The sequence below is a fragment of the Rhipicephalus sanguineus genome, chromosome 8, assembly GCF_013339695.2.
Source record: "Rhipicephalus sanguineus isolate Rsan-2018 chromosome 8, BIME_Rsan_1.4, whole genome shotgun sequence".
Lineage (NCBI taxonomy): Eukaryota > Metazoa > Arthropoda > Arachnida > Ixodida > Ixodidae > Rhipicephalus > Rhipicephalus sanguineus.
In genome coordinates, this window is record NC_051183.1 from 167,063,705 (window position 1) to 167,125,719 (window position 62,015).

The window sequence follows — 62,015 nt, forward strand, 5'->3', positions numbered from 1 at the left end:
CCCGCCAGCAATGCGGCAGCCATATTGCCTCAACGCAATGATGATGATAGTTTTCGCAGCGCCATCCCTTGGTCGGATACTTTAGTTCACAACGCCACCGCTACCCTTATTTCCGTTGCACTGTCAAAGGTACAGTTTCCCTTCTGTAAATGGTAGTATAAGTATTCTGTGGCGCTACGCAGTATCCGCTCCGCGCGGCAGGCCGCATCGTGTGCTTTTCATCGAGCAGCCGTGCTATGAGCGTCCCCTTTATAACGGGGCGGTGACATCTGTGCCACCAGGCTCGAAAAAAAAGGAGCCGTTTTAACGACTGTCCCGTTTCGGCGCGTTTCCAATACTAGTTTAATTTCGTCAACGTTTTAACACACCGCGAGGTGGCGGTTTTAGCGCAAGCCTCGCTCATAGCATCCATCCATATCGACAAGCAGCTCTCCGACGCTCCCGTTGCTACCATAGCCTGGCTAGAGTGTACTAGCATATTCTAGTACACTCTAGCCTGGCTGTTGCACCGCGTTCCGCGCTCGCCCTGTTAGAAGTAACGTCCAGGCTAGAGGGAAGACACGACGCGCGTAGCGTTTCTCTTCGCATTTCACGACGCTTTGAAGGAGTGCATAGCGAGCTATAGTGTTTATTATGTGCCTGTTGATGACGTCATTGCGCGGGATTCACCATATGCGGAGCCCACGTATATGTTATAAACTTCAGCTACCGCAAGGGTTAAATCATGATCATGGGCGTTTGTCGTCGGTACGGAGATGTGCCACTAGGCGTCAACGTGAGTGCGGTGCGTCCACCATCAAGCGGTGCTATATCTGCCAAACAACACTAGACATTGTGCAAGCTCCTATATACCAGTGCACTATAAACAATAAACTACTACAGTGACAACACGGTTCACTTTCGTGTTATAGTGATTCCTATGACGGAGGGATCAACCAACCATCTTTTTTCATGGTGTCTTGCTCTCATCGTGACAGTTATCGTTGAAGCCATGGAAAGCACGAAGGTGACTTCGCACGCTGCAGTGGCTCCGTTTGCTAAAGGAGTGAGCTGCTAGCATTTCTTCGTATAACATTCCAATTTGTTGCTATTGCCGCGCGTCTTATTTTTCATGAGTTGAAGCTTCACCCGAAAAGACTATGGGCAAAGCGCCGCGATGTGTAAGAACGTTCGCGATTGTTTTAGAACGTTCCGGTAAGATTGCGCGCCGCACGCGAATGTTCCAGCTTTGTCGAGAAATAATGCCGCCACGAGCAATATCGCTGGAAAGTCCGATAGCGCCTGTATAAAAGCCGACGCGCTTGACCGCTTGTCAGTTGATCGATGGTGACGTTCGGTTCGCCGCTATCAGTGTATTGCTGTAGTTTGACTTTGAGTTTCCCGGCCACGAGTTCGGGGCCAAATAAAGAGTTTCATTTCGACTTGCTGACTGCTCCTTTCGTCGACGTCTGGACCACGTAACATCTGAAGGAGGTGCTGCTTCCCTGATGTTCCGGACACCTACGAAGAGCCGGGAACAAAGCCCACAGTGTGAAGAAGACGTCGAAGACCTCGTGCAATTGCAGCGAGCTTGCCGCAGGCTACAAGGCTGGGAACCCGAATATGGTCTTCTACCAGACAAGCCAAGAGCCACGGCGACGATGACAACGGGCACGATGACAGCCGTAGCGTCCCCTGCAGCTGTCGTGATGCAGCCGCCCAGAGAGCCGCCGACCTTCCATGGATCACCAAAGCGATGACCTCGAAACCTGACTCGAGATGTTCCAAAGGGTTTGAACATTCAACAACTGCAACTCCGAGGACAAGCTGCGCCACGTCTACTTTTACCTTGAAGGAGCAGCAAGGACCTGGTTCGAGAATCGGGAGTGCACTCTTCGAACCTGGGACGTCTTTCACAGCGCTTTCCTGGAGACGTTCGCAAGCGTCGTCCGAAAGGAAAGGGCCGCAGCCTTGGTTGAGACACGGGTCCAGCTTCCAAATGAAAGCGTGGCCATCTTTGCAGAGGAAATGACCCGGCGGTTTCGCCACGCTCACCCTTCCATGCCCGAGGACAAGAAAGTCCGCTTCCTCATGCGAGGGGTAAAGCAAAAGCTCTTCGCTGGGCTGATGCGGAACCCACCTTCGACAGTGCGAGGATTCGTCTCAGAAGCGACGACGATTGAGAAGACGTTGGAAATGCGGACCCGCCAGTACAATCGCCGTTAAATTGAAGACAGCCCAGCTGTTCATGCCCTCGCCTCCCACGACCTGCGCGAAACTATCCCAGTGATCGTTCGGGAGGAACTGCGCAAGCTGTTACCCTCACCGCATCCTCAAGTGGACTCGATCGCAGAGGTCGTTCGCTCCGACATCCAGCAGCCGCTGGGCAACCTTGAACCGCCACTGCCTCAGCCGCAAGCCATCATCTACCCTGCTGCAGCCCGACGCAAAGCCCCCCTCCTCGCCCAAGTCAAGAAGCCGCGGCGCCACCACCACCACCGACGCCCTACTATCGGCCTCTAGCCCAGCGCTATGCCCAGCGCTACGCGCCAAGGAAGACAGATGTTTGGCGCGCCCCTGACAACCGCCCGCTCTGCTACCACTGCGGGGAGGCCGGCTACACGTACCGCCGCTGCCAGTACCGACAAATGGGTCTCTACGCACCGCGCCCGCAGCCAGGCGAACGGCCCTGCGACATCGACGACTGCCTCACCAGAACATAGTGGCAAGAACGACGACCTTCCCGCTCGCCGTCGCCCGGCCGCTACATGTCACCGCACCACCGGCAGTACACCGGCCCAAACCGAGCCGGTTACCTAGCCCGTATCCGGGAAAGTAAGGGCAGCAACCGGTGGAGGTGCCGTTGCTTTACGACGAAATTTCGAAGATCCTCCGCGGCCGCCGACGACGACAACGCGACGAGACCTGCAGAACACGACGCGAAGCAGACGAAGCCCTGCCGACAAAAACTCGCGGACCGAAGAAGACCTGACGACGCAACGCGGAAGCGGCGGTGCAAACCGAGGTAGCCGTGACCCGACGCCGCGACGTAACCGGAACGCAAGAAGGCGGACTAGCGACTTCGACGTACTATTCGACGGACACAACGTTACCGCTCTCGTCGACACTGGGGCCGACTATTCCGTCGTCAGTGGGTCATTCGCCGCGAAGTTGAAGAAAGTTAAGACTGCTTGGGAAGGACCTGACATCCGCACCGCGGGAGGTCATTTGATAACGCCGGCTGGAGTCTGCACAGCAAGTCACCATCAGTAACGAACTTATCCTGCGAGATCTCTGATCCTGCAGCACTGTTCCAGGGACGTGATACTTGGGATGGACTTCCTAAGTGAACACGGTGCCGTAATAGACCTGAGATCTGAGTCCATAACGCTATTCTCAGAAGAAACTCTGCCACCCCCCACGACGCCAAGAAACCACGCCTTAGGTGTGCTCGACGAGGAGGTCACCATGCGTCATTATTCCATCTCTCCAGCGTCCTTATTGCTGTCTGGACCGAAAGAGCCACTGACTTGGAAGGCGTCATCGAGGGTAACCAGGACCTGTTGTTCAATTAAGACGTTTGCGTCGCAAGAGGAAAAACCGAGATTCGTGGAGCAAAAACAAAGCTGATACTCACGAATTTCGGCTACGAATACAAGCACGTGAACAAGGGTATGCAGTCGCCTTCATTGAAGAAATTGTGGAAGCCAGCGATGCCTTCACTCTCGCAGATTTAACCGAAGCTTACGCGAAAACGCCAGGGCCGGAACCTGCTTTTGACTTCAACCCAAGTCTTCCCCAGCGCAAGCAAGAACAGATAAAATACCTGCTCCAACGATACAAGGACGGCTTCTCGTCCTCATCACGAATTCAACAAAGTCGGGTGGGGAAACACCGAACTATAACGGAGAAAAGTGCGAGGCCCCTCCGTCACAGCCCCTACAGAGTTTCGACTCGAGAGCATGACGCGATAAAGAAACAAGTCGACGAGATGCTACGCGACAACATCATCCAGCCGTCCAAGAGTCCGTGGGCGTCACCCGTGGTGTTAGTAAAGAAGAAGGACGGGAAACTGCGCTTCTGCGTTGATTATCGGCGCCTGAACGAAATCACGAAGAAGGACGTCTACCCCCTCCCACGGACAGACGACACCCTGGATCGACTTCACAACGCGACGTACTTTTCGTCGATGGACCTCAAGACCGGCTATTGGCAGATCGAAGTAGACGAAATAGACCGAGAAAAGACCGCTTTTATAACACCCGACGGCCTCTTTGAGTTCAAGGTCATGCCTTTCGGGTCTTTGCTCGGCACCTGCGACGTTCCAGCGCGTCATGGACACCGTGCTGGCCGGATTAAAGTGGCAGACGTGCCTTGTCTATTTGGACGACGTCGTCGTGTTTTCCTCGACCTTCGACGAGCTTTAGCAACAGAACTTCAGCGCAGATGACGAGCATCTCCGGCGGCTTGAGGCGGTACTTCAAGCAATCAAGACTTCTGGACTGACCCTGAAGCCAGAAAAGTGCCGATTCGCGTACGACGAGCTCTTGTTTCTGGGTCATGTGATCAGCAAGTCTGGAGTGCGCCCAGACCCGCGGAAAACAGCTGCCATCGCTGACTTCGCGCCACCCACCGACAAGAAGGCCGTGCGCCGATTTCTCGGCTTATGCGCCTATTACAGACGCTTCGTCAAAAACTGTTCACGGATCGCCGAACCACTGACGCTTCTCACGAAGACTAACGTTGAATTCAGGTGGAAAACGACGCAAGTACAAGCATTTCAAGAACTTAAGCGACGCCTGCAGATGCCACCCATACTTGCGCATTTCGACGATTGCGCCGATACGGAAATACACACCGACGCAAGCAGCGTAGGACTCGGTGCCGTCCTTGTGCAAAAGACTGACGGGCTTGAAAGATATAGTGTAGGATGATCAGCGCAACCTTGACTCCCGCAAACACTCACACAAACACTCACTCATCCACCCGAGGAACACACACGACACTCAGCGCTCACTACCAACTGTTTATTGCACCTGAAGTACCCTCTTATATAGGTACAGAAAAATGCGCAAAACCAAAGAAGAAAGGTGCGCACGTGGAAAGCAGCACACCAGCGAAGTATGAGCGCCCCCACCCCACCAGGCAAAAATATTAAACAAATTGAAAAAGAAATACGAAAAAGCAGATAAACCAGCACATCACTAAATCCTTGCCTCGAGAAAAGATATTTCCTGTTGATGTAACACCAACGACGGCTCGCTAACACAATTGTCCTTATTTTTTCCAATATAATATGCTTCCAACAGCAGAAGTGCAGATGATTTCAAGCTTCTTCCAAGAACCTGCGTGTCTGTAAATCGTGGTTCACACACACATGCGGAAGTATGCGCCACAAGATGCGCGTACTTATCCTCGTTTTTATTAACCTTTCGCGCATGCTCCCTAAGCCGGTCATTTAGGCATCTCTCGGTCATCCCGATGTACTGTTTTCCGCAGGATAATGGAATAGAGTATACAACTCCCGTGGAACATTTGACGTAGGCTTTCTCATGTTTCTTCAGGCAACCGCGTCTCTTGCTATCGCAAATGCGCGGACACAACTTGCCTAGCTTTTCTGGCGCCGAAAAGACCAGAGCCACTCCATGCCTAGAAGCAACCTTCTTCAGGTTATGGGAGAGCTTGTGCACGTACGGCATCACATGAAGCTCTCCCATAACCTGGTGTGGGTTGTGTGAGTGTTTGCGGGAGTCAAGGTTGCGCTGATCATCCTACACTATATCGAATAACCAACTAGCCCAACAAAAAGTATTATTGGGCTTGAAAGGGTTATCAGTTATGCTAGCCGGTCGCTATCCAAGGCAGAAGCCAACTATTCCACAACAGAAGAAGAATGCCTTGCCATCATCTGGGCTACGTCAAAGTTTCGCCCCTGCCTCTATGGCAGGCCCTTCTATGTTGTCAGTGACCATCACACCTTATGTTGTCTAGCTAACTTGAAGGACCCTTCAGGTCGTCTCGCACGATGGAGTCTGAGGCTTCAAGAATTCGACATTACCGTTGTGTACAAGTCCGGACGAAAAACACTCTGACGCCGGCTGCCTGTCTCGTGCCCCCATCGAGGCGCCGCCGCAATACGACGACGACTGCTTCCTCGGAACTATAAGTGCCGACGACTTCGCCGAAAGGCAATGAGCCAACGCGCAACTGGGAGGCCTGATGGAGTACCTCGAGTGCAAGACCGCCGTTGTTCCGAAGGTGTTCAAGCGAGGACTGCCGTCGTTTCCCTTACGGAACGGCGTTCTCCTGAAGAACTTCTCGCCACTTCGAACCGAGTACCTTCTTGTCGTGCCATCATCATTGCGACCAGAAGTCCTCCAGGCCCTACACGATGACCCGACTTGCCACGCCTTGCTGCCGACGTCGCCCACTACGTTAAGACTTGCCGAGATTGCCTGCGACGGAAGACACCGCCGACTAAGCCCGCGGGACTTCTGCAGCCGACCGAAACACCTCACCGGCCGCTCCAGCAAAACGGGATGGACCTACTGGGGCCGTTCCCGACGTCGACTTCCGGCAACAAGTGGATCGTCGTAGCAACTGGCTACCTCACCCGCTACGCCGAGACAAAGGCCTTGTCCAAAGAAAGCGCCGCCGAGGTAGCCAAGTTCTTTGTAGAGAACATCGTGTTGCGTCACGGCGCTCCAGAGGTCTTCATCACAGACAGAGGTACCGCCTTTACTGCGGACCTAACTCAGGCGATCTTCAAATATAGCGAAACGAGCCACCGCCGCACCACCGCCTACCACCCACAGACCAATGGCCCCACCGAGCGTTTAAATAAGACACTCGCCGAGATGCTGGCCATGTACGTCGATGTTGAGCACAAGACGTGGGACGCCGTCCTTCCGTACGTGACCTTCGCTTACAACACGGCCGTCCAAGAAACGACGCACATGACGCTGTACAAGTTGGTCTACGGAAGGAGCCCGGCGACGACGCTCGACGCCATGCTACCCAACGTCACCGACGAAGAAAATCTCGACGCCGCCGCTTACTTACAACGTGCCGAAGAAGCTCGACAGCTCGCCCGCCTGCGCATCAAGACCCAGCAGCACACCGACAGCCGTCGCTACAATCTTCGACGACGCTTCGTGGAGTACCAGCCCGGCGACCGTGTCTGGGTCTGGACGCCACTGCTGTGACGCGGACTGAGCGAGAAGCTTCTTCGACGATACTTCAGACCGTACAGTGGACTTCGACGTCTCGGTCCACTCGACTACGAGGTTGTCCCCGACGGTATCGTGAACTCTCAGAGGCGCCGAGCTCGACCCAAGGTTGTGCATGCGGTGCGCCTTAAACCGTACTATGTTCGTTAACGCAACTGCGGACTCTAATGTTTGCTTGCTTTATTAGTTTTCTTTAGTATTGTATGTATTCATGTTCTGTTTTTAAGCATCGGGACGATGCTTTTTCAGAGGGGGGAATTGCCGCGCGTCTTATTTTTCATGAGTTGAAGCTTCACCCACAAAGACTGTGGGCAACGCGCTGCGCAGTACGCGCCGCGATGTGTAAGAAGCTTCGCGATTGTTTTAGAACTTTCCGTTAGGATTGCGCGCCGCTCACGAATGTTCCAGCTTTGTCGAGAGATAACGCCGCCACCAGCGATATAGCTGGAAACTTCGATAGCGCCTCTATAAAAGCCGACGCGCTTGACCGCTTGTCAGTTGATCGACGGTCGACGCTCCGTTCGCCGCTATCAGTGTATTGCTGCAGTTTGACTTTCAGTTTCCCGGCCACAAGTTCGGGGCCAAATAAAGAGTTTCATCGCCGACGTGCTGACTGCTGCCTAAGTCGACGTCACGACCACGTGACACTCTCACTTGCATTGTCTCGCTCTTGCAGCGAAACAGACTTTTATGGGCGAATCTCCTTAGGTTGTGGTTTGTTCCCTCCTCTGTAGTAGTAGTAGTAGTATGTATGTAGCCAGCTCAAGTTTATTGAATTGCTCACTAGATGGCATTTCATGTATTTCTTAGAGCTGCTGTTTAAACATGACAGATGGCGCTTGTATAATGCGAATGGCGCATGTCATTGGATGGCTGCGATCGTAAAAGGCGCTCGCTCTTAGCGCCCTTTCTCTTTCACTCGGAGTCGCCGAATGGAGGCAGACAAGGCGCTCGCTCTTGGCGAGTTTTCTCTTTCGCTCGGAGTCGCCAGATGGAGGCAGACAAGGAGCTCGCTCTTGTCGCGCTTGTTCTTTCGCTCGTCCCGGATGGTGGCAGACAAGGCGCTCGCTCTTGGCGCGCTTTCTCTTTCGCTCGGGAGCGGACACTTTCCCTGCATTTCACCGATCACAAAACGGTGATAATGAAGGGACCACGTAAAGCAACATTACAATAAAAGTTTGATGTTTAATATATACACAGTGTTTCACACTATTTATATGATGTACTGGGCGAATTTCACGGAAGAGTTTCATGGTTTACCGATGATTTACTCCGGAGCTTCGCCCCACTCATCATCATGCACCCGGTGGATATGCTAGCTGTGATTTTTTTCCCAACGCACACTTAAGTCATTGAATCCTGATTTGCTATGATGCTATAGAAATTTCCTCGAAACGCGTGATACAACGATAAGAGTAGCCGGAACGTGAAAGTTCCTGTAATTCCGTAATTCATCGCATTTCACACAATCTTGAGAGAGCTGCTCGAAAGGCCGGTGTGAACGTCGTATTTTCCGCCCCGCAAAAATTATCCAGACTGTGCAAATTAACAGAGCCTTGCTCCAGTAAGCCACCGGTCTGTGACGTGAACCACAAAATTAAATTTGTTCAGTGCCAAAAGGACGTAGTGTACAACATTCCACATTCTTGTGGAAAGGTATACGTAGGGCAAACGGTATACGTTGCCTCAACGAGCGCCTAAGAGAACACAGCAATAATGTTAGGAATGGTTCCTACGGTCATCTAGCTACTCACTGCCAAAGATGCTTATGCACCCCGAAATTTGATCAGTGCAACGTCATATACCGCAACCATAATCAATCCGCGAGACTCATAGTAGAAGCCAAATCAATTTTGGAACGTGCAGATTCATGCGTAAGCATACCTTCATTGTCATTATCAGAGAAATAATTGCAGTTTTTGGAGGCTGAGTGATTTGTAATGCGCATGCTCTGGGTCACATGCTTCAGTGTATATATATGCGACGCTTCCCTCTTTCTAATAAATGAGTTTAAAAGTTGCGCAGTGTGTGTCCTGTCTCTTCCCTGTCCGCGTCTTCAAAGCGCACCCACATCGTAGACATGCAGGACCAACCAGCCCAATTAAGTGCGCTGAGAAATTCCTCTCAGCTATAGGCACAGTCGAACACTATTTCCCAAGGCTACTCACATTGAAACGAAGCCCGTAGCAATGAACTTGTATAATATCTTGTAGCGACGACGGGGCGGTGTCAACCACGCCGCAAGGATAGATCTTCTTCGTCTTCTCCTTTCATCTACACGTATGCCTAGCACGCGACGTATACTTCCTGCTGAAGCGCCCTCCGGTGTCTACAATTCTTCTTTTAGAACTTATGATTATGATTATGACAACCTATGAATATTATGGCTCAATCGACATGTACAACCATTTGGAGAACTCATTAGTACAGTGACGTGTCCATGCTGTTCTTTTGTTGCCTTCACAGAACAAGTGTACGTGGGTCATTCCACGCCAACTGTCCCAAAATAGGGCAATTATAATAGGGAAATTCCTTATAGGAGCTTTATATTTTATTGCGATAGCAATTATATGGACAGTCTCGGCTGGATTTTGCCGTCGCCGTCGCCGCCGTCATGCACCGTATATGTATAAGTATGTATATATATATATATAAAAGCCCCAAAGTAAAATAATTCAGAAAAATGCTTCCGAAGCGCGTAATCGAACCAGGGACCTCTTTGCTCCGCAACGAGTGGCGCTATCCACTACGCCACGAAACGCAGATCCTCCACGTAGCTAACGGCGAGCGTTATATACACACCCTTTACCGCTGTGCGGACTCGGAGACGGCAGGCGATAATAAACGTTTCTTTATTACAAGCGAGATGGCGCTAGAAGCGCGACGGGCGCATTTAAAAGTCGTCGGCGAGCTCGCTCGCTTCTTCTTATATTTGCGCAGGCAGAACCTTGCCCTTCCGCTCTCTGCTCGCGCGGTTTTCTCGTGGTGAGGGGAATAGTAATGTTTCAAACTTTCACCGTGATGTCCGCGCTCATGTTACGGACCGTACGCAAGTCACTCGAGCTCAAGGGACGCAGCTAAACGAACAAACAGAAGATGAGCGCGAACTATCAAGTGTCACAGCTCGACACTTGAAGCACGCTAGTTTCCTTCGCTGCTTCGGCCGCCTTTGCAACAGGAGCGCTGTTCAAACTGAGAGTATTCATTGGCGAGCCTCATCTCGTATAGCATTAATTTCTTGCTATCGCATTCATTGCTTCGCCCTTGCGGCGAAACTGTGGCTTTTTTTACTCCTTAGCGCGTAGGTAAATTTGAATAAATTGTCGTGTGTTCAGGAATTTTTTACGAGAGGCTAATATCGATCAAATCCAGAAGTTATTTTCATAAAACTCGTCATATAATACACTATCTGCTAATTTTTTTTCTTTTGCCTGTGTACGGCCCATAGGCTCTAAAACTAAATCCTGAACCTGGCAAAAACGCTACAATGGCCTATGTTGATACGTCTGTAGCACCCTAAGGTGGTCCAAGAAAAAATGAGCGGAAAAACCCTTACGATTAAGAATCATAAACACTTTCTACAGAGAAAGTTTATTCAAAGTAGTTTTTGTTTTAGTTGAGCAAAAAATTTTTGAAGTTGAGTCCCACCATTTTATTTTTTTTTTGCTGTGGAGACAACCAACTGGATTTGCAGCATAAAAAAAGAGGTAGTGTATTCGTAGCACATGGTTTTCAGTTTCTTTTGTAAGTACGTTATATTGTTTATTACATATCAAGATGATAATAAATAAAGGTAAAAATATAACAATGCCATTGGCTTACATATGTCACAATTCCACCAATAATGAATCGCGTTGCTTATTCCATTGCTCACGCACACCGGCGGCGGTGGTGGCGGCGGCGTACAACTACGCCACCAAATGAATTTCAAGAATCAAGAAAATTTATTTCCAACATAAAGTTGGGGGTCACCCCAGGCGAAAAGCGGCGAAATGCAGCTTGAAGGTGCCTGGGGGCCCATACACAAGGCAGCGTACACATACATTTCTGAACAAAGAATATTTGAAGTAGCAAAAAAACAACTAAGGACATAGAATACTGGTAAACGTAAGACATACATATTGTCACGGGGATGACGAATACACGAGAGAGACAGCAGCAAGTATATTTACAATATCTACAAGCAACTGTGCCACCGAATGGCTGCCAGCATCTCGCGCGGCATTTCCGCTTCTTCCTCGTCTCTTCGTCTCCAACGGCGTGCTCATCCACAATGCCTCGTAACATCACCCCCGGCGGACGTAGCGCCGTCACGGCGCCTCCTAAGTCATTCAGCACTGGGAGTGTAGTAGCGTTTGAGGCGCGACACATGAACGACATCAGTAGGTGGTGTAGGAGAAGACGAGAGCGGATGGACGGGAGTGATGAGGTAGTCAACGTCAGTGACCTTGCGGAGAACTTTGTAGGGCCCTGTGTATCGAGGGAGAAGCTTCTCGCACAAGCCTTCGCGTCGATACCGCGTCCAGAGTAGGACAAGAGATTCGGGCGGGTAGTCGACGTCGCGGTGCCGGTTATCGTAGCGCGCTTTTTGCGAGACCTGGGAATCACAGAGCCTGGCGTGGGCGACTCGGCGAGCCTCGCGGGCGCGAGAAGCGACGTCCTGAGCATACACGCTTGGTACGATGGTATCAGAAGAGAGGAGCGTTTCGAAGGGCAACGTAGGATGGCGGCCGTACAGAAGAAAGAACGGCGAATAGCCGGCGGTGTCATGCCTCGACGAATTATAGGCAAACGTAACATAGGGTAGGGTTGCGTCCCAATCACGGTGGTCAGCAGAGACGTACATTGACAACATATCCGTGAGAGTACGGTTGAGGCGCTCGGTAAGACCGTTAGTCTGCGGATGGTAGGCTGTAGTAAGTTGATGTTCGGTAGAGCAGCTACGGAGTATTTCGTCGATGACTCTTGCGAGGAAGCAGCGGCCCCGATCCGTAAGAAGCTGGCGCGGAGCACCGTGTCGAAGAATGACGTCATTGAGCAGAAAGTCCGCGACGTCTGTAGCGCAGCTAGTTGGCAAGGCACGTGTTATGGCATACCTGGTCGCATAGTCAGTTGCGACAGCAGTCCATTTGTTACCTGACACGGACGTAGGAAAAGGTCCGAGCAAGTCGAGACCGACGCGGAAGAATGGTTCGGATGGAATGACAATAGGTTTAAGCAGGCCAGCCTGAGGAAGAGCAGGACGTTTGCGCCGCTGACAGTGCTCGCAAGCAGCGACATATCGGCGCACAGAACGATAAAGGCCAGGCCAAAAGAACCGCTGCCGCACGCGGTCATAGGTGCGTGAAACGCCCAGGTGTCCCGCAGTCGGAGCATCATGGAGATGTTGAAGAATGGTTGCACGCAGGTGTCGGGGAATAACTAACAAAAGTTCTGGACCATCAGGCTTCATGCTGCGGCGATACAGAATGTCATTGCGTAGGACATACTGGCGGAGAGAAGGGTCAGAACGTCCCGAGGAGACTTGGTGGATGACCATCTTGAGGGTTGCATCCCGACGCTGTTCTGCGCCGATGTCGCACAAATCAGATATGGCGAGTACACAAGAATCATTGTCATGGTCAGCGAGGCTAGCAGGGTCCACCGGATGACGCGAGAGACAATCGGCGTCTTGGTGCAGCCTGCCCGATTTGTAAATTACGTCGAAGGCATACTCCTGGAGACGTAGAGCCCAGCGACCAAGGCGACCAGTTGGGTCCTTGAGAGATGACAGCTAACAGAGAGCGTGGTGGTCGGTAATAACTGAGAACTCACGGCCATACAAGTAGGGGCGAAATTTTGCGACAGCCCAGACCAACGCAAGACATTCGCGCTCCGTGATGGAATAGTTCCGCTCAGATGTGGAGAGAAGGCGGCTGGCGTATGCAATCACACGTGTTTGGCCCCCCTGGTGTTGGGCGAGGACGGCGCCGATTCCATGCCCACTGGCATCTGTGCGAACCTCCGTAGTCGCGGACGGGTCAAAGTGGGCCAGTATTGGTGGTGAAGTGAGCAAGTTGATCAGCGTCGAGAATGCAGCCGCGTGGTCCTGGCCCCACGAGAAGGGGACGTCTTTCTTTAGAAGGTCAGTGAGCGGTCGGGCAATGGTGGCGAAATTGCGTATAAAGCGTCGGAAGTATGAGCATAAGCCAACAAAGCTCCGAACATCTTTAGTAGAAGAAGGCAGAGGGAAGTGCTTGACGGCGCTAATCTTGTCAGGGTCAGGTTGTACACTAGTAGCACTTACAAGATGACCAAGCACAGTGATTTGTTGCCGGCCGAAATTGCACTTTTTGGAGTTCAGCTGGAGTCCCGCTCGACGAAAAACAGCAAGAATGGCCGACAAACGAGTTAGATGACTCTCAAACGTTGGGGAAAAGACAATGACATGGTCGAGGCAGCAGAGACAGATGGACCATTTATAGCCACGGAGGAGAGAGTCCATCATGCGTTCGAACGTCGCCGGGGCGTTGCACAGCCCAAAAGGCATAACCTTGAACTGGTAGAGGCCGTCCGGTGTGACGAAGGCAGTTTTTTCTCGGTCTAAGTCGTCGACAGAAATCTGCCAGCAACCCGAGCGCAGGTCTATGGATGAGAAGTATCTCGCACCATGAAGACAGTCAAGCGCGTCGTCGATTCGTGGCAGCGGGTATACGTCTTTGCGGGTTATCTTGTTCAAGGCACGATAGTCGACGCAAAATCTCCTGCCATCCTTCTTTTTGACCAAGACGACAGGTGACGCCCATGGACTTGAGGAGGCCTCAATGACGCCTTTTGAGAGCATCTTATCGACTTCTCGTTGTATGACCTGGCGTTCGGAATGGGATACACGATATGGCCGCCGTCTGACAGGACTAGCATCGCCGGTATGTATTTGATGCCGTACGAATGACGTTTGACCTAAAGGGCGCTCATCGAAATCGAAGATATCCTTATAGGTCGTTAAAACATGGCGAAGTTGCGCAGCTTGACGCGGTAGAAGATCAGGCGCAATCATTTTTGCGATTTCGTCGGGGGGTGCGCTTGCTGAGCTGGCTGCAACACCGGACGAGCACTGTCCTGCGTCTAATGCCACGATGTTACACGCATCAAGTGCTGATATGTTGGCCAACGAAATGCCTTGCGGAAGAACTTGGGTCGAGTTACTGAAGTTGAGGAGAGGGAGCTGTACGTAGTTGTCGACAACATTCACGAGGGTATGCGGCACAGCAACATTCCGGGCCAACAGCACGCCAACTAATGGGGACACTATGTAGCCGCCGTCGGGAAGAGGTGGTGATGTCGTCAAGGCCACACACGTGGCGGCCTGCGGTGACAGCCGAACATAATCCACAGAGCACAAGTGGTTTGGCGGTGAAGCTGCGCCATCAGCAAGCCGAGGCAGTTCAAGTTGAAGAACGCCGGTTGCACAGTCAATGAGGGCGGCGTGAGTAGACAAGAAATCCAATCCGAGAATGACGTCATTTGGGCACTGCTCAAGAACAGCAAACAAAACAGATGTGTGGTGATCGGCGATCGTGATGCGTGCTGTGCACATTCCTATAGCAGCAGGACTTCTTCCGTCGGCGACACGAATCATACCAGGAGCAGCCGGAGTAAGCACTTTCTTCAGGCGGCGACGAAGTCGAGCACTCATCACGGAAATATGTGCCCCAGTATCAACAAGTGCGGAAACAGTCAGGCCGTCAACGTCAACGTCGATCAAATTTCGTCGTGTCGGCAGTACAAGAAGAGGATTTGAGGTGGAATTAGAAGATGCAGCATCACCTCTAAGAGCTGCATCTCTTAGTTTCCCTGTCGAACATTGAGCGGCGAGGTCGGACGTCGTCGTAGAGGAGACGGAGACGACGGGCGACGCGCTGGCGGCAAACGAGACTGGTGACCTCGGGGCGACGGCGAGCGGCTGTGCGGCGTAGCAGTGGCATCGGCGTTCTATGGCTCGAAAGGCTGGGAACGGCGGTAGTTATCGGGGTACGGCTCAGGAGGCTGGGAACGGCGGTAGCTGTCGGCGGGGCTAGCAGTGGCATACCGGGTTCTTAAAGGCGAAGATCAACGGTTGTTGCAATGTCGTGCGACGTGACCTATACGGCGGCAGTTGAAGCAGATCGGCCGATCATCTGCAGTTCGCCATTCAGCCGGATTACGAGACCGTGGAGAAAACCGTTGTTCCTGGGGCGGCGACCTGGGGCGAGGCGGCGACCATGGGCGAACGTCAGATGTCCGGGACTGAGCAACGGCGCAGACAGCGAAGCCCAAATTGCCGAGTTCCTCCCGCACAATTGACTGGACGAGGGCAACTGAGGGCAGGTGCGAATCAACGTGACCGTTGTTGGGAAGAGCAGGTGCAATTGCTTCGATTTCCCGACGGATGATTCGTGTAATATCGGATGCCGGTGACGACTGCAGATGAGAGGTCAGTCCATCTTCGCATGAAGACGTCGCAGCTGTGTTTGGCAGCCGAGAAAATGGCTTTGCAATACGTCGGCTTTTGGCCTGTTCAAAACGCCGGCATTCCTCAATAATTTCGTCGACGGTCGCACAATTCCGGCACAGTAATAGATTGAACGCGTCGTCCGCGATACCCTTCAGCACGTGGCCAGCCTTGTCCGACTCCGACATGTCGCTGTCGACTTTACGACAAAGAGCCAGCACGTCCTGAATGTACGATATGTATGGTTCAGTGGACGTCTCAGCACGGGTGGATAGCTCTTTCTTTGCGGCTGCCTTTCGACCCATGGGCTTTCCAAACAAGTCGCACAGTTTTCGCTTAAATGTGTCCCAACTTCCGATCTCCTCCTCATGGTTCTCGTACCACACCTTTGCCGTGCCTTTTAGGTAGAAGAGCACGTTGGCCAGCATGAGAGTCGGGTCATAACGATTGAGAGACCTGGTACGCTCATAGTCAGCAATCCAATCTTCGACGTCGACTTCATCCGTACCGCAGAACGTCCCAGGGTTTTTCGGATGCGTCAACACGTACGTTGGCGGCGTTGTGGCCGGTGCAGGCGTTGCCGGGGCCGGTGCATGCGTTGTCGTGGCCGATGCAGGAGTAGTCATAGCATCGGTCTCGTCTTCCATCCTGGAAATTCCGAGTCGACGACCACTGCGGAGCTCCGTTGTACAGCGGTTCTTCTACCCCGCAGCTCCACCAAATTGTCACGGGGATGACGAATACACGAGAGAGACAGCAGCAAGTATATTTACAATATTTACAAGCAACTGTGCCACCGAATGGCTGCCAGCATCTCGCGCGGCATTTCCGCTTCTTCCTCGTCTCTTCGTCTCCAACGGCGTGCTCATCCACAATGCCTCGTAACAATATATACACTGTATACACGTGCATACATAAGCGGAAAGGTAAGTATACTAAAAATGACGTCGGATCAAGGGCGGTGTTATGAGATCGCAATAAATTTGTTATTTCGATCTCATAACAGCTGTAAAACTGCATGTTACCAAACCAAAAATGTGCTGCCCGCAACCACCCAAATTAGGATGTCAAAAATAGCTTGGCATATTCCGTCCGTATAGGGTCGCGGACGACGTACGGAAAGCGTGAATACGCGCGCGTCGTCACATCATGCGCCGTCCCTTGCGGTGTACGTAGATGAACTTCGTGTGGATCCGCTGCAAACGTCCACGCTCAAGCCTCCTTTCTCCGGTTTACATGAACGTTGAGACATAACTTATTTTGACGCCCGTTGATTCTGAGAGCCCCATGCAATATGTAACGCGATTCAATATTGGGGGAATGGTGACACCTAAGCCAATAACATTTTTATATTGCTACCTCTGTTTATTATCACCTTGATATGTAATAAACAACATAAAGCACTAACAAAAGAAAGTGAAAATCATATGCTAAGGATACACTACCTCTTTTTTTATGCAGCAAATCCACTTAGTTTGTATTGTCCCCACAGCAAAACAATGCAATGGTGGGACTCAACTCCGAGTACTTTTTTCTCAACTAAAACAAAAACTACTTTGATTAAACACTCTCTGGACCAAGTCTTTATGATTCTCAATCGTATGCGCTTTTCCGCTTATTTGTTCTTGGACCACATTAGGGTGCTACAGACGTCTCAACATAGGCCAATGTAGTGTCTTGCCAAGTTCGGGATTTTATTTTAGAGCCTATGGGTCGTACACAGGCAAAACAAAAAATTTGGCAGATAGTAGATTTTATAGAGAGTTTTATAAAATTAATTGCTGCATTTGATCTATAATTGTCTGTTGTAAAAAATTCCCGAAAACACGCTAAGGAGTAAAAAATTTAAACCTCCTATAAGGAATTGCCCTATAATGAAACCAAGATGCTCGAAAAACGCGAAAAGCAAGTGTTGAAAGGATGTCTTGAACGGTCGATTTACAGCGATTTTTTTTCGTACCAACATTTCGTGAAGTTAAAATGGCGCTCACGTGCCCGAAATATCTTTTCCGCTCAAAATATTTTGGAAAAATACTGTATTGGTAATGTCTATATGTGTGTAATTTTTTCAGATCTTTTTTAGAGAACTTAGTTTTTGTCGAGCGCCCCGGCTGGGACAGTTGGCGTGGAATGACCCACGTTTAATTGCATCTGGTAAGAACCTTTCCGAGGCAACACGAAGCCAACAAGGGACGCTATCAAAAGGCCCCGTTATGCCGATCGAACTCTGTTATGCGTAAGAATTCAGCAGTAAAAACATTTTTGGCCGCTCATGCAAGAGAGTCAAGCATATACATTAAATAATAATTGATCTGCATCGTCAACAACATAAGAGAAGCAGCACAGGAAGAAAGGATTACAATTGTGTCGCTTTATTCATTCCCGGTACGGTGCATGAGCAGCTCCATTGAAAGGAGGGCTTCAACCCATGAGCCTCATCATGCGCAGCCTTGCCATGGGTCCGCCCATGAAGGGAGGCATCATACCACCCATCATTCCTGGCATGAACCCCATGCCAGGCATGAGCATCTGACCTTCCACCCGGCACCACAGGCTTGCCAGAAGTATGAGTGCTGATAGCAGAAGCAGCGCGGAGCTCTTCACTGATGGACCCATGGTTGGTGCCTGTATATGCAAAAGACAGGCGGATAGATTAATCGCATGGCATCTACGATTGCCGGACAATTTTCGAATGTGTTCATTGGTGTAAAGAATGTTTATTCTAACAGAGTAAAAAAAAGGACAATTACATGTTCCTGTGGAGAGCACCGCAAACTGAATTATACGATGAAACGAAAACAAACACAGCGCTGACAGAAAGCAAACGTTCTTATTTCCCGGGGTTTACTTTTTGTCGTGAGCTGTGCGGCACAAGAAAATGAATCACCAACCAGCTCAGTAACCGTCCTCCGGAAAGTTACATGAACGACACTAAGGTGCGACATTGCTAAGCGAGGCTAGCACAAAAAGAAAGGGGACGATTAAATCGGCTTCCAAATATTCCAAATGATTGCTTCCAGTGTTCATTCTAAATCTAACGCTTAGCTTCATTCATAAGAGCACATGTCATATCGACTATGTACACGAAAAACCTGCTTACCACAGATATCCAATAGCATCGCGTGAGCCAGTTGACTATTCTGTCAGGAAATTTCATGAGCACATCCTCAGCGACTGACTGCCCTTCCCAACAATTGGCAGCCTATGCATTACTTTATCTGCGCTACAGCACTTACCTTTCTTATCGCTAATAAAGCTCATATGTCTCATATAATAAAGCTGATCTAATCATGACTACTCAAACTGTCCCTAATAAAAAAGATCGCTGCACGGTATCGGAAGACGATATCAAATGCTACTTGAAAATTTCTGTTCGATTCATAATGGAATGAACTTCTTGACGTTACGATGCGTGGGGTCGGGGGGTGGTCGAAAGGTTTAGTTTTCTCCGGGCTCTGCTCTGCTGGCATAGTCGTGCCTCAGGAATAGTTTTATTATCACATACTGCAGCGCGGGCTTTGCTGACTCGCGAAAACTCGCTCCGAGTGAAATTTAGAGAACATGCCGCGTCCATGTAATGTATCCGGATGCCCCAATTGCGTACGCCACTGAATCACCTAATCGATCAACGGCAGCTGCGGCAACAAAATAAACAACTTTCCGTTGGGCGCCACGGAAGGAAGTCCTACGATCGAAGTGTCTTAGTACTGCACCTCTGCGACAATGGTTTGAGCAACAATAAATAAAAAATGACCCACAATTGCGATACTGCCTAATGTGAATTGTGAGCGCAGCTGTTTACGTGTTTTGCTTTTGCCATAAGTTGAGGCAAATGCTTCTGCTTTGGCGACGCGCACCCCTGGATTCTGGCGTCGGCAGCGTTGAGCCTCTGCTCGGGCAGCACGTTTAGCAGCAGCGGCAGACGAAGCACTTCCCCCAGAAATCGATGGTTTCACGAAGCATCGTCTGGTCGGCAGGGAGCGTGAAGAAGAAACGAAATGAAATAACGCCGACCAAATGAAAGGCTTATAAACACTGAAAAGACGTCTCGGCTACCATACGGTAGCCTTGTTCACAGTTCACAGGGCTGTGAACAAGGCTACCGTATGGTAGCCGAAACGTCTTTTTAGTGTTTATAAAACCTTTCATTTGGTCGGCGCTAATCCATTTCGCTTCTTTTTCAAGCACATCCGTCAGTAGCGTCGCTCATTATTCAGAAAGAACTTGCTGAGACTATTTTGTATATATGTACACGGTGTACATTGAGAAAAGAACGCCGTGAGTAGAGTGACTGGCGCAGAAAATTTCGTGCGGCCCATTTCACATGAAGCGCCACAGACGGAGTGCACCGCGACTGCCTCACTTACCGGGAGACCGCAGAAGGCAGCGCGTGGGCGCATTCTACAACAGCCGCCGCAGAGAGACCTCCGTTCATGCAGCGCTTTATTTCCATATATGGTACCATTGGACGCCCTCGCCGCATACCCTAGTGATTACGTCATCGGGGACCGCACGACGGCGCGCACTACTGTGCCAGCGTATGCGACCGCGGGTGGCCGCCGCGGAGCCTGTCGTCTCGCCACTGTCGTTCCCTTCTCGTCGCGCTTTCTTCCTCCACTCCGCTCCGCGCCCGCTCTCGTTCGTGCTCGTTCTCTATATCGGTTACGCCGACGCCGCTCAACACTGGAACGGGCGCCTAAGAGCTGCGCTCTAAAATCTGCTCGTGCGCTCGCTGCATTTTAGTGCAGGGGATTACGAAACCAATGGTGATGATGATAATGTATTGGTGTTTTGTGGCGCAAGGGCCAAATCAGGCCAAAGAGCGCCATGTCAATTTATGCTGGGATGTAGATGGGCCATGATTTACGACGTGTGTGTGATATCAAGGCTGTAAAACGGCCTAAAAGACATATTGAAATACCGCAGCACAGTCGTGGTCTCGACGCCTTTTATTCAGCGGAGCCGCCTGACCAACGCTCAGAACGAAGATGACGCTCACAGTGACGATGATTACATACAGGTGAAGAGAATGAAGGAAGCATGTTATGAATATTGTGCTCACACTAATTTCCCTCTCGCGCGGAAGCGGCCAACCTGGCCGCTGTTTATGACGGTTGTGTACGTCGTAGGAATGGTTTTAAGCGGGAAACGTGGACAACCTCTGTGCCGCGGCAACGACTGTCGGTAGGCATGACAACGGGAGTTACCCGATAGTTCACGGGAGAAGTTTGCTTGACGATAGCATAGGGGCCGATAAAACGTGGCTGAAACTTATCACGTAGGCCAGGAACTTGCGTAGGGGTCGACAGAAATACTTCATCTCCGGGACTGAAGTGAACGACGCGGTGAAAGTCATCGTAGCGAGCCTTCCGATCCTGTTGACTCGCCTCGGTATTGAAGCGGGCGTGGTGGCGAGAAGCGGCAAGGCGAGAGATTAAGTGCTCGCTCGACGACGCCGACGACCCCACGGGGACATCAAAAAAAGAGACGTCTAGTGGAGATGTCGGTTGACGGCCGTAGACAAGAAAGAAGGGTGAGCAGCCCGTGGTGCGCTGCGTAGCGGTATTGTACGCGAAGGTCACGAATGGCAAGATGGTGTCCCAGTTTGTGTGGTCGGCGTTGATATACATGGAGATCATATCGGAGACAGTTCGATGAAAGCGCTCTGTGAGGCCATTAGTCTGGGGATGGTAGCTGGAAGTCGTCTTATGGATGGTGTTACATGCGTGGAGAACGTCCTCGAGTAGTTTCGACAGAAAGGCCTTGCCGCGGTCACTCAAAAGCACACGCGGCGCGCCATGTCGCAAAAATATAGCTTCCAAGAAGAAGGTGGCAATGTCCTCCGCTGATCCGGAAGGGAGTGCAGCTGTTTCGGCGTACCTTGTCAAGTGGTCTACTGCAGTGACAATCCATCGCTTACCGCTTGCTGTTACTGGCAGTGGTCCGTAGAGATCAATCCCAATGACCTCGAATGGAGCGTCAGGACATGGAAGAGGTTGTAGGGGTCCCGCGGGAGATGAAGTGGGTCGTTTGCGGCGCTGGCAGAGCGAGCATGAAGCAACGTATCGCGCTACGCAGGTGGAGAGTCCAGGCCAAGCAAAGCGACTGCGGATGCGTTCATAGGTCTTGTGAAAGCCGAGATGACCAGCCTTGGGGTCGTCGTGAAATGCTGACAATATCTGTGCTCTGAGTGAGCGAGGAGCGACGGGAACTCAACGCTGTCCTTCGGGGTGGAAGATATAGCGGTATAGGATTGAGTTCTCAATCTTGAAGTTCTGCAACTGGCGACGGGCGCGAGCGTTAGGAGGACGCGAAGAGCCGTGAAGGCGTTGCATGATGGAGTGGCAGTAAGCGTCGCTGCGTTGGTGAGACGCAAACGTCTCGTTGCGGAACGAAGGAAGCACATTGAGAGCGGCGAGTGAAAGAACTGCCGAAGACTCGTTGACGGGATCGCTCACGGATGGCGACAGGCCGGTTATGTCGGACGATGGAGGTAAGGGACAACGGCTGAGGGCATCTGCATCGTTATGTTTCTTGCCGGATTTGTACGTGACGTCAAATTCATATTCTTGAAGACGAAGTATCCAGCGACCGAGGCATCCAGACAAATTCTTTAACGTCGACAGCCAGCACAGAGCGTGGTGGTCTGTCACAACGGTAAAGTGGCGGCCGTAGTGATAAGGTCGAAATTTCTGAATGGCCCAGACAACGGCGAGACACTCCTGCTCAGTGATCGTGTAGTTTTTCTCGGCAGATGTCAGGGTCCGACTTGCGTATGCGATCACACGTTCTCCCGAACTCTCGTGTCGTTGCAAAAGAACAGCGCCGACACCATGACCGCTGGCATCAGTATGGAGGAGAGTGGGCGCGGTGTCATCGAAATGACAAAGCACTGGCTCAGACGTGAGGGCACGTTTCAACGTGTCAAAAGCCCTTTGGCACTCGTCCGACCATACGTATGAAGTTCCCGAGGAAAGGAGTTGGTGAAGCGGCGCGGCAATGGTGGCGAAGTCGCGTATGAAGCGCCGGAAGTAAGAGGCGAGGCCAAGAAAGCTGCGGAGCTCTTTGGAACGCTGAGGCGTGGGGAAGCGAAGAACGGCGGCAATCTTATCGGGGTCAGGCCGAATTCCGTCTTTGCTGACGAGATGTCCTAGTACTTTAATGGTTTTGCTTGCAAAGTGGCACTTTTTGGTATTCAGCTGGAGACCAGCAGCTGCAAAACACGTCAGAACTTCGTCTAAGCGCTGCAAGTGTTGTTCGAATGTTGAAGAAAATATGACCACGTCGTCAGGGTAACATAAGCATGTCTTCCACTTAAGGCTCCGCAGTACAGTGTCCATCATTCGTTCAAAGGTTGCTGGCGCATTGCAGAGCCCAAAAGGCATGACGTTAAATTCGTAAAGCCCGTCAGGTGTGGCAAAGGCAGTTTTCTCCTTATCAACCTCGTGCATGGGAATTTGCCAGTAACCGGAGCGCAGGTCAAGGCTTGAAAAATATTCTGCTCCTTGCAACGAATCTAAGGCATCATCAATGCGAGGCAAGGGATATACGTCTTTTCTGGTTATTTTGTTCAAGGCACGGTAATCAACGCAGAATCGCACCGAGCCGTCTTTCTTGCGCACGAGAACGACAGGTGAGGACCAAGGGCTTGCGGAGGGGCGGATGATATTTTGCTTGAGCATATCGGTAACGTGCTTGTCGATGATCTCGCGTTCGCTAGTAGATACACGGTATTGTCGGCGGCGGACAATTGAAGTTCCATCAGTGTGTATGCGATGAGCTGTCACCGAAGTCTGTCCTAGAATAGGGGAATGTATGTCGAAGGAAGATTTATGCTTCGACAACAGCGCTAGTAGTTCATCTGCTGTGGCGGAGTTAGATCCGTGCTGATTGCATTGGCGAGAGCTGTATCAGGACTAGTATCTGTAAGTGAGCGTGGTTGCGCCGCATCAGTATTCGTAGCCACCACAGAGAGAGGTTGCGTGTCCACGCCGCAAACGACAACATAGCCTTTAGGAAGCAGAATCGGTTCATTTGTGACGTTGAGTACAGCGAGACAGGCGGTGCCGTTGGTGAAGCGAAGAAGACTCGACGCTAGTGCAATTCCCTGGGAGAGACAACGGGCTGATGGAGCGACTAGAACATCACCGTGGTCAATGATATCTGAAGCAACCGTGAGAACTTGTTCGTGGTCAGGTGGCACCACGGAATCTTGGACGGTTCGTAAACGGTGGCGTGACCAAGATTCCTCGTCGGTATCATCAGTCTCTCGCATGTGTACGAGGCGTTGTCGACAAGAGATGAAGGCGGAAGCACCAGAAAGAAAGTCCCATCCCAAAATTAGCATATAAGCACAGGAAGTCAATACGGCGAATTGAATATGGTGCCGGATCCCATCAATAAAAACACGAACGGTGCACTGTGCTGACGGCCGTATCGTAAAGTCATTTGCGCTACGTAAGGAAGTGCCAGTATAAGGTGTAGTAACCTTACGTAGACGACGACACAAATCCGCATGAATAACAGAAATAGCAGCTCCCGTGTCCACCAATGCTTGAATAGGCACCCCTTCAGCATACACTAATAACAAATTGGCCGGCCCCTCTGGAGGTTTTGGTGTTTGTCCGAGCGATGCAGCTTTCCCTCCAAAAACTGCACCACTTAGTTTTCCGTGCGGTATTCAGAGGCATGGGTGACGGGCTGTAGCGGCGATGTTGAGCGGCGCAGAGGAGAAGGGGAGCGGCGGCGTCCTGGACGGTAGGTTCGAGGTGCATCGGGAGGAGAGGACGGGGAGAAGGAACGTGTTGGAGCGCGGCGCTCGTACTGGTTAGGAGAGGACGTCGAATCCCTTTCGTAAACATCGTAGCCGCGGCGTTCGTCCTGCTGGCGCTTGCGACAGTTGGTCTGAGCAGGCACAGGATGCACGCGCTGAACCAAGGCAGGTTGCATGGCCGCGATTTGCGCATACGTCGCGGGCGGAGTTGGTGGCGTCGGAGTGTCAGGCGTGATAGCGCAAGCCATGGAGGACAGCTCCTCTTTGATGATGTCGCGCAGACTAGTAGCCGAGGAGTGAGGCTGAGGGGCGGGCGGACAGGACAGTCCTTGCGCTTGAAGCTCTTCGCGAATCAGAGTGCGAATCAGCGTACGCAAATCCGCATCCGAAGAAGGTCGGCTGCCACAGGCGTCTGGGTGCAAACGGATGGCTTGTAGTTCGTCAAGATGCTGGCAAGTCGTGATGACATCATCGACGGTGTTGGGGTTTTTGACGGCCAGAGCGTTGAACGCGACGTGGCCTATCCCTTTGAGGATGTGTCGAACACGATCAGCCTCCGTCATAGCCGAGTCCACGCGGCGGCAAAGGGCAAGGACGTCTTCTATGTACGAAGTGTACGTCTCCCCTGGGTGTTGGACGCGGCCGTCGAGCTTTCTCTTCGAGACATCAGAATGAATGTTGGGTGTCCCAAAAATTCTCCGGATTTGTTGAGCGAAGGTAGCCCAATCATCGAAGATGTCCTCGTGGTTAAAAAACCACGTTTTCGCTACGTCGGACAGATAGAATGCGACGTGGCGAAGTTTTTGAGGATTGTCCCAGTTGTTATACACACTTGTCATGTCGTACTCCTTCAGCCATACTTCGACATCGTCGCGTGGGAGACCGGAGAAGATAGGTGGGTCCCGCTGCCGGGCGGTGACGGTATATGCGGGGGCGGGTGGCTGGGCGGGGATGCCGGATGGACCGGGCAGCGTGTCTTGGGCCATGACAGCGGATAGGCGGAACAAGCGGCGACCCGAACGAAGCTCCAGGGGCACTCGACGCCGTAGAGGACTTGGGGATCGAAAGCAGCCTCCACCACTCTGAAAGACCGCAGCACAGTCGTGGTCTCGACGCCTTTTATTCAGCGGAGCCGCCTGACCAACGCTCAGAACGAAGATGACGCTCACAGTGATGATGATTACATACAGGTGAAGAGAATGAAGGAAGCATGTTATGAATATTGTGCTCACAATATATACAACCAATCGAGGCATGGTGAATGCAGTGCGGTGGGCTATGGGCTACAGTTGGTAGAGGTGAGAGATTAAAGTAGATTAAAAGTATATCGCAAGAGATTAGAAGTTTCACTGGTGTTCTGTAAACGCGGCACTAATGCCTCAACAAGGCCCTTAACCAAAAGGGCGTGGAGACACGTGCCTCTTAAAACTGTCGCAGCAGCAGCCTCTCCTGAGAGGCTGCTCTACGGTGTTACGGGTGGGTATTTCGATCCTTTCCACCGCTGTCGACTGTTGTTACTAGCGGCGACGTTTGCCGACGCGGACTCAGGGGGTAGCGTGGAGCTGAGCGGCGACAGTCGTACCGCAGGCCCAGGGACGTCCAGAACAGCAGGAAGCCGAGGCAGAGAGACCGGCGTTGAGGAAAACTTAACAGACGTTTATTTACATCATAGAGGACAGGATCGTCAGAACGACACCTAGTCCGATCGATCCGTCCCGAGCAGACCCTCTGCTGCTCCTTAAGTACACTTCATTCCCAAGTTAGGGAAACTCCTTAATCGGCAAATGTCCAATCACAAACGTGCATGCCTTTGAAGCTGTATAACTAGCAAACGTCCAATCACAAGCATGCATGTCTTTGGAGGGTCGGTCTCTTCGACACATAGGTTACCGCCCCCAGGATGGCACGCCAGGGAACACTGCACTCTCACTCTCCACGTCCGACCAGTTCGGAAGAAAAAGGGGGGGGGGAACAATGCCACCTCGGGGAACTGATAATCCTTTTACGAACAAAGGCACCAGCTTTAACCAAAAGCACACTCGATGCAAACACGTGTTCCACGGAGGGGACCCGCGCGTAGCTGCCAGCTTCCCGCCGAAGAGCTCCGTTCAGGGAAAAGGCAGCAAGTGTAGGTGTCTAATCCGTTCTCCGAAATGAGGGGGGGGGGGCGTCCAAGAAGCAGGAAAACTCGTTTGGAGACAGCTGGCCCAGGACCTACGTATCTGCTTTGTAACAGCTTCCCCGGCGGCAGGCCGAGACCTCGACGTACAAAGGTCAACCACCTTTGTGGGGAGAGGTCGATGAAGACAATGCTGGTGTGCCGAAGCCGTGCACACCCCGATGCTGCTCTGCTGCATTCCTCTGCCACCTCCGGTGATCTCGAACATCTGGTAGCGTCGTCCAAGTTCGAAGAAAAGCTTCTTGCTCTGCTGGCCAACATTCCTTCTCGAAAGACAGCACCTGTGTCAACCCCGCGAGAACCACAACCGCCAAGCAGGCAAGCGCCCGTACTCTCTCCCTGAGACCTACCAGGCTTTTACTTCAAACGAAATGTCCTGCTTTCAATTTTAATAGCAGCAGCAATTCCAACAACCCAACCTGAAGTAGGCTGCTCAAATCCACAAACACATGTCGTGATGAAGCACGACCACAACAACAACAAAAAAAGGCAATTGTAAACCTGTCACAAAAAAATGAACCTAAATACACAAGCCAGAGTACCCGATGCCATCAAGTTCCCAGGGAACAACGAGTAAAGCCCTGAGCGTTGCCACTGTTCAATTCGTGGGACACCCTGACGTAATGCTTCCTTGTGTCCTCGCATGACACGCAAGTGAAACCTTACAAAATATTCTCAAACTTAGCTTTCGTAAAACTCATGGAGGGCATTCTCCTTTTACGTACTCAACTCGCTCTGATGCATTTCCCTATTCTTTCGATAGATAACATCACACGCATAACGATAAAAAAAACATAGCTCTAAAACTAGCTATTAAATCATCAAAAGACGACGAGACCACAAAGGAAAACTATTTCATACAAAAAAACAACTACCCCAAAAGAAAAAAACCTTTTCAGATGTCCAACGTCACCATTCCCCGAAAAGCTTACAGTCGCCTAAACAACCTTTGCGTCTCCCTCGTGGTTTCCAGCGAGTGAGCGCGCGCACAACCTTCTTCCCGAACGTCAGGTTCTTCTGCCGCAGCAACAAATCTGATCTGTTTGAAAACAGATAGGAATACTGTGCCGGCAGATAGTCAGACACAGCAGCCTTTGTATGCAATACGCCAAAGGGGCCCTTGATGCAAACCTCGGCAATTGGAAGGCATACGTTTCGCTCTTCCGCTGCTTGCTTAAACCAAGCGCGTTCTCCTGCGAACTGCCCCGGTTCTACATACGAGGAATGCACCACGTCCATTGTTGCTGCCGAGTCTCGCAGCACACGACACTCCTTTCCATTTACTCTGAGTTCTCGAATATATGGCTCCAAAAGTTGCGTGCTTTCCTTCCCGCTGTCAACTGACAGGCAAGCAACCTTTGGATTCTCGCAGTACGCCGCCATATGACCCGGCTTGTGGCAATTGTAGCACACAAGCGGTCGCCTCTTTTCGAAAGCCCTCTTTTGGTGCTTTTCCTGAGCCAGATCTGCTTCTTTTACTGCCTCCCCCTTCTCTACGGGTTCAGCGTTGCGCTCTCGATTATCTTGGATGGATTGTCCTTTCCACTCAGCCGCCTTTCTATTCTGGCCCTCCCGCTGGGGAATCTCCTTTCTATCAAGCGCACGGCGCGAGACGAACTCTTACGCAAGCTCCGCGGCCTTCGAGACAGTGGTTACGTCCTCCCTGTCTTGCACCCAGAGCCTAACGTCTTGGGGCAAACGACGGTAAAACTGCTCGAGTCCGAAGCACTCCATCATTTTCTCTATATCCTCAAACGCTTTAGCCTCTTTGAGCCACTCCCTCATATCAGACATTAACTTGTATGCGAAGTCAGCATACGACTCGTCTTTCTGCTTTACGGCGTTCCGGAACTTCTGCCTGAATGCTTCCGCTGACAATCTATACCTCTTTAGCAGGCTCGACTTGACCTGGTCGTAATCATCTGCTTCCTCTTTTGTCAAGCGGGCAATTACATCGGCAGACTCACACGGTAGTAAGGTAAGCAAGCACTGCAGCCACATCGTTTTGGTAACACCCGCCTTCTCGCACGTGCGTTCGAAGTTTACCAAAAACAGACCTATGTCCTCTCCGGAGCGGTAGGGTTGCATTAGGTCTTTCATCCTGAACGAATTCCGTTCTACTCCGCTAGACGCTTCGCTACCTCCACTATTACTTTGAGCCTTGAGCAGCTCGACTTCAATGCGCTTCATCTCAAGCTCCCTTTCCAAACGCCTCTCATTTCTTTCTTCCGCTTCGCGCCTCTCATTTCTTTCTTCCGCTTCGCGCCTCTCATTTCTTTCTTCAGCCTCGCGCCTCTCCTTTCTTTCTTCCGCTTCGCGCCTTTCATTTCTTTCTTCAGCCTCGCGCCTCTGATTTCTTTCTTCAGCCTCGCGCCTCTCATTTCTTTCTTCTTCTTCGCGCCTTAGCTTTTTTTTCTTCCTCAATCAGCTCTAGACACTCTGAGAGCTCGTCGTCGTCTGCCTCAAGGTTCTCAATAGCCTCGATAATCTCTGGCTTTCTCATTTGTTCTCGAACATCCAAACCCAAACTTTTAGCTAACTCTAGCAAAAGCGGTTTTTTCAGTGCCTTCAGATTCATGGTTGCTGCAAGTGCTGCTAACTTCACTACTACTAAGACGCTACGTTCCTATGCACAGGTCAACGTACAGTAGTTACCCAAAATTACCACCTTTCATACAAAACTCGAGACAAAGCCTGGTAAAATCTCAGTGAAGAAAAGTCAAGCACTCACCACACCCTGCAGCCATGATCTCGGCGAAGACGATCCCGATGCTGGAACGAGCTTGTTGCGACTTGTCGTGAGCAGAATCCCGTCGCTGCCATCCAGTTGTTACGGGTGGGTATTTGGATCCATCCCACCGCTGCCATCCAGTTGTTACGGGCGGGTATTTCGATCCTTTCCACCGCCGTCGACTGTTGTTACGAGCGGCGACGTTGGCCGACGCGGACTCAAGGGGTAGCGTGGAACTGAGCGGCGACAGTCGTACCGCAGGCCCAGGGACGTCCAGAACAGCAGGAAGCCGAGGCAGAGAGACCGGCGTTGAGGAAAACTTAACAGACGTTTATTTACATCATAGAGGACAGGATCGTCAGAACGACACCTAGTCCGATCGATCCGTCCCGAGCAGACCCTCTGCTGCTCTTTAAATACACTTAAACTCCTTAATCAGCAAATGTCCAATCACAAACGTGCATGCCTTTGAAGCTGTATAACTAGGAAACGTCCAATCACAAGCATCCATGCCTTTGGAGGGTTCGTCTCTTCGACACATAGGTTACCGCCCCCAGGATGGCACGCCAGGGACCACTGCACTCTCACTCTCCACGTCCGACCAGTTCGGAAGAAAAAGGGGGGAACAATGCCACCTCGGGGAACTGATAATCCTTTTACGAACAAAGGCACCAGCTTTAACCAAAAGCACACTCGATGCAAACACGTGTTCCACGGAGGGGACCCGCGCGTAGCTGCCAGCTTCCCGCCGAAGAGCTCCGTTCAGGGAAAAGACAGCAAGTGTAGTTGTCTAATCCGTTCTCCGAAATGAGGGGGGGGGGAGTCCAAGAAGCAGGAAAACTCGTTTGGAGACAGCTGGCCCAGGACCTTCGTATCTGCTTTGTAACAACGGTACAAATGAAGCAATAAAATGCAATGCTTGGCATTCGTTTAAAAAACTTAAAACAGAACCTGTGCTGAATAAAGGATCTGTGCCAAGGAATAGCGCTGGGTGTAGTGGTATCCTTTGTCTAAATGCCAGGCAAAAATGCTTTTTTGTTAGTGCGTCAAGTTTGCGGCATTCCAGTAATGCGTGGAGGACCGTTAGTATCTCACCACGTTCACCACAGACGGGGAGATCATTTCCATGAAGCAGGTAAGCGTGCGTACCATATGTATGGCCTATTCTTACTCGATAGAGAGTGACCTCAGTGCGTCGTACTTTACTACCAGGAGGCCATTTTCCTATATGTGGTTTAATTAGGTGGAGCTCGTTAGAAATCCTGGTATCCCATAATCGCTGCCAATAGTCCCTCACCTTCCTACGCACGAATGCTTTCAGATCTAAGATAGGAAGACCTATAGAGAAATTCACAGGTTTCGTTCCTATGGAAGTCGCCATACTGTCAGCCAGTACATTGCCTTGAATGCCCCTGTGCCCGGGGACCCAGCATATCATCACACGTTGTTCTGACAAATAGGCTTTGCACAGGATTGGAAACAGTTCAATAACAACTGGATTTTTATTTCTTTTTAGTGACTTCAGGGCTTTAACAAGACTTAACGAGTCTGTATAGATAACCGCCTTTTGGAGCCTTGTACTATGGATGTATTTAACAGCAGAAAGGAGTGCGTAAGCCTCAGCTGTAAAAATACTCGTCTCTGGTTGCAGCCTCTCGCATTCAGAGAACGATGGACCCACAGCAGCGTAGGACACGCCTACCTTAGATTTTGATGCGTCCGTCAAAAATGCAGGGCACGAGTATTTTGACTGTAACTCTAGGTAGTGCATTTGAATGTGTATTTCTGGAGCGTGCTTGGTTACCTCCACAAAAGACAAGTCGCACTCTAATACCTGCCACTGCCACGGTGGCACCGACCTCGCAGGGCGCATTAACACATGCTCAAGTGGGACATCCATTTCATCACTTAGGTTCCTCACCCGCAGCGAGAAGGGACGTCTCGCTGCAGGTCGATTACTATACAATGTGGCTGTGGTCATATCATTTATAGTTGTGTAAGTGAGGTGCTGTCGATCCGAGTGTACATTAAGGAAATAAGTAAAGCTTAAATATGACTTTTGCAGATGGAGCGACCATTCATTAGATTCCATATTGTTACAACCGTAGTTCGGGTATGTGCACCTGTGTGTAGTGGGTCTGGGCTTGAGCGAGGGGAAGAGGAAGACGTGCCTTGCGATAGCGACAACCTCGGGGCGAACTCAAGGCCGCTGAGGCTACCGCTGCGTCGCGTCTCAATAAACCCCTTTCGTGGACGTTACAGAGTGGTGGAGGTGTTGGGTACACGACGTCGACGTACCACGGAGCCACAACCGTTTGAACTTCGCCGGAGCCGCCGCCTTGCCTGTCTCTCACCGACGGCCTTCACCATGCTCCAGAACGAGGCACAAGACTCAGTGCCAGCTGCAACCACGCATAGGTCAACACCAGATGCAGCTATTTGTCACCACATGGAACAGCGCCCTTTCGCTGGAAGAGGAGAAGATGTGGACGAGTGGCTCAAGCATTATGACAGGGTGAGCCGATACAACCACTGGAACTCCATCTCCAAGCTCGTGTATGTAGCGTTGTTTCTGACGGAAACCGCTCTGATATGGTACGAGAATCACGAACAGTCTCTAACAACGTGGGAGCTCTTTGTAGAAGAAATAAAGCAATGTTTCGGTGACTCCGACTCCAAGAATAAAGGCGCTGAGAGGACACTTGTGCAAAGAGCTCAGACTCCTGGGGAGACTTGCACCACATACATAGAGGAAGTCCTCAAGCTGTGCAAGATAATAAACCCACGGATGTCGGAGGAAGACAAGGTCGGACATCTTCTCAAAGGTATCGCCGAAGATGTTTATAACTTCCTAATATGTAGAGAAGATCTTACCTCTGTCTCGAATGTTCTGCGCCACTGCCGTACCTTTGAGACGCTGAAGACACGTCGCATTGCACCGAAATTTGGGCGACTGGCAAATGTCACAACCGTCGCCAGCGTCGATGTGAGCCCGCCCGCATACCTTGCTTCAACTATTCGGCAAATTGTGCGTGAAGAACTGTGGCGACACGACGTCACCTATTCTCCGCACTACTCGACGCCAGTAGCACCATGTGCTCCTTTGCCACCGTCAGTGTGCGTTGCGGACCCCACTGAACCAGGAAGAATGTGGCCGCGTCCAGACACATTGGCATTTGGACAGCGGTATGCGCAACGCTTTCGTCCCGGCCGCGGCACACAGCGACAGACAGCTACAGTCCAGGCTGCTGAGCCTCCGCATTCAGTGAGACGACCCTTCACGGCGGAGCGTTCTCAACAGCATTTCTTTGCACGACCTCTGCCCGTGTGCTACAGCTGCGGCGTCGAGGGCCACATTGCGAGGTACCGCCATCGCCGCCAGCCGCCGCGGTACGACCGCTCGACGACATCTGACCGAACTCGTGGTTCAAGTGCCTACATTTTCACAGGAAGCTCGGCCAACCAAAGACCAGGGATGATGCGAAACCCCTCTCCGACCTCCGACACCACCGCCTGCTCCTCGAGGAATCCCTTCGCCGTCTCCTCAGCGGCCTTGCGTTCGCCCCGAGGTTGTCGCTATCGCAAGGCACGTCTTCTTCCTCTTCCCCTCACTAAAGCCCAGACCCACTACACACAGGTGCACATACCCGAACTACGGTTGTAACATCAGTTACGTATCAGTTACGGTTCGACCGCCGACGCCGACACGTGACATATGAACCTGGTGACTGTGTGGCTTTGGACACCAGTGAGAAAACGTGCATTATGTGAAAAACTGCTGGCACACTATGTTGGACCCAATGTTCTCGACCGCGTAAGCGAAGTGACGTACCGCGTTGCTCGCCTCCACGCCAATGGCCGACGTGCTGCAAAGACTGAACTTACACATATTGCCCGTTTAAAGCCATTCATTCCTAGAGAGACTGTTTGACTCGCCCGGCGGGCTTCGTCTGCGCGCGGAGAGATGTTACAACCGTAGTTCGGGTATGTGCACCTGTGTGTAGTGGGTCTGGGCTTGAGCGAGGGGAGGAGGAAGACGTGCCTTGCGATAGCGACAACCTCGGGGCGAACTGAAGGCCGCTGAGGCTACCGCTGCGTCGCGTCTCAATAAACCACTTTCGTGGACGTAACAATATAAAGGCTCTCCACTGGACTTGTTCTGAATGCACCAGTAGCCAGCCGGACGCCCAGATGATGCACAGGATCTAGCATCTTCAATGCACTTGGGGCAGCAGAATGATAAATTACAGAACCATAGTCCAAGCGTGTGCGTATGAGGCTTTTGTAAAGTTTCATGAGACATTCTCTATCACTACCCCATGCTGTGTGTGAGAGAATTGTTAGTATGTTCATGGTTGTAAGACATTTATTTTTCAGGTTTTTAATGTGAGATACAAGGGTCAACTTTGAGTCTAGGATCACACCTAAAAATTTCTGTTCTGCGCTCAAAGGTATGCGGTGTCCTCCTAGGTGAATATCGGGCTGAGGGGTTGGGCCTATAGTGTACTAGAACAATTTTAGTACACTATAGTTGCGCCTCTCTTTCTTGAAGAAAGAACGAAGGAGCTTTTCTGGGGGTTTAATCTGAACCCATTCTCATTTCCCCAGGCTGGCACTTTATTGAGGCGTAACTGTACCTGCCGCTCACATATTGCAAGATTAGAGGACTTAAACCCAATCTGAACATCATCTACGTAGACTGAATACAACATGTTTCGCGCAATGAACGACCGTAGAGAGGTCATTTTTACTATGAAAAGGGTACAGCTTAGCACACCGCCCTGCGGTACACCAGTCTCTTGGATAAATGGCTTGGACAGAACATTTCCTACTCTGACGCGAAAGGTATGGTCACTTAGGTAACTTTCTATCACGTTTAGCATGTTACCTCTAATACCAATTTCGGAGAGGTCTTTCAAGATTCCGAATCGCCAGGTAGTGTCATACGCCTTCTCTGTATCAAGAAACACGGAGAGGAAAAACAGTTTGTGGATAAAGGCATCCCGAATGTAGGCCTCAATACGCACGAGATGGTCCGTTGTGGAACGGCCTTCCCTAAAACCGCACTGATACATATCGAGCAGCTTATTAGTTTCAAGGAAGTACAACAACCGGCAATTTATCATCTTTTCAAATAGCTTACAAAGCCAACTTGTCAGAGCTATTGGCCGGTAGCTTGCTGCACAAGATGAATCTTTGCCTTCTTTTAAGACGGCGATTACGATAGCCTCTTTCCATGCTATAGGAATATATCCTGCGATCCAGATCTTGTTATAGATACTCAAGAGCACCATCTGCGCGTCGGGATGGAGATATTAGATGCGAAGTATCTTAAGGCGGAGCTCAATCCGGTGGTGATGGTGGTGGTGGTGGTGGTGTGCGGCGTGACCACCCTTACTGCGCATGCGCATATCCTCTCCACACACCTCCTCTCCACTCACCCTCTCCCCTTCCCCTCTGCACTCACCATCTCCCCTTCCCCTCTCCACTTTCCCTCTCCCCTCCCCTCTCCACTTTCCCTCTCCCCTCCCCCTTTCCACTCTTCCTCTGAAACGCGGGCTAGACATGCCGAAATTCTCTCCTGCGCAACACCGCGATGAGCTCGAGCGCATGCGCGTCCCCTCCCCTTCTCTCTCCTCTCCTACGCTGCCCGCCTGTCGACCGCGTTCCCCGCTCGCCCTGTGAGAATTAACGGCCAGGCTAGATGGAAGATACGACGCGCGTAGCGTCCCTCTTCGCGTTCCACGACGCAAGGTCGGTAGCATGCCCAACGAACGCCAACGGAGCGCGATCGTGCAAGTGCTCCGGCTTCGCATCGCCTCATGGTCCCCTTTAGCGGGAGATGGTGTGATTCTTTTGTATCATTATGTACATGACTCTGTCAGCTCCTGGCGAAGACTTGTGACAACTGTTCAAGGAAGCTCTAAACTAAGCCATGCCAAAGGGACGGTTGTACGGTTCGTCCTTGCTAGGCTTACGGTTCAGTGCTTTATTTTCTTCTATTTCTTTGTTTTTACGAAAACTTGCTGAGTAGTTTGATGAGCTAGACAGGCGCTCGAAATGTTCACCGAGCGCATTTGCCTGGTCTTCAAGGCTGTTGCCTTCGGCGTCAACAAATGGCAAAGCGCGAAACTGCTTATCCGATAATTTTCTCAGTCTATTCCACACTTTCACTTCTTGTGTGTATGAGTTTAAACTCGAGATATATTTTACCCAGCTCTCTCTTTTAGCATTACGGCGAGTGCGCCTACCCTGGGATTTTACTTGTTTAAAGTTTTCAAGATTTTCCACCGTTGGACGCTCGCGTAGCAAGCTCCATGCCTTATTTTGCTTTTTGCGCGCATTTCTGCACTCGTCATTCCACCATGGAACGCGCTTTTTTCTTGTGCCACTATTTGTAAGGGGAATACACTCTAATGCAGCATCATCTATAAAAGTGGTAAAATGAGCAATGCCACCATTTATGTTAAAACTATTAAAAGCATGTCTAGGCATGTGACTTATACGAAAAAACTTTTCCCAATCTGCGCATGCTACTTTCCACTGAGGGTTATGTGGTATGGAGTCTTGGTCCGTGGTTTTGAGGCAGACAGGAAAGTGATCGCTACCATAGGCGTTCTGAATCACCTCCCAATCTAAGCAGGGTAAAAGAGTGGCTGAGTAGATTGCTAGATCTATAGCAGGTATTGTGTGTTGTGCTGTAGTATGTCGGTTGTTTTTTATTTAGAACGCATGTACCAGAGTTCAAGAGATACCGCTCTATCAGGCGGCACCTCGCATCACACCGACAGTCTCGCCAGGGTGAGTTGTGTGCATTAAAATCGCCTGTCAAGATAAACGGCTCCGGGAGCTGATTAATTAGGCCTTCAAAATCTGCCTTGTGTAGGATTTGATCAGGAGGGATATATAGAGAGCAGATAGTTGTGATCCTATTAAGCAAGATGGCGCGAATGGCCACTGCCTCTAGAGAAGTTCGAAGTTGTAACTTCTGGCTTGCAACTGACCTTACTGCGATAATAGCTACCCCACCTGACGAGGCAAGGCTGTCAGTGCGGTCCTTACGAAAAATGACATGTTGATTTAAAAAGTTTGTGTCTTCAGGCTTGAGATGTGTCTCCTGTATACAGAGTACTTTAGGATTAAACTTGCTTATTAGTTCTGTAACGTCATCTAGGTTGTGTAGAAGGCCTCTGGCATTCCACTGCAGTATCTGTGTAGCCATTATGAGCTAGAGGGGAGAGTACTCTGTATACCAGGATTTATCTTATGTAATACTTTCTTTTGGAGGAGCGGTTATGCGTTGTTTGCTTTTTGCGGCACGCTCAAGTGCCGCAAAAAGCAAACAACGCAACGACGCCTTTGGTGCCGCTCCTTCGACACCAAAGGCGTCGAGGTGACTCGTGTTGTATCCATCGCCTCCCTGGAGGTGCTGGATGAGCGCATTATGCGCGCAGACTGTTGCGGTTTAAGCCTCTACTCGCGAGAGGAGGCCGTTGAGGCCACCGAGCCGCTAGGCTGTTGGCCCTTGGTTGGTGGCAGAGCGGCAGCTGCTGCATCCGCGTGGGGGGCTGGAGGCTTAGCCGGTGCAACCATGCGCGAGGTCTGGGCGGGAGCCACTGTCCGTTGTGACACTGCCCCCTCGCGTGCCACATTGGCGCATATAGTGTAGTGAACTATTGAGAACCGTTTCCATGCTCCCTTGAACAATACATTTTCTTTGACTTTGAACGTTATTATGTCCTTTTCCTTTTTCCATGCAGGGCATGATCGAGAGTAAGAAGGGTGCTCACCATCCCAATTCGCACAGTGAGGGGTGTTGTTGCAGTCGTCAGAGGAGTGATCGTGCTCAGCATACTTTGCACACGTTGGCCGTCCTCGGCAGCTCAGAGATCCGTGGCCATATCTCTGGCACCGGAAACACCGTCTCGGATTACGTATGTATGCCCTGACACGGATTTTCATGTACCCTGTTTCAATGTGTTCTGGCAGCTTGCTTGAGTCAAATGTGAGGATCAGGTGCTTCGTTGGTATTTCTCTGTCATCTCTACGTATCTTGATCCTTTTAACATCAATCACATTTTGTTCTTTCCATCCGTCCAGTAGTTTTGCCTCACTCAGTGTAATTAAGTCGTCATCTGTCACTACACCACGGACCGTATTCATTGATTTGTGTGCGGTCACAGTTATAGGAATGTCTCCGAATCTCTCAAGGCTGGGGAGTTTCTCATATTGGGCTTTGCACGAAATCTCGAGACGTAGGTCTCCACTTGACATTTTAGTGATCCTATATCCTGGTCCTAGCTTTTGTTTAAGGTATTTAACGACAAGAAAAGGTGAAACACCTCTCGCTGGCATGTCGGTTTGCTCACTGTGGATCACATGATACTGAGGAAAGTTGTCTTTGTGGTTCGTCAGGAAGCCTGCTGTCACTTCGATGCGCCCTCTTTTGAGAGGGCGATCAGAAAGTGGGGGGAAAGGAGTACCCATTAAATGCTTCATTATTCAGCAGCTATGGTAGCCACCCACCATCGAGCCCAACAAGGGGACGCTACAATGCTTGGTTAACACATGCAGACGCCAGCCATACATCGCTGCTATAACCCAGTATAATATATCCAAGGCTGGATATAGTACTCAAGGTTAACCCAGGCCGCCTACGAAAACTGGGAAGTAACTGGAAAGAATAGGAGACAGGACAGCGAGGAAAGTCGCTGAAAACCGCCGATTTCCCCTGGGTGGGTCAGCCAAGGGGTGCCGTCTACGTGAAGCCGGGGCCAAAGGGGTGTGTTGCTTCTGCCGGGAGGCCATGGCAAAGCCACGCACGGCGAGGCGTGGGAGGGGTCGCAACCCCCCCTTAGCTCGGGTCCGTGGTGTCGCTACACACCAAACACCTGCTTGCGCAGACGCCCCTGCGGGGACGAAACCAATGGTAACGTAGGGAAGCCATGTAACGCGCTCTTCAAAGTACTGCCTCATTGCAGGGCTTTCCGTCGGTTTGTCAGGATGCTGCATGCCCATGTAAGGAAAATAGAATAATGAAGAAAATGGTTTCAAGGCCTTAATAAAGTAAAACTGCATTACTATGAAAGAATATATGTAATTTTTCCTGGATGCATTTGTGAACTACCCCTTAACGTGCCTCGAGGCTAACTGAATCGTCAGGCCCCTTCTGTACAGCTTCTTGAAGGTCATGGAGATTAGTTCAACGTGGATTACACAAGTGAAAGATGCGCGCACAGATTTCGCGGTGTACATGGGTTGATCATGTCGCATATTGGCGGCGCGGCGCACTGGCGGCCTCAACAGAGGCTCAACCTTTTCAACAGCATGCTGGTGAGACTAACCTTTGTCACTTCCCTTGTTGCAAAAGTTTTGAGCGAGATACGAGCACACCGCTTCCCACAGGGAGTGCGACGTTACGTTCTCTCATTTTAAAAACCTTCGAATCGCATCCTATTCTTTCCAAATCCTTTTAAGGTGGGAATATGTACCTGTTGGAACTGGCTGATCTGCAGACAGACGATGAGCTCAAGGATGCATTTGATGCGAAATACACTGTGAAGTACATTTTGAAACAGGGCAAAAGACGAAAGACACAGAAGAAGACTTCGCAACACGAGCGCTGACTGACAACTGAGTAACTTAGGAGTACTTGTTGCTGGGCTAGTTGGTTCATCGTAGTAAGGAAAAACTAGACGCTCTTTCCCTGTGCTTCTTCGTCCTTCTTACGGTGTTTTAGGCGTCTACTTTTTTCCCTCACGACAACTGAGTGCTTCATACAAACAAAAAGAAAAAGAAAGAGAATGTTCAGCACCAAAAATTACATTGGAAGAGTTTTTTTTTTGCTTGTAACCTATGTTTGCAAATTTCAAGCTCGTGACATCCGCGCTGAAAATAATTATGATTTCCATTCCAGCTTTGTAGATTATTGTCAGTTTGCGGGAGTTTGTTCTCTTAGCTTGCAAAGTACAGCAGCTACGAACACGTGTCACGGAACCGACATAAGTAAGAAAATCGATTAAACAAAAGCTTGGCTGCACGTAGACGTTCGCGCACTTGTTTTAACACGAAAGTGCTTTCTTTATGCACGGTCCATCACGGCTCCACTGACGCATTTCCGTCACGGATATGACGTTGTAAAATATAAAGGCTAACATATGGCAAAGAAAAAAAGTAGAAGAAAATGTTCAGTCACCGGGAGTCGAACTTTCGACCCCTCGATCCCCAGCGCGCAGCGCGAAACGACTCCGCCACAGATGGCACGTTCTCCGTCATACTAACGGCGTGCTATTTATATACACCATTTGCCGGCGGCGGCACTCAGAGATCGGTGGTAAATCATCGTATTTTCGTTATCACTAACCAGATGGCGCGAAGGGCTCGAAGGGCGCGCTTTAAAAGTCGTCGCCCCATGCGTTGAGATGAACGTGTGCCTCTACAGGGCGTGCTCGCTCGTGCGCGCGCTTATCTTGTCCGTCTTGCGCTCTCACCGCAAGTTTGCGTTGAAGTTACATAGAGAACGAAGGTCACTTCGCTCACTGCAGCGGCCGCTTTTGCGAAAGGAGCGCTCTGCTCACAAACAAAAGTTACAACTGTTACAGTTCGCGCTCATCCTGTGTATACTTGTGCGTTCTTTTCGTGCGTTTTCCTTTGTACTTGACCAGCGCGCTTTAACTGTCGAGCTGTAACAGCTGTTAGTTGCCGCTCATCCTGTGTACGTTCGTTCCGTGCGTCCTTTCTACTTGAGCAGCGCGTTGCAAGTTTCGAGCTGCTTGCTGTTCTTCGCGTGCCATTACAACTTGTTGCTATAGCATTCATTCCTTCGCCCTCGGGGCGAAACAATGCACAACAAACGCTCAACTACGTCTGTGAAGACACGTTTCCCTTTCGTTTTATGCCGATTCCTATGACAGAGGGATCAGCCATGTTTTTTTTTTTTGTCGAGACTGCTCGACCACGTGACTCTGCTCCACCGACGGGGACGCACAGGATTAATCTCCATCCCTGTCTGGAAACTCTGGCGGAAAGGTATATCAATGTTGCTGCCTTTAGTTTTATTGAAGTGGCTTAGTGGCAGCAGTGCTAGCTTGAGGAGCGGAGTTGAGCCAACGTTTATTCTTTCGCATGGTAATGTTGCGATTGCAATATCTTGTACCTTAAGGTGCCCGTACATTGTGTAATATATCGCAAATGCATATACGGATACACTTCTTGCAAGACATATCGCGATACCGATACCAGATACCCTAAGGTAGTGCCCGGCGCTGATACCTATTACTTGATGTTTTTAACAATAGGAGACCTTGCTTTTTGTCGAAGCAGCAACGGTTTCCTTTTTCTTTTATCTATAAAAGTTTTGACGCATTATCTATTGTATATATTAATTAATATGTAAAGGTGACGTCTTAGCTTTTATGAGATAAAATGATACCTTGTCGTGTTTTGCTCGTGATCTCTATCCCAGTAGCGCAGCCAGGCATTTTCTTTCGCTATGAGGGGAGGGGGTGAACTATACTTTATGTATATTCGTGCGTGCGTTTGCATGTGTGCGTGTATATATATAAACATACAAAAGCGAAATATTTGGAGGGAGGGGAGTTAAACCTCCCCCCCCCCCCCTGGCTACGCCAGTGCTCCCGTCGTTCACCCGATATTATTCGTTTCTTGTGAATGTATCGCTAACGATTAGTACGCTCTGGTTTAGTAAGAATAAAATGGCTGAGCTCTAATTCAGTGCCCTGGATCACACGTTCACGGTGTACACACGCTGCAGAAGCATTAGCAGGTATCGCGCTGCTACCACTGGTTGAATTCCTGTGCTACTTGTACACGTTGCAAAAAATGAGTAACCGATTACAATTACAATTACTTCCTTTAAAACGTAATTGATTACAGTGGTCAATTACAGCTCCAGAAAAGTATCTCAGCAATTACAGTAATGTAATCGATTACTTTTGCGTTACTTTCGCTTAAAATTTTATTGCCGTAACACAACAACACAAGTTTACTCAAACTACAATTAACTGCTGTGCCTTACATGGTAGAGAGAAGGCTGGGAGGCTTACTGTGGCTTCTGTGATATAGTGTTATACGTTGTTATCTTCCAGCAGGAGTTGCTTTTCAAAGTTGTCACCGCCTATTCTTCCACGTTTTCTCGTTAAGAGGTCATCTGCTACACTGAACATTTTCTCAGTGCACGCGCCTGGAGGGAAGCGCGATATTAAACCATAGGAACACCTTGCGCACCACACTTACTGCAGTTGTAGTGCGCAAGGTGTTCCTATGGTTTAATATCGCGCTTCCCTCCAGGCGCGTGCACTGAGAAAATGTTCAGTGTAGCAGATGACCTCTTAACGAGAAAACGTGGAAGAATAGGCGGTGACAACTTTGAAAAGCAACTCCTGCTGGAAGATAACAACGTATAACACTATATCACAGAAGCCACAGTAAGCCTCCCAGCCTTCTCTCTACCATGTAAGGCACAGCAGTTAATTGTAGTTTGAGTACTTGTGTTGTTGTGTTACGGCAATGAAATTTTAAGCGAAAGTAACGCAAAAGTAATCGATTACATTACTGTACTTGCTGAGGTACTTTTCTGGAGCTATGCTTTGGCGCTGCTCGGCCTTGGCTGGTGATGGTTCTCAAGGTGAACAGCGGTGGCAGCGAATGCTGCACAGTGACGCGCTGGCGGACCAACTCAGGGCTGTCCAGAGGGCCCGTGTGGCGTCAGAAGGGCTTGGCCTCCCTGTTCCGACATGGGAGCGGCCCGAATCAGTCCTGGACTGAATCCTCAGGACATGAATAAAGTTATCCATACGATACCTTGCGCACCAGTTCGTAGTTGCGCAGTGCTTCGATGCTACTGCCCATGTTCTCTATGAAGCGTCGCGTTTCGCTGTTGCTGGCGCTCGGGTAAGGCGTTGCAAGTAAGGCCAGGGAAAAAGTGAGAAATCGGCTCTGTAAGGAATCCCCATCGGACCGGGGGTGGGGGGGAGACCGTACAGAGCGGCTGCATATTTTTGGGGAAAGAAGACTGGTTACAACTTGATTTTAAAAAAAATAATTGATTGCCGGTAATGATTTGCAACAAAATATAGTTGAATTACCCGGAACGTTACAGTTTTGAAAAAAGTAATCGATTATATTACAAAATCACAGGAAAATGTAATTGATTGCAAGTGATCGATAACTTGTAAAGCGTTACGTACAACTCTGATTCCTAGTCATGGTGATGTTCATGGGGAAAAACACCCGCGGAGTACTTCGATTTAGGTGCGTGGTAAAGAGCTCTGGTGGTAAAAACTAATCCGAAATTCCTCTTACGTCATGCTCATTATGATATTGTGGTAGTTCCACTCAAACCTATATATAACATTCTTCTAATCATTATTATTATTACGATTCATTGAGCACGTTACAGACTTCTCGCCACCTGCGGCTGCTACAGCGCCAGTGGTGCAGGAATTGTTCAGGTCATTGAACAAAAATCGACTCCTCGAACCGTTTAAGAAACGGATCGGAAAGTCCGCTTAATTCCTAAAATTTATAAAAAAAATGTCTCGACCCCGGAAAGTTTGATGCCTTTAGCAGCGTGCGAGGGTTTAATTGTGACATCGGCAGCGGCGTTCGCCCGGAGCAGACCGTGCTAAAGGTATCCATTCGTACATGCATCTTGGTGCCTTGTACGTACTCGTTTAGTAACGATTTAGCGCCCGCCGCTACCGAGTCTCTGTATCAATGCATTTTTCCTGGCTGTATTTTTCAATCGCTACCTTCTTGATTGCACAATGGCTAGGTCTAGCGAGTTGTGTGCGTCCTGTGCAAAACCGCTTTGCACACTCAGCCGCTTCTTAACATGTTTCGAATGCAAAAAATCCTATCACCTAGGTAAGTGCTTAGGACTTACTGAAGCACAAGCTAAGAGCAAATCTGAAGCTTTTTTTTTTACTCATGGAAATGCGCATGTTGCTATTCTCAGCGCCTGAGTGCGCAGAGAAGCGGCAAAGAAAGGAATGCCCAGGATGTATGTTCTCTACTAAACACTATTCTAGAGCGGCTTCAAAAGCTTGAGAATATTAAAAGCGAGTGAATGCGAGGTAGTTGGTGTGTATAAATTTTCTCGAAATTTCTTTGCTTATACTTAAAGCGTTTTTGAACTTGCTTGTCAGTGCCAATCCCATTGGGCATTGAAGCTCCCTTGGACATCCGAATAAAATCCGAACGTCCACGTCCTAAGCACTTGTCCAGGGGACATCCGATGGATACCAATGTCGGATTAAATTTTTAAGTCCGTTTGTTTTTCTCCATCGGACGTCCTCGGTACATAACGTGCAGGACATATCGCCAGTCGCGTACGGTTTTAACTTGTTTCGGGCTTTACTTGCGAACTTCTGGTTTTCGGCACTTATGAATCAAGGATATGTCTTTGAGGGCCATCATGCGCGCAATAGGTCCAATTTTCAACAGAAAATGTAATGTACATAATTCACTACGCCTTTCAAGTACTTATAATTACAGCAGCCAAGCCTATATATCGCTTTCAAAAACTCCTCGGTCATTTCTTACAGCGCAGAAAGCGCGCCACGCCCGAGAAATCCCGCACGCTGCCAGTATGGCCACCACGGGTGTTTATTGGAAGCTGCAATCAATGTCGGGGATTAGCATTATGCTTTAAACCATTTTTATTGGCGCGGAGCAAGGGAACAAAGGCGGCGAATCCGCCTCCCCTGTGATATTGTTACGGAGAGACGACAGAAGAAGGCTGTATTTACAATATTCACACAATCGCAGAGATCGGGGTAACAACCAAGATGGCGAAACAGCAACGAACCCGTCCTCCTCTACTTCGTCCTCTAGAAACGCGGCACATAACATTACCCGCCGGCGGAGAAAGCACCGACGCGGTGCACCCGGGCGAAGACGGTCGCGAGAATGGTCACTATACACACGCGTCGGTAGGTTCCGGTATCTGATAGGGCTTCAGGCGGACAACGTGAACAATGTCAGTGCGGAGCTGAGTCGACGAGGACGAAGACAATGGCTCGATTTCATACGTCACGTCGGTCACTTGGCGGCGTACACGGTATGGTCCGGTGTACGGGAAAAGTAGCTTTTCAGAAAGCCCAACACGGCGTGCTAGAGACCAAAGGAGGACAAGAGATCCAGGAAGAAAGTGGGCGTTTCTGTGATGGCTATCGTAGAGATTGTTGGCCCGCTTGCGATTCGGTTAACCGAACGCGCGCAACTTGACGTGCATGGTCGGCGCGGGCAATGGCTTCATGAGCGTACTCAGTAGGTGGGCACATGGAAGGAGGCATCATCGTGTCCAGAGGCAACGCTGGATTTCGGCCGAATAACAGGAAGAAAGGTGAATAACCAGCCGTCTCGTAACGGGACGAGTTATACGCGAACGTGACAAAAGGCAATGTTGTATCCCAATCTTGGTGGTCGACCGACACGTACATTGCTAGCATGTCGGTAAGGGTCCGGTTCATCCGCTCCGTCAAGCCATTCGTCTGTGGATGGTAGGCCGTAGTTAGCTTATGTTTGGTCCAGCAAGACGTCAGGATGTCATTGATGACCCTGGAAAGAAACTGTCTGCCACGGTCGGTCAAGAGCTGGCGCGATGCCCCGTGTTGCAGGATGACGTTATGGAGCAAGACGTCTGCTACGTCAGTCGCGCAGCTGGTTGGAAGTGCACGAGTAATTGCAAACCGTGTAGCATAGTCCGTGGCAACGGCAATCCATCGATTTCCCGAGAGAGACGTAGGAAACGGACCAAGCAAATCGAGGCCGACACGATGAAACGGCTCATATGGGATGTCGAGTGATTGAAGACGGCCTGTAGGCGGGAGTGTTGACTTCTTCCGGCGCTGACAAAGGTCGCACGAAGTCACGTAACGGCGTACCGACCGATACATTCCTGGCCAGTAGAAACGACGGCGTGCACGATCGTATATGCGGGATAATCCGAGGTGCCCCGCTGTCGGCACATCATGAAGTTGGGCAAGAACAGTCGAACGAAGGTGTGCCGGAATCACAAGCAAGAGGTCAGGACCGTCAGGTAAGAAACTGCGACGAAGCAAGGTGCCATCGCGTAGCACGAAGAGACGAAGGGAGGAATCAGGAGTCGGTGAGTTGAGGCGGTCCATTATCTTGTGGAGAGTCGGGTCACGGCGTTGCTCAGTGTCGATGTTGAAGAGGTCAGTTATTGCGAGCACAGATGTAATGCTATCATTCACCGAAGCTTCCGGTGGGTCTACGGGATATCGGGACAGGCAGTCGGCGTCCTGATGCAAGCGGCCAGACTTGTAGACGACAGTGTACGCGTACTCTTGAAGTCGTAATGCCCAACGACCAAGGCAACCAGTGGGATCCTTGAGAGAAGACAGCCAGCAGAGGGCGTGGTGATCGCTGACAACGGTGAAGTGTCTGCCGTACAGGTAAGGACGAAATTTGCCGATGGCCCAAACAAGAGCGAGGCACTCTCTTTCTGTTATTGAATAATTCCGTTCAGCTGCAGAAAGGAGGCGGCTGGCGTATGCAATAACGCAATCCTGACCACGTTGATTTTGGCCGAGAACAGCGCCGATGCCATGACCACGGGCATCGGTACGTACTTCGGTGGGTGCAGTCATCGAAATGAGCCAACACAGGGGGCGATGTGAGTAGGTCGACGAGATGAGAAAAAGCTGATGCTTGGGCAGGACCCCAAGAAAAGGGGACGTCCTTTTTGAGAATGCATGTGAGGGGCTGCGCAATCGCTGCAAAATCTTTAACAAAGCGGCGAAAATACGAACATAGGCCAAAAAACGAGCGAACGTCCTCGGAAGAACGTGGTGTGGGGAAGTTCGTAACAGCGCGCATATTTGCAGGGTCAGGCCGTATACCCGCAGCGTCAACAAGATGGCCAAGCACGGTGATTTCGCGGCGGCCAAAGCGGCATTTTGAAGAGTTGAGCTGAAGACCTGCGGTGCGAAAGACTTGCAAAATAGCCGACAAGCGTTGTAGGTGGCTTGAGAACGTAGGTGAGAAAATGACGACATCCTCGAGGTAACAGAGGTATGTGGACCATTTGAAGCCCCGAAGTAGGGAGTTCATCATGCGCTCAAATGTTGCGGGCGCGTTACACAACCCAAAGGGCATGACGTTAAACTGGTAGAGCCCATCCGGTGTAATAAAGGCCGTCTTCTCCCGATCATTTTGATCGACAGCAATTTGCCAATAGCCTGAGCGAACGTCTATGGAAGAAAAATATCGTGCGCCATGAAGAGAGTCAAGGGCGTCGTCTATTCACGGCAAAGGGTATACATCCTTCTTGGTGATCTTGTTAAGGTTCCGATAGTCGACGCAGAACCGCCAGGTGTTGTCCTTCTTCTTTACAAGAACCATGGACGCCCAAGGACTCGAAGATGGCTCGATGATGTCCTTAGCGAGCATCTTGTCGACTTCCGTTTGAATGACGCCGCGCTCGGTAGCAGAGTCACGGTAAGCACGTCGATCAATGGGTCTTGCGTCCCCGGTATCAATACACTGAGTGACCAGAGATGTTTGGCCAAGCTGCGGCGAAGCGAAATCGAAGACGTCGCGGTATGACGCCAACAAAAGGCGTAGTTCCTTGCTTTGAGGAGGGGAAAGGTCCGGGGCAATTATGTCGTAGAGCGGGTCATCAAGTGTTGCGCTAGCAGCAGGGCTTCCTGAAGCCGCTTGTGGAGTATCAATGGCCAGGGCCACAGGGTCTAGTGCGTCTAAAGGTGATATGGTGCCCAGCGTGATAACCTCGGGAAGCAACTGTGCGCAACGTCCAAAGTCGAGTACAGGTATGCATGCTTGGTTCGCAGAAACAGTCACAAGGGAGTGAGGCAGAGCTACACGTCGCGTCAGAAGAACGTCCAAGGAAGGGGTAATCAGGTAGTCGCCATCACGTACAGGAGGGTCTAGGGCAAATGAGACGTAAGTGGCTGTACCTGGGCGCAAGCGAACCAACTGGACAGCACATAAACGCGGTGGCGACGCGATGGTGTGGTCAGGCATAGCAGGAAGCTCTAACTGTAAAAGGCCAGAAGAACAGTCGATAAGGGCAGAATGCGTGCTCAGAAAGTCGTGGCCGAGAATGAGGTCATGGGGGCATTCGTCCAGAACAGCAAAGAGAACTGAGGTCTTGTGGTCATCGAAACTCACACGCGCAGTATACATTCCAAGAACGCAAGGTGTACCGCCATCAGCTACACGAACAACAGTTATGAAGCGGGCGTAAGGACCTTACGGAGACGGCGAGAAAGGTGAGCGCTCATTATGATAATTGGGCGCCAGTGTCGATGAGCGCCGAAACAGGCACGCCATCTACTTCTACGTCCAAAAGGTTTTGTGAGGTAGCCAGGGTCAACGGAGGATTTCCGGGTCGGTAGGCCAATGTAGCAATCTATTATGAGGATCCAAGCTCATGGAGCGCTTAATAATTTTGTTCTGGAAGTATTAAGGGAAATAAATTTTAAATATATATATTTTCTTTTATAAAAAAATTCGGCAGATCCCACGTACCGTGGTAGTCGATGTTATGCGAAGCGCGAGGCGGAAAGGTCACCGAGGCGTATTTTTTTTTACTGGCGAAACATTACGAAATGACGCTACAGATTTATATAAATATTATACGCACACATATACGTTGAACAGCCGCATACGTATTATATAATTAGTTGTTTACAGCTGGGTAACGCTGCCGACGGCAACGTGGGTATTACCAACACCGGAAGCGGTAAGCTGATATGAAGTGCTTTACTTGTCCGTTATGATGGAGAACACACGCACGTTTCACAAACCTGTGTGAAACGTGCGAGAACAAGGTCATCAACACCGGGATCAGTGCGGTCATGACTTGTTATCGGATCTGGCCGTGATCGCGGTGATGAGGTGTCCATGTGTAGTGAAGTATGAGGTGTAGTACAGCTCTTCGAATTCGTGGATGCCTAGGTCATTTCGTCGACAAATTGTCTCTCGATAGAGCCGGCGACATGTCGAAATCTCAAGTCATCTTTTGCGTTGGTGAGATATGGGCCGTCGAGGCTGGTAGGCCTGGATAGTGCTACGCAGACCAACATCACTGGATGGCGCTTGTCGTATTCGTGGACTACCTGGGCGTATGAGGCCCACGTAGCCTAGTCTACAAAGCGGCTGTCAATCAGTCTGGCATCATGCTCGGTCAGCGTGAGGCCATCGCCAAGCTCAAGAAATGAAGAGGACACAGCGTCGTTCTGGCGGACTAAGTGCTCTTTACGGTGCGGTGATGTGAATATCATACATAACTTTGGTTGATGTATTCCTCAGGCAGGGTTGCCAATGGTCGCTGCTTTTCGCCAAATTGGCGGATTTGAGAGGCCCGTGGCGACTTAAATATATAAATGGCGACATGGCGAATTTTTGGCGCTTTTCGGCTTAGGTCTCCACTTAGGTATGCATCCTAAGCTCAGTGTCTTCCCAACGAATGAGCGGCAACATTCTCTGTGTTTTTCTTGGTTTTAGGCCCACGAGTAGAATGTGCACATTACGAGTCATTCGGTATGTCCGTCCTGTAACTCGTGCGTATCTCCAATTCATCTAGATGCAGGAGGTACTTGAACGTCCCCCAGCGACATTCAAGCGAAATGCAAGTGAGCCGACTGTCTTGCAAACCGCGAGGGGGCAGTGTTTGACTATAAGTTAATGGCTTTAGGTGTTTTAAGCTTCTCTAAAGTTTCGTTTCTGAAGGGGCTAGACGACGGGTTGGCCGCGTGTTCCGACCATTTGTTCCGCCAAAGTTCGAACTGTTCTGTGTAGCTTGGCGACTTAATTGTTGTTGCAATACCCAGAATTCAGCTCGTAAAGACAGTTTTGGAATAGCGAAGAGAGGCGGATACGCGACTATTTGTGCAATAAAATTTTTTATTGAGGCATTTTCCACGGTTCTCGGTGAACGTGTGCGATGAAAACAATTGGTATATAACATTTTACATCGTCTACCTGTTCATTAATAACGCATCGGATTGACGCGTGTAGATATAAGTGACTATAATAGAAGGTCGGTATCGTCCGGTATCATATTAGTTCACACTGAAAAGGTGTAAGACTCACTATTGCTCGGTTCCTGTAAGAATTATGTCGTGTCACCTTCAATAAACCTTTTAATCCTTTTATTTCATATAATGGTACGTAAAGCTGTCTACAAACAATGCGTTCACGGTTTTCGCCCAAGGTTTACCACACTTTTGAAACGAGCGGACAGGGATGGAAGGAGCCTTTCATTCATTCACCCTTGCGCCGCCACGCACATCTTGCGTCTAGTCGAAGAAGCAGCACCATTAACTCCCATGGTGAAGCGGGCGACGCGACTGGCATTGAGAAACGTCAATAAAATGTAAGGGTCTTGGATGGTACTTTATTCTACGGGGCCATACGCGAGTGGAAATTTTTATTACTAGGTATGCCGCCCATTTCTAAATGGCGACTTTTTTGGCGAAATTTGTAAAAGAAATGGCTACTTTTGGCGACTTTTTGCTCGTCGTTTGGCGACATTTACTCGAAAGTCAGTGGCAACCCTGTCCTCAGGAGTCGAGCAATGCTTCAATATAGCTTATTGAATCATAAGAATAGAAATGTAATGTTTATTAGGCTGCTATAAAAGCAGAGTCAACACTGGAACCGATTCCAAAAAAAAAAAAAAATCAGCTAACTCGCGAAGTTATTGAAGCTGATTTCATACATAAGCTAGGAGATAAGTGCGTTAGTGCTCACTCTATTGCGCTTCTAAATCAAGAAATTGATTACCAGGCTGGGTTTTAGGGCACACGTGGTGATATGCGCGCTGTATTGGAGATGATGAGGCAACGATGGCAGCACCTGTACATCCTTTCTTTCTTTTCTTGTCTAGCGCCCTCTCCCTTGCCATGTATACATGCACTTCTTATCGAAATAAAGACTAGTTGGAAGTCAGCGCTCTTTACCTCTGTTGTCTCGTCCCTTCCTAATCGTTCTTGCGCTGTAAACCCTTTTTTGAAATGAATCCACACCAACTTGCCCAAGCGTCAACCCTTGCAAACTGGAACCAAAGACGTTAATCTGATATGACGCGTGTATCGTAGGAGTACAGATCGTAGGAATATCATATAATGTTAATTGCTTGCTTGTAAAATTAGATAGCAAGCACCACAACCACAATTGACGTTGCACCGATATTACGCCTGCATAGGCTGTCTTTCCAAAGCAGTTTAGAGACCTGGCGTGGCTCTGTGGTAGGATACCTGATTGCCACGCAGAATGCTTGGGTTCGATTCCTGCTGGGATCCCAATTTCCATTCTTTCCATTCGTCGGGTCAACGCTGCCGATTTCGGTTTTTCTTAACGCCCTCGCATTTAAATTACCAATGTCTGTTCTCGCTGTTATAAACTGTCAATCACCTAAATAATAGATATAAACTGTCAATCACCTGTGGCGCATACCCGTACACAGGGCCCCGTGGTAAGCGGGTATGTGCCACACGAGTTTGGAGGAAAGGGTTTGACGACGTACGCGACAGGATTTTAACGTTATTCATGTCATGACCAGACAGTCATATTCGTGAAATTCTCTTAACCTCTCATGCCAATTTTGGTCCACACCAAACTAAAGAGGCGATCATGAGAGCACCCAGACGTAGGCGGCTAGATAGATAGATAGATAGATAGATATATAGATAGATATCTAGATACGTAGATAGAAACGCTGAAAGTGCCAGAGGTTCGCTAGGAAATGCTTCGCATTTAAAATTGGCCGCATATCTGCGTGCTTCGCTGCAAATGTTGTCAAAGGACGATATCTTCTGCATGCCGTACTACGTGAGTTCACCTCTTCCTCTATGTTGAATCGCCGCATCTGGCTCAGCGTCGAATTTTCAGCACAGCACAAAAAACACTAGCAGTTTCAGCGCAGCCTCAGAAACACTACGTTCTTTAGAATTACGTGTCTATATATTTTCTACTAAAGGAACGCACCATCTAATAATAATTAGGTATTGATGTTGCGCCTCAGATATGCGTAATATTTGCTTTTTGATCGAAAATGCTCACAAGTATGAACCCCGCTACCAGTTCAAGGTGGCTGGGCATTCAGAAAGTAGTTAAACTTTGGCCGGGTGGCTGAATCGGGTGACAGACAGACGGACACCAAAGTATCTGCGTTTGTTCCCCAAGAAAGACTATCGTCTTTAATATTTGACGATATGGCGTGCAAATTAAGTCACGCCGAGGTGGCGACGCCCTTAAAACAAATTACAAATATTTTGAAGCAACAAATCTTACTCGATCGTTGCAAGCGACGAAGCGACTACGGTTGATCTGCGGTTGCCACGGGCATTTTTTCCCCTCCATGGCAATGAAAACATAAATACAATAAAAAAGAGCTCCTGCGTCCGTTGAAAATCCGCATATCCGCCGTGGACATCCACAGGACACCTGCTGGATTGCCAATTAGTATGCGCCTTACAGTCCTGCGGATGTCCGCTGTACGTCTATCGGCCATTTGCGGATGACCACTGGACGACCAAGACATCCCGAGGTGGATATCCAGTGGACGCCCATCGGAGTTTAAATGCCCAATGGGATATAACATTTTCGTTGGAGGGGATCTGAATATTAATATTAGCGAGAATTCTCCAAGACGCACACAGTTGTTACTTCTGACTGAGTCTTACTTGCTTCAAAATGCTATCACTGCACCGACCCGTGTTACCTCGTCATCTGCAATTGTACTTGACTTATTAATTGCTAATGAATCTATTGAAAGTGTTTCAGGAGTAGTTATCAACTGAGCATTGAGTGATCACCTCCCCGTTTTTCTGTTATGTAACGTATCTCTGGCTTCCAGCAAAATTACACATGACCGATCATTTTGGACACAAAATATTAATGCCAGCTCATTAGAAGAATTTCGTTCCATGATACAAAATTTTGACCGGACACCACTGTACAGCCATGTGACTGCAGACGAAGCGTCTATTTTTCTTAAAGCAATGCGCACTATTTTTCAGCAGGGCATTCCCATTCAGGATAACGAAAAAAAACGGAGAAAGCAGGTAAGCCGTGCATGACGTTTCCCATCCTCAAAATTATCTCTAAGAAGAACAAATTATATCACACGTTTTTACAGTCGTGAACACCCAGATTTCGTAGCTTTTAAAGCATTTGGCAATGCATAGGAGTCACAATAAGAAAATCTAAAAACGAATATCATGTTCGCTTGTTTGCAGGTATAGATTGAACATGGTGCTAGAGTCTGAACCATCGTGCTCACACCTGTTTCTCTTACAATTGCTGGTATAAACAATGTTGGAAAAGACTTAACCGACAAGTTCAACGACTACTTCACTTCCCTTGTTGAAAGTGAGCATGAGCCTAGCATCCTGGATTACGTGAAAAATCCAGCACATGATACCTTGGCACTTATCGAGTGTGATTGCGATGAGGTGTCAGCCGCTTTTAGACGTATGGAAATGAGCAAATGCGCGGACGCTTTTAGTCTGACCACGAAACCTGTATTACATCTTGATGTGATTGGCCCACTCCTAACGCATATTGATAACTTCTCCCTCCGCACCGGTGTTTTTCCATCAGAAATAAAAAAAAGGCGGAAGTGATCGTTCTTCATAGAGGAGGCGCTAAAGAAATCCTCGGTAAATATGGGCCTATATTCATTTTGCCATTTTTTTAAAAGACTAGAGCAAATTATTTATGTGCGTATATCCAAATTTTTCGAAAAATATGGGCTAATGATCAGTACACAGTTTGGTTTCAGGGAAAGATCATCTACTGAAGTTGCACTGCTCAAACAAAAATAGCCTATTTTTCATAATATAGAAAAGAAACTAATGACGTTAGGAATTTTTATAGATTTTTCAAAAGCATTTGATAGAATCAACCATAAAACCCTGCTTTTAGAACTTCCGGCCTATGGCGTGCGTCGTATTTCATTGGATCTAATATCCAGTTTCTTGGGTGATCATACCCAGTACGTGGCAATCGACTGCCATCACAGTCCTGTAATATAGTCAGACATGGCGTTTCTCAAGGTAGCCTGCTTGGTCCTTTGCTATTCATCATCTTAATAATGATTTGATAGAAATAAACACTGGTATTCAATATAATATATACGCAGACGACATGAGCTTATTTTTATCGGGTACTAATGCGGATGATATAGTGAAACAGGCCAATGCCGTCATAAATTAGTTACACGCTTGGTCTCTTAAAAATTCTACTTTTAATAACTCCAATAAAACTAAAGCTACATTTTTCAGAGCTAATTATCAAGTTCTTTCTGTCAGCGCTACTCTTACCTCAAGAGCAAATGCCATAGAAATTACTAGCCCCGTTAAAACGCTTGGAGTCTCTTTTAATGAATTCATGTTCTGGGATGCTCACACGGAACATCTTCAAAGTAAGCTTGCCCTTATAGTTGGCATTTTCAGAAAATTTCAGCATTTATTGCCAGTAAAAGGAAAGCTTACACTGTACCGCGAACTGTTTCAATCGCAATTAAAGTACTGCGTTTTGGTGTAGTTTAGTACAACACAACCAAATACTATTAAACTGTTCACAGTGCAGAAGAATGCGCTTAGAGCGCTTGCTTACGTGCCTTACAGAACGCACAGTGAACCACTGTTTAGAGCATATCGTGCCATGCATTTATTCAACATGTACCATCATCGTCTTTTACAGCTGTACAAATCAAATATTGAACACGGCATATTATTCTTATCTGAAGTAGCTAACCTCCACACCAACGTTCTCTACTGCCATATCCTTAAGGCACCACGAGTATTGGTCTGTGCCTCACCCACGTACTAACTACACCTTGCCTTCTCTGCTTAATAGGTTTGCCTTATCTCACATCTCCATCCGCGAACTTCCTATAATTCTCTTCGGAACTTATTTCGTTAATGTGTGCATTGCCCCGCCGCTATATTTCTTTTCTTTTTTGTGTGTCTGTAAGTTGTATTGAACGTATCCTGAGATATGCTGTATTTGTAGCATTGCTCATTTTATTATGCTATTATTTTTCTAGCATTTTTTTCTGGGTTTTTCTTGCAATGTCATTAGCATGTGTTTCTGTTCTTTGCATACCGCAATGCCGATGTACATGTGGAGGAAGGAAGCATTGTCAAGCCGCGATTGAGTGGCTTTCTTTCTCTTCTCCTCAGCCATGTATTTGTGTATGCATGTCTCGAATAAAGACAGACTTAGACTCTGCGGCAAGCTAGTCAAAGACCATGTGGGGTTGCATTATCACTCGACCGAGGATTGCTTTGTGTTATGCAAACGTAGAGCTTAGCACTATATTGCTATGTCGGAATGTCTGTTTGTAAATCCATTTGAACAAGTAATGTTATTAAAGGCTCCTTTAATTAGTTCTTTTTTTTCGTTAATGCAAGAATATATTTTTAAGCACTCATGCCACAGAAAAGGCAATCATCCATGAAGCGAAAGTATCGCAGAAAAATGACAATGTGGCAGTGTGGCGCAGGCTGGTAGACAGCGATTAGTGCTTTTAATAAATTTATTGTATACTGTAGCAGAAACGTTGACTACGGCGTGTTAGCTTAGCAATGTATGACTAAACCTGCTCTCAGTGGCCGTGATGGCCTTTTCTTCGTCTTTCTAGCTCACTGCTGTATTACTGGTTTTCAGCTACGCATACGGCGCGAGCACGGTGTCCTAGAAAAAGGAAAAAAAAGAAGTTATATATACAGACAAACCGCCGGCTACTCCTATCATGCTTAAAACGAACAAGGTTGAGTGCCTTACCAATGCAGTGTGCGCGCCCAACAGTAGTAGCCTCTCCTACGGAAGTTTCCTGCGATAAGGACATAATAATAATATCTGGGGTTTAACATCCCAAAACAACGATATGATTATGAGAGACGCCGTAGTGGAAGGCTCCGGAAATTTCGACTACCTGGGGTTCTTAACGTGCACCTAAATCTAAGTACACAGGCATCAAACATTTTCGCCTCCCTCGAAAATGCAGCCGCCGCCGCGGCCGGGATTCGATCCCGCGACCTTCGGGTCAGCAGTCGAGCGCCATAGCCACTAGACCACCGTGGCGGGGCTGCGATAAGGACAAGACGGCTTCGAAATTGCCTGAGGCTTAATGCTAAGAAAGTAACAGAATGTCATCATTCTACCGATCCGCGCCAGGGAAGATGTCTTACGTAACGGGCACAAAAATCACGTGCAACACTGCGTGCAGCCAGATTGAAGAACTCGGGAGGAGGAAATGCCAACGTACTGCTCCGACCACGGGCGCTCCGTCCACCCAGTCTTGGTTCTGCAGTGGATGCACAGATCGGACGGGAGGTGTGCTTTTAAGGCAGCTCCGATGAGGCAGCTCATACGGCTCATCGCTCCTGCGTCGTAAAACACTGGCACTGAAAACGTGTCTCGAGTGTGCGTAATACGAGTCCCTTCTGAAGGAAATGAATTACTCCTCGAGCAACCTGCGCACAGATATGCTCAGTTTGGGCGAAGCCAGATGGGGAACTACCCTAATTAGCCGAAGACCAGCTCCGTCGTAAATTGTCGGTGTCATCGTTGGAACTTGCCAGAAGCGCTTATATAAAGAAAACTTGTCGCTCAGTTTTCCGCCCCGCGCGCGGAAATAAGTTTTCCTCTTGCGCGCCGCAGAAAGCTAGCAAACGCGTATCTGCCTCTCTACAGTCGGCATGTTCAGCCTAGCTGCTTAGCCTTGTCGGTTATGAGTCAGAGTCAGAACGGCTTGCACTGTGCGTTATCTTTGTGTGTGTGCGTGTGTGTGTGTGCGTGTGTTTTCCCCACCCGTACCTTCGAAGAAGGGAAAGCGAGCTCTGATGCCACCGCTTGCACACTCGTTAAACAAGTCCACATTCATTCTTGCCCAAATAAGAGTGGAAGTTGGTTACTCACCAAATTCTGCCCAGAAAATGAAATGGGGAGGTCATGCATGGCTTGATAACTATCACCAACATTTGACCTGAACTTTCACGCTTAAGTTTAGGTAAGTTTAAGTAACCGGTACAGTAAAAGGAAAAAGGAAATTTTAGGGGTCATTTTTTCGTGTCTGACAATGTGAATTAAATCAACAGATAACTAAGCTAAGGAAGCTATAGAGGACGTTAATTGTATTTTTTTTCACGGTGTACTAGTAATTATAATAATTGCTGGGGTTTAACGTCCCAAAACCACAATATGATTATGAGGGACGACGTAGTGGAGGGCTCCGGAACTTTGGACCCCCTGGGGTTCTTTAATGTGCACCTAAATCTAAGTTCAAGGGCCTCAAGCATTTTCGCCTCTACTAAAAATGCGGCCGCAGCGGCCGGCATTCGATCCTGCGACCTTCGGGTCAGCAGTCGAGCAGCACAACCACTAGACCACTGTGGCGGGTGTGTGTTGTAGTAAGTATAATAAATGTGAAAAAAGTAAAGTGGACGAAAGGACAACTTGCCACCCGCAGGGATCGAACCTGCAACGTTGGAATAACCCGGCCGATGCTCTAACAATTGAGCTACGGCAGCGGTTGCCCTCTCGTCCGTTTTATTGGGTATTTATGTGCATAGAAACCTGCGAATGTTATACCCCAGTCGCACTGGCAAAATTAGTGCAATTTTGAGCCAGTGCACTTACGCCCCCAGAATGTCACTTCTAATAATAGTAATAATTGTTGGGGTTTAAGGTCCCAAAACCACAATATGATTATGAGAGACGCCGCACTGGGAGGGTCCGGACAATTTGACCACCTGGGGTTCTTTAACGTGCACCAAATCTAAGGACACGGGCCTCCAGCATTTTCGCCTCCATCGAAAATGCGGCCGCCGCGGCCGAGATTCGATCCCGTGACCTGCGGGTCAGCAGTCGAGCACCTTAGCCACTAGACCACCGTGGCGGGTTTGAGAATGTCACTTCGGCGGTGCGCTGCTACACGAGAAAGGGAAGTGTATTTTGGAAATTGTGGTAATGACAATGGGTACTTAAGTGACACAGCAGATATTTATTATTCCAGGCAATATTTTTTAAGTATTTATTTATTTATTTATTTTATTTGTAAATACTACAATCCCTGTTTGGGATTTTCGTAGGGTGAGAAGTTGAACAATACATGATATGGTACGACGAGATTCATGAAACAGGTGGTAGGTGCAGCCGCGTCACATATTTCGCGCGACCGAAAACAGAAAATGGGTTGATAAGGAAACGCAGTTACACATCTGTACATATACGTGCACATGCATATAAAGTATAATACATAGCAATCATCAATTTAATTACATACACATAGCAACAAAATAGGAAATGTAAGTAAAATAAAATAATAAGTAAATAACACGGCAAAATACACACATAGGCGCTTGAAGATTAAAATGTATCGTCGAAATAAATACACATGACAGCAGCTTCACAAACGTGAAGTAAAACTTTGCAACGAAGGCTGAGACACTTGTTCATTTGTTAGTAAATTCCAGTCATTCACCGTCCTTGGAAAAAAAGAGTATTTATATGAGTTATTTCGTGTGTGACGCGGCGTTAGCGTTCTATCATGCCGTTGTCTTGTGCTGTATCTTGAGGTGAGTGGCGTAACGGAATATGCGTCGATCTTAACGTGCCCCATTAATATTTGGTAGAGAAACTTCAAACGTGAATGACGGTTTCTAGTGGAGAGAGGTTGCAGATCAGCTCTTATTAACAGGTCACTTACTGAAGTACGGTCGTAACGATTATATATAATGCGAACTGCTCTTTTTTTAATCATTTCTAATTTATCAATATTCGTTTTAGTATATGGGTCCCAGATAGCGGCAGCATAGTCTAACCTGGGCAGAATGACAGATTTATACGCAAGGAGACGCACAGTGGGAGTGGATAGTTTCAGTGCTCTATAGGAAAGCCTTTGATACAGTAAGCTTCTCATTAAAATCAAGGAACTAATTCATGACACTAAACTTACAGACTGGATACAGGACTATCTGAGCTCAAGAACACAATTTGTTGCATTTAATCGTGCTCACTCATCTCAGGTCAGTGTTACATCCGGTGTACCACAAGGATCGGTACTGAGTCCATTACTCTTCATCATCTATATAAATGACGTCGTTAACGTAACTGCTGGGACTTCTGTGAAATTGAGACTTTATGCCGATGACTGTGTCATATATTCTGATGTGGCTGGCACTCAAGATCAGTTGCAGTTAAATAAAGTTTTCGACCGTTTTTGCGAGTGGAGTAATACATGGCAGATGTCACTGAACTTCAAAAAAACAGTCTCAATGACTTTCTCAAATAAAAAGCATCCGTTAAAGTTTTCATATTTTAGCTGTAACCACAAGCTCGAAAGTGTAGACACTTTCAAATACCTCGGTGTTACTTTCACCCCTGACTTGAAATGGCATGCTCACATTCTGAATATATCAAATAAGGCGCTAAGAAAGCTGGGTTACCTAAAGAGAAACCTTCGAGATGCAACTAGGGAATGTAAACTAGTAGCATACAGATCTCTAATAAGGCCTCTACTAGAGTATGCGTCTGTCGTATGGGCACCGCATCATGCCAATGACATAAATATGCTTGATTCTATTCAGAAAAAAGCCATAAGATTTATATGTAAGCGTTATGATCGCCATTTTTCACCTACATTATATGCTAATGAATTACAGCTAAAAAGTTTGGCTCTCCGACGCACTTGTGACCGTCTTGTCCTGTTGCATAAGATCGCTCATGGGGAAACATTTATCGATGCACCCATTGCCTTTACTAACCCTTCTTCTCGAATCACAAGGAGAAGTCACCACCTTAACATAGCTCCTTTGAAGTCATCCATTGATTGCCTCAAGTTTTCCTTTTTTCCTCACACTATTGATACTTGGAATGGTCTTCCGGGCTCCCTGCGCGAGCTGTCAAACGATGAATTCGTTGAGCAATTGCCAAACTTTTTTCACTGATCAGCTGTGTATACTTTCCTGATGTTCTGTCCATTCAATGTGTATACTTCAGTGTGTATACTCAATGTCTATACTTTATCTGTGTTGTATTTAATGTGATTTAGTGTGACTTAATGTGTTGTATTTTATCTTGTGTTTGTACTCACTCCTGCAATATCTTGCTGTGCAAGATGGTAGTATTTGTAAATAAATAAATAAATAAATAAATAAATAAATAAATAAATAAATAAATAAATAAAATAGTTTACGTTGTGCGTGAGCTATGACTTGGTCGATGTGTTTATTCCACCGGAGATCACTCGTTATCAAAAGTCCTAAGTATTTGTATTCGGTTACCTCGGTAAGATAATTGTTGTTGTAGCCGTTATAATAAGTTAGAGGCGTTTTCTTGTGAGTAATTTTCATTGCTACTGTTTTTTTCAAGATTAAGACACATCTGCCAACTCTCGCACCATGACACAACCTTTTCAAAAGCTTGATTTAGAAGCAGTTGGTCAGTCGGGTTTTCAATCTCGCGGTACAGAATGCAGTCATCGGCGTAAAGTTTAATTTTTACCGGGATTCCATCAACTATGTCATTTATAAAAATAAGGAAAAAAAGTGGTCCAAGGACCGAACCCTGCGGGACACCAGAAGACACGGGAACTCTACCTGAACAATGTTGGTTAAAAGAAACAATTTGTTGCCGACGAGTTATATATGATGAAATCCAAGATAATAGTTTAGGGTTTTGAAGTACTGAATTTAATTTATAGAGTTGTTTCTTATGAGAAACCGTGTCGAAGGCTTTACGAAAGTCTAGAAAGATAGCGTCAGTTTGATTGCCGTTGTTAATAGATACTGCAAAATCATGTATAGTTTCTACTAATTGAGTTTGTGTAGAAAAACCCCTGCGAAAGCCATGTTGTCCTTTGGTGAAGAAGTTTTGTTCCTCGAGATATTCTGAAATGTGTTTGTGTATTATATGTTCCATCAGCTTGCAAGACGTTGAGATTAATGGTATGGGACGGTAATTTTTAACGGAACTTTTGCTCCCACTTTTGTGTAGTGGTATAATCTTGTCTATTTTCCAATCTTTAGGAACCTCGCCCTCCTCTAAGGATTTCGAAAACAATACTTCAAGGTACTTTGCCATCCACTCCGCATACCGCTTTAAGAATTCATTTGGGATGTCGTCAGGACCGCAGGATTTCTTTATGTCTATTTTTAAGAGCAAGTTGAGTATTCCCTGTTCGCTAATGACGATGTCTGGAATTGGCGGAAGAGAAAGACTGAAGTCAGGCAGTAACTTGTTGTCTTTGGTGAAAACAGATTGAAAATGAGTGTTGAACGAGTTCGCGATCCTGGAGCTGTCGTGAGTAATGGAGCCTTCAATGTCAAAAGCCGTGGAAGAACGTGATGAAGGAGAAATGAATCTCCAGAATTTTTCTGGGGACGTCGAGATGAAGTGCGGTAGTTGTACACTGTAGTAGTTTTGCCTATCCTTCGAAACTTCAACCAGTAGTTTAACGGTTAAAAGAGATATTTCTTGTCTTTCAGATTCTGTTGGAGATCCCTTCTTCTTTAATCTTTTAAGCTTTCTTTTGAGGTGCAGGGTAGGCCGTGTAATCCAGGGGTTTTTATTTTTTGGTTTCTTGGCAATGCCTGGCACAAAACGGTCCATGCATTCCATGATAATACTTTTTAAGCGGTCCCAGAGAATGTTTATGCTAGCATCACTGCTTGCAAACGTGTCAAAATGAAAAGACAACATATCTAATATAGAAACATCGTCTGCCCTGGATATGTTTGGAAAATGACGAATTGTTCGATGTGCGTAATAGATACACCGGTGAGTGTTAGTAATACCATTTCATGATCGGAGATGCCAGGATGAATTTCGCATGTAACACGAGATGTAGGAAAGCCACGAATGAAAAACAAGTCAAGTATAGATTTAGTTTGGCCTTGTATTCTAGTGAAGTCATCAACAATTTGTAATAAATCGAAAGCAAATACCAAGTCTATAATCGCTTCACCTACTTTGTCATTTTGCTTCTTGACAGTCAACAAGTTCCAATCAATGTTTGGTGCGTTAAAGTCACCGCCTAAAATAACTCGATCTTCTTGTTTTACGTGAATGGTCATATATCTTTGTAATTCAACAAGATCGATGGGTTCCGAGGAGGGTGGCCTGTAAAAAACGCCGATAACGTACTTAGCGTTTCCGTGATAGATATTGCAGAAGAGAGCTTCGACGTTAGGTACATCAGGCATTCTAATAATGTTCAAGGAATTTTTGAAGAGGATGCCAACTCCTCCTCCTCTTGCTCCGCGATCCTTCCTGAATACATTGAAACCAGCTGGTACAAATTCGGTATCGAAGATCGAATCATTTAGCCAAGTTTCGGTTAATAGAAGAATACTGGGATCATGAACAAGTATAATACCTTCCAGCTCGGTACTTTTGTTTACTATACTTCTGCAATTCATGTTTAAAATTCGCATGGATTGGCAAGGGCTCGATTCTGGTCATTTGCTAGGTGCTTTATTTATTTGACAGCGTTGTTTTCTTTCGTCATTCCATGTGTAAAGAGTACCATCGACACAAAGTTTGTCATGAACGAGTTTAACTTTAGCACCCCTTGCTCTGTCTTCTGATGCACTTTCCCAGAGACATTTTCGCACCTCACGCACACG

General features: G+C 48.7%; 1 long non-coding RNA gene across 1 annotated transcript; it reads right to left on the bottom strand.

Annotated features, from left to right (window-relative positions):
- Positions 1-18,050: 18,050 nt before the first annotated feature.
- Positions 18,051-55,834, bottom strand: LOC119403032 (uncharacterized). Its single transcript, XR_005186078.1, has 3 exons — positions 55,655-55,834; positions 55,171-55,219; positions 18,051-18,303 (listed from the first exon to the last, which is right to left on the bottom strand). It is a non-coding gene; the product is annotated as an uncharacterized LOC119403032 (long non-coding RNA).
- Positions 55,835-62,015: the final 6,181 nt, after the last annotated feature.